The following is a 64,279-nucleotide window of genomic DNA, read 5'->3' on the forward strand; positions in this document are numbered from 1 at the left end:
ACCACAAACTGTACTCGTTCATAACTTTTGAATGCAACTTTGAAACCATTTGTTTGCACGGATAAAAATCTTCCCCAGGATGACGTCGGTCCTCCAGTTTTCTTTTGTTCTGGTTCTTCGCATCCCTCCACTCCTAATCGCCAATTGTCCTGCCCCCTTCGCCTCTCCCCGTTTTCTGCCCGAGGTTCCTTCGCCCAGCTGGCATGGCTTTCCTCGCGGTGTAGTAAAATATAAAAATAATAAGAACGTTTTTGAGCTGGTGAATCCATTCTGAGCAGAGGAACATCACCACACAGCCCACAGATGTGGCATACACTCAGAAAAGCCAGAGGGCCAGTTGTGGAGAACTGGGAGAGGAGGTAAAGAAACCTCACTTGACATTAAAGGACATTGACTATATAATCGTTGGCATCATTCGAAACGTACCTGTGTTATCAGGTAACCTCATCCAAATTTCACAATATTTTTCTCAAGTACAGTGCCTTGCAAAAGTATTGGCCCCCAAGAACGTTTGCCATATTTTAGGGTTCAAAGTTATAGATGTGAGACACAATTGTGAAAAGAAGCCAATAATATTCAATCTTTTATTTTGTGCTAACGACTTAAAAACTGAAAATAAGCTTTGCAAAAGCATTGGCCCCCTACACATATTTTGTACAACCTCATTTTTCCTCATTGTTTTTTAGGTATGCTTCTATACGTTTTGCACATCCTGAAATACCCATTCTTCCTTACAACACAGCTCAAGTTCCTCAAGGTTTGGCGGTGATCGTTTGTGCACAGCATTATTTAGATCTTTCCACAAATGTTCTATAGGATAGAAGTTTGTATTTTGTCTTGCCCTTTCTAACACTTTTATATTAGTTCAAACCATGTTATTGTAGATTTTGCTTTATGTTTAGTGTCTTTGTCCTGCCGGAAGCTAAACCTGCGCCCAATTCTCAGTTTTCTTGCAGACTCCAAAATATTCTCTGCCAGAATGTCCGTGTTTGGCTCCATCCATCTCTCTATATAGACCAACGATGTTACCAGTGCCTGCTATAGAAAAGCAACCCCAGAGAATGATGATGCCACAACCATGTTTGACCAAGGGGATGGTGTTTTCGGGGTGATTTGTACTGTTTTACAAAATGTAAGACTTTGCATTCCGCCCAAAAAGTTCAATTATGGTCTCATCGGACCAGAGCAAGCTTTTCCAAGTGTTATTTGTGGCTTTTTTGCAAATGCCATACAGACCTTCCATTGGTATTTTTTCAGAAATTAGTTTTTTTCTTGCCAGTTTTTCGTAAAAGGCAAATTAATGCACAGTACGCGTAATAGTTGTATTTGACACATATTGTCTCACCTCAGCAGTGAATGCCTGCAGGTCATCCAATGTGATAATGGGTCTCTTGGTTGATTCTCTGATTAGTTTTTTTCTTGTTTGGGCCAAAAGTTTAGTGCTGTGGTCCCGAACTAAACTGACTTGCCTGCCACCGGAGCTGGGGTGTGGATGACATGACATTGAGCTAAATAGGGTTTTCCACAATAAAACCCCTGATTAAATATTTTCCACTGTAATATATATATATATATATATATATATATATATATATATATATATATATATATATATATATATATATATATATATATATATATATATATATATATATATATATATAGATAGATAGATAGATGTATATGTATATATGTATATATACATAATTTCTGGATGAAAAAAAGAACTATCTAGACTTAATTTAATCAGAAATAATTTACGTGGGCTGCAGTTACACAATGTCTAATGGTTTTTATTTGACCACTAGCTGTGGTTGTATCGTGTAGTACAACCGAAAATAAGTGCTGAAAAGCATAAAGGAGAATACAAACTAGAGAGACACATACCAACCAAAACACAGCATCTTTATTTCACACAAAAAAAAATAAAAACAAGGAAAAGATGAATGAAAAAAGAAAAACAAATAAAAAAGGGAATAGAAGGTCAAAAAGAAAAAGCAAAAAAAAACGGTAAAACTTTTTATTTATTTGGGTACTGTTGCCAGCCTGATGGCAGACAATTAGTTCATTTTATGGCAAACAAATCCAAATTTCTTTACCTATGAGTATTCTAATGCATGCATGTATATCTTTTAAAAATACACATTATCCTTACAAACTTTCATAGCAAACCAGGGGCCTCAAACTTTCCTCCGTGTGCCACAGTTGTCCCCCGGGCCGCGCGCTGGAGACACCTGGTTCAGAAAGACATCCAGGTCTTGGTAGGTTTGCGATGGTTTTGTGCTCTCTCGAGTTTTATACTACTGCTCGCACAGTGCTCTGGAAACTGAAACTGCAAATGCCTTGTGTATTATTTGGTCTTCATATTGCTTCATAATAAGATTTAATGACACACAGTTGCACTCTGTTTATCATTGTTATTCATTTAGATCGACACTGGATCATTCAGAAGTCATCAGGAAACACCTGGAGTCACTTGGCTGTACTGAGAGTACAGTGCTCCAATATTTTTACAACACGTATCTTTATTTTATTTTTTTGTAAATATAATATGAAATGTTGAAATAATTCAGTTCCAGGTCAAAATTGTGTCTCACATTTTATTGATTCCTAGAAATTATTGACTGCGTTTTAGCTTTGAGTTTAAAGCCTTAAATGTGGAAAAAGGCACTGTAAGTGCACACAATCAAAACATTTCTTCTCAGACCCAACCCAAAAGCCTCCTATTCTGGGATGTCACATGTAATTATTAATATGGGATTCAAGTGCATTAAGAAAGTAGTAATTTGTGTGCAGCTGGCGAGTGTTTGTAATACAAACTCCTTTTCTACGGAAATACGTCACGTGATCTTCCTTTCTGACCTCGTACTCACGGTTCGTGCGTTCGGTATCACAGCGAAGTGAACTTCAGTCCCTTGGCCCGGCTTGTTGTTTGCTTTAGCCGTGCGGTGGCTAGGCTTGCCCGCTAACCCGGAGACACATTTAGCCCGCGCTCTAGTTTGACATCATCCTGCTTTTGCTTTCCCTTCGGAGGTCATTTTGACGTCAATGACAAACCCTGGGCACTGCAATCTTGATGAAAAAAAATGCACAAGTCATTCTTTATAAAATATATGCTGCAAAAAACCTGATTAGAAAATTGCTTTAAAAAGCTTAAAGTAATCTTTTTTTCTACAAAACATATTTTGTTTTACTGACAGATAACTATTATTTTAGAATGTTGTTTGACATATTTAATTTATAATCTTTTTACCAAGATAAGAGATTTATGATCATTCTTTTCTATCTTGAAGGGACACTGTGCATAATTAAGCACCTCATTCATTTAAAAAAGCAATAATAATAATAATAATACATTGTATTGCGCCTTTCAGGACACCCAAGGTCGTTGTACATATGAGTAGGACACAACAATAAACAGAGAGTAAAACAAGAGTAAACAAACAAATACGTAATAAATATCCAATAAAACACATTGGAGTCAAAAGGCTAGGTGTATGAGGCATATGGTCAAGAATATGCAAGTATTAAGAGGTGAGCTTTGAGTCTGGATTTAAAGGTGGACAAGGTCGCAGAATTTCGGAGGTCAGGCGGCAATGAGTTCCAGAGCTGGGGGGCAGAGCGGCTGAAAGCTGTGCTCTCCATGATCCTGTAGCGGGCAGGGGGTATAATGAGATGGAGGGAGAAAGATAATATTTTGTCTAGTTTCATCTGGAGGGACAAAAGGATGACCAACTTGGGTGCTGAGGTGCTTAACTTGTTTGTGTGTTTGGGCTGGCCATGGTCCAAAAATTTTGGGTTTTTTGCTCTCGAGGGATATGACCAGGGTAGGTAGGTAGGTAGGTAGGTAGGTAGATAGGTAGATAGGTAGATAGGTAGATAGGTAGATAGATAGATAGATAGATAGATAGATAGATAGATAGATAGATAGATAGATAGATAGATAGATAGATAGATAGATAGATAGATAGATAGATAGATAGATAGATAGATAGATAGATAGATAGATAGATAGATAGATAGATAGATAGATAGATAGATAGATAGGTAGGTAGGTAGGTAGGTAGGTAGGTAGGTAGGTAGGTAGGTAGGTAGGTAGGTAGGTAGGTAGGTAGGTAGGTAGGTAGGTAGGTAGGTAGATAGATAGATAGATAGATAGATAGATAGATAGATAGATAGATAGATAGATAGATAGATAGATAGATAGATAGATAGATAGATAGATAGATAGATAGATAGATAGATAGATAGATAGATAGATAGATAGATAGATAGATAGATAGATAGATAGATAGATAGATAGATAGATAGATAGATAGATAGATAGATAGATAGATAGATAGATAGATAGATAGATAGATAGATAGATAGATAGATAGATAGATAGATAGATAGATAGATAGATAGATAGATAGACAGACAGACAGTAGGGTCTCCACCAACAACAACCTAAGATCTCAAAGAAAAAGAAAACTGTGTGATGGTCTCTAATCTGGTTTCACGATTCCAGAGTATTCTCCCAGTCAAACTTAATCCAGATCTCAGAAGAATAAGAATTCCGGGATTTCTAGCTGAACCACTCCAAATACTTTGGGGCCCCGTGTCGTTTAAGGTGTTTATTGTGGTCAGGGGCTGGGTTCGGGATTGTGCGCTGGGACCGAATGGGGAAGGAGGCGGAGGAAGAGGGATGGCGGTTTTTGCCAGCAGCTGCTGTTACCTTGAGCATAACGTCCTTTAGCCCCCATTACAACAATCTGCCACAAGCCACAAACACGCTAGCTAAAGCTGCCTGAAAAACAACTGTAGCTTACTTGTTTACCAGCTAACGTGCCATGTTAGCCTTAAAAATACTGGCAAAACATTCACCTTTATGTTCGAATACTTTTGGTTTTCTATGTTTTAATTACTGTTGTTTTCTTTTACACTTTTTCTTGTTTAAGGAAGTCTTATTTTGAATAAAAAATGCCAGTCCATGATTCTGAGCACTTTAACTTATTATACAAGGTCTATGGTCTATGTGCATTCGAGCAATATAAAAATAGATATCTGAGCATTGTTTTGGTACTGAGATACCCTTGGCATATTTGATTTACCCTTGCTTCTTGAAAAGCCAACTTTAAAGGAAGAATACCTGTTTGCCATTTAACTTATTTTGTTATTGTATTTATTTAATTTTTTAAAAAGGTTGGACATACAGTATATCTTTCACCAGAAAAAAAAATGCTTCTCACTTATTTTAAGCAACCTGCTGTAAAAAAAAAAGCTTGTTTTGAAAAAACAACAACAAAAACTATGGTTAGAGCAAAACTTGCAAAAAAAAACTTACAGTAAATTCCGGACTATTGAGCGCACCTGATTATAAGCCGCACCCACCAAAGTTTAAGAGGATAACCGCTTTTGTACTTACACAAGCTGCACCTGTATATAAGCCGTAAGCGCCCACATTAAAACATGAAACACATTCATAAAATTAACCGAAAACCCTACTCTGAGTCCCGGGATTTTAACTGAACATAAAGTACACAGATCAATAACAACAACAGCCGGTAAGACGAATAGAAAATGATACCGGTACTTAAGATTTGATGCAGACCTGCAGTGTCCGGGTCCCGTTAAAAGTAATGCAAGGAAAAAAAGTGTATATTTCCAAAGGTAAGGGTGGGATGAATATATATCCACTATTGTCTGCCGTGTCCACAAACACTCACCTTTACCAGTCCCCACTTCCCGTCATCCCGCATCTGTTACGCCCCATCTTTTTAATTGGTCAGTGCAAGACTTATCAGAATAAGTGTCCAAAATAAATACAAATAAATACATAACAAAAATATTCAGTTGCAAATACATTATATACATGGTTACACATTTTTACAAAGAAAGACGGTACACCGAGAGAGTTTTCAAAGCTTTAATAATAATATCATAACTTTCATCCCAAACCGTGCCTGTGAAGGGTAGCAAAACGCTACTGAGAATACGCTCGCAATACAGTTAGCGGGTGTGTTAAAAAAAAATAACATGCCGTACATTTAGAAGTCACGGTTGACCGTTCTCATCTTCCTCCCTATAGCTGACGTCATCAAAGTTGTCCTCCTTTTATATGGGAAAGAGACTTTGTCTTACAGACTACGTCCCACGCTCCCTTTTTCAAAAACACGCTATCAACACGCTCTCAAGGTAAAGTTTGCGTGCAGTAGCTCTGTTTCCTCCTTTATCGGACATCTCAATTGCGTTTAGCTTGTAAGCTGCGTCATGTGCCTTGAACTCGAGCGCCGCTGGCGGCTGTTTGAAGAATTACATAAATTGGCCTCATCGCTGAATAAGCCGCAGGGTTGAATGTTTGGGAAAAAAGTAGCGGCTTATAGTCCGGAATTTACAGTAAATTAGTTTTGTACAATTTGATCAGTTCTCAGGTTACGTTGCGCAAAATTTTATGTTATGTAACAGACCGTCCGGGATTAGCGTCTCATATGTCCAAATAAGTCTGATTGCAATTCTTAGAACGGTAAATCCAAATATTTGTGAATTTTTAACACTACTTTTTTCTTTTTTTCTTTACTTTTTTGGGAGATTTATCAGATAACTACTCTTTTTGAAAAGTATTTTCCATATATAATAATTTAATCCTAAAATATTTAAGGTCATTTGTATTCTATCTTAAAGGGTATCATTAAGCACTTCATTCATTTAAAAAAGCAATGTTGTGTAAAGAAAAAGATACATGAACTGTCATATAAACGTAAAATATCTAATTTTTTCCTCTTTTGATTTCCGCAAATGATTCCTCCATTCCATTCTCACTGTTTTGTTCTTATCAGTAGTGTTTTCATTTTATCTGGTAGACGTCCTTTTGTTATAACAAAAATGTTACAATTTGCCTTCCAGGTGCGGTCTATCAGTCAGATTTTTTTGGGGGGTCTTTTCATTTGTGGTGCCTTTTGGTTAATTTACACCATTCAAATTGGTGGGATTTTCATAGATGAAGAATTTTCAACCTCTTAATTGCAGGCTTTCTATTAAAGAATTGTCTGTCATTGCTTTTTCGGCTTTACTTTTGTAGAAATTATCCAACTTTCAAGCTTTTCGTCTATTTTTCTACTTCTCATTTCATATATGATAATTTTTTTTCTATGTTTACCATTGGAAACCTGTAAAGGACATTTCATAGGATGCCAGTTTATTTTTCTGGATATTAATGTGCAATGTTGTTTTATGTTTTGACTATTATGTGTATTATTTGTTATTGCAACATCCATTGCAGCCTGGTCATCCTGGAAGGGGGATTACCTCATGCGCAGTCCCTTCTCAAGGTTTCTTCATTTTCCTCATGTTGATATTTTTGAGTTTTTCCTTGCCCTCATGTAAGTCTTAGATCAGGGGATGGTGCAATAACAGTCTGTGGTTTGCAAAAATCTCTGGTCTGTGCAGCCCTTTGAGACTCTTTGTGATTAAGGGCTATACAAAAAAACATGTCTTGACTTGACTAATATGTCATTGTCACAATCAGCGAATTATCTTGCTGTTCTTTGATAACCACGACCTTTAGGGTGGACCTACTTTTGTAACCTAGGACATTGAATAAAAAGAAAAGGGTCAGGAGAAGGATTTTAGAAGAAGTTGGACTATCTTATGTAAATGCTTTTGCTCCTGTCCTTGCAAGTTCAGAATATTTTTAAGTAGTCTCTTTTAATTTTTTTGTCTACTAAAATTCAAACTTAACAGTTATCTTATGGATAAATTGTGTTTTTTTCCGGAAAACAAGGCTTACTGCCAACTAGCGGTAAGAGTTCGTTAGTATTGTGTCCGACTGTTTTGACGGCACACAGACATCGATTGCACACAACGCTCGGGCACCCTATGACGATTCTTTACCATCAAGCCACTCAAAAGTTAATGACTTCAAAATGTGTTTCCAGTCAAAATATGTTGGTTACAGCCCTGGGCCCGCGTGGGTAACCCTAGTGCCCATGTAAAGATCGTCTTCAATGTCTCATTGGTTTCCAGTTTTCAGTAGATAAAAGTAAAAAGAGATTACGGGCCTGGCACCCATCTTCTTCTGTCCTGCCATCGTAGCCTCTTATTTCCCCAGAGAAAATTAATAACTTTAACAAACATCAATGGGAAAAAAGACTGATGCTGGTTGGGTTTTTCTTGTGCGTGTGAGAGCGACCATGTGAACGTGCTCTGTGGACACATGCCATGGATGTGCATGGCTTTCGATGGCACATTTGTGGCCCAGCTCGTTTGCTGCAGTTCATACCTTAAAGGACACCATCCATAGAGCTAGCGTACAAGGAATCCTTCCCGAAAAAAAGAAAACTGAGCCAAGACGGGGGGAACAGTCTGATGGGATTGTTTCCTCCTTAAAAGACCACGAAGTCCTTTTCTTGAGGCGAGCCGGGAGACAGAGGGATAAAAGCGCGGACGGATGGATGAGAAAATGTGACCACTTCTGAGGCATTGTCGACAGCCGCGCCAAACAGGCAGCGTGCCGGGCTGGAGCCACGCCCGTATTTATGATCTTCAAAGAGAGGATGGCAAGCACGCAAATGCGTGCTCATGCGAGGCGTGCTCGCTGGATGTGATAGTCGCAGGAAAACATGTGGTCGGATGCTCGCAAATTTGCATACGACGCTGGCGTTGCACGCGTGCGGTCGAGCGTGAGAGTATCCGTCGGTACACAGTCGTGCGTGACATTTGTTTATTGTGAAATTGGAAATATCTTTACATGAATTTTGAAGTAGCGAATATCCTTCTCTTGTGTGGGTTCGTCCGAGGTGACAAATGTTTCCCAGATGTTCACCAATAGCTTCAGTGTTTTTGTTGTCACTCTTGAAAAACTGGTGAAAAGGCCGTAACCAAAGTTGAGGAAATGCATGGCTCAAGAACCAGGTATGGACTTTTTTATTTTTGCATCTGGTTTGAAAATAAGCTAAATATTCACATTTTTCAGCAATTTAGGCCAGGAGTGAAGTATTGCATTTCTACCATAGGTAGCCTAAATCCGGATTGAGAAAACATATGCCTCAGAAACCAGGTATGGAACTATTGATTATTGCATTCCGGTCAAAAATGAATTCAATATTCACATGTTAACCCTTTTAGGCTGGGAGTACAACACTGTTTTTCTACCAATTGTGGTAGGAGCGGTGTGGTACATTTTGAATGTAAAATACTTTTGTTTAGTGTAAATGTAGTGTATATTGTTTAACACAAGATTAGATCTGGCACTCCAGGATAAACATGTCATAAAAGACGATAAGTGACATTGTGTCTTATTGGATGTCTTCTATTAGTAAAAGAAAACATCCAAAAATATATATATATATATATATATATTATTTAAATTATCAGCAAAAAACAAACTGTCATGTAAGCATTTTTTTAAACACTCGCAGAACCAGAAATTTGCATTCATTTTACAAAACATTAGGCTTACATAGAGGGAGCTGGTATGATTGACCGCCATCATGGTATGGTGCTAAGGGTACCCCAAGATAAGACTCCTTGCAAAAGGCTGGGCAAAAATTAGAAGAAAAATGTTGCGGTTTTGTTCCCTTAGTCAAAGTCAAATTCAAGTCAAAGTCAGCTTTATTGTCAATTCTGCAGCAAAAACAGTAAATAAAAAAATTAATAAATAGAAAAAAAACACTTACTCTATGTCGTTTGTAATCCTCCATATGCTTTGTAGCACTAGTTTTTTTATTGGATTACACAATTCAGCGACATCTAGTATTAAAAAATACACGGTTATTCAGGGTGAACGACATACACAGAGACCATTTGACACAATGAAATAAATATCAGACTCCCACTTGTGTCCCCCCCTTATCTAGCTCAGGAGGTGAAGCACTCGTCTTGGGATCAAGAGGTCGCAGGTTCAATTTCTGGCTCCTCCGTGTTATATGTCGAAGTGTCCTTGACACTGAATCCTTAATGCCACCGATAAGCAGGTAGTTGCCTTTTATAGCTGCTATCGTTATGTGTGTATGGTTAAGTGTGAAGCACATAGTAAAGCGCCTTGGGAGGTCTTCATTCACCTGAAAAAAGCAGACCATTTACATTTACTTAATAGAGATCTTTTCTTCCTCATGCCATGAGGCTCTTTAACTCTACCCGGCAGAGTAAAAGCTCACATTAAACCACACCCCCTACATTGCATGTTACCGAATGTTTATTGCAATATGTATTCTGTGTAGCACTATTTAGATATTCTATATAACAGGCAACAGTGGGAATTTGCACGTCACATTAGGTATTTGTATATTGTATTCTTTTTGCTTTATTATTGTATTGTTCTCAGCTCAGGGATGCTGCTGTAAATGTGAATTTCCCTGCGGGGATGAATAAAGTATCCATCTATCTATCTATCTATCTATCTATCTATCTATCTATCTATCTATCTATCTATCTATCTATCTATCTATCTATCTATCTATCTATCTATCTATCTATCTATCTATCTATCTATCTATCTATCTATCTATCTATCTATCTATCTATCTATCTATCATATTTGTCAAATCTGGCTTAACAACATTGACCAAATGATAAAGGTTTTGTATATGAGTAAGATCAGGACCATTATCCTGCTCCTGGTAACCATTGAAACCCATACTACCTGTTTCACATGGGGGTGCAAACCCCTACCAAAAAAACTGCCTGGAGAGGGATTGGTGCCACCAGGCTGTACTTGACCAAGACTCACCACAAGAAGTGGTTCTCTGATGACCCAGGCGGTTAAGGGATCCTTGAACTGTGAAACTTTTAAAAAGAGAAACATCAGATGAAAAAACAATGTTAGGATACATAGACAAATACTTACAAGGTAGTGTTTGGAGACTGGTCTAACTTGTAAGTGGGTGAGTACAATACTGAAACGAAAACTAATACGAAAACTGTCTCAGAGCCTGTTGGTCCTTATTTTAAAGGACGTGTAGCGTCTGCCAGAGAGCAAGAGGTCAAAAAGGTGGTAACCTGGGTGAGAGGAGTCTTCTACAATGTTGTTGGCTCTGCTGCAGTATCGCGAGCCAACATGCATGTACTCAAGGCTTGGCAGGGAGCAGCCTTATAGTCTGGCAAACAGATAAGTAGTTAAGTTAATTTTTAAACCCATTTAGCCAATAAATTGGTTCAGAATACACTCATTAATGTGTATTTACTGGATATTTTTTTCAAAATCAGAGTGAAATAAAGATAGATTAACCTGAAAAAAATAATAAAATACAACTTAAAATTCACTGAAATACACAAAAGAATGATATATTGTATGTATCTGTCGTTTGTTACATGCAAAAAGATATTACGAGAGACTTGACTAAGACAAGAAAGTTTGACCATATCACTCCGAAATTGGATAACTTGCACTCGCTCCGAGTCTGCTTAAGATGTGACTTTGAGGTTTTCGTTCTAACATAAAAATGTTTGCTTTGACTTGCCCCCTCTTATCTTTGTGATTTGGTTCCCCCCAATGTTCCAACATGGAGTATCAACTCGGAAAATGCCCGTCTACTTGTGACTCCAAGAGCCAAGAAGAAGTTTGAAGGCTTGAGAGCCTTCTCCATTCGGGCCCCGGAGCTGTAGAATGCTCTGCTTCTCGAGATAAGATCCAGTTCTATTTAATAGCATATGATTGATACCAACCTTATACCTCTTTTCCTGTTTTTTATCTGACTGGCTTGTGGTGATGAGGGAGATGGACGAATCGAGTTAAGTCAGCGGACCAGCGTCTGGACCTGAAGCATCTCAACCTCTGCATCAAACAGCCGGCTGAGATTGGATGCTGCGTCGTTGATGCCATGGGTTTTTTTAGACAGATTCGAGCTTTCGTTGCTGTCGGGATGTTTTTGGACAATTTTACGGGCTCGAGCGTCTTTGCTGTCATGCAATTTCTGAACATTTCTTTGCATATTACTTTTGTTTTTTATTGTATTATGTTTCGTGTATTGCACCCTGGTCATCCTGGAAGGGGGATTACCATTTGTGAGGCCCCTTTTAAAGCATTTTATGATTAAGGGCTATACAACATGTTTTACTTGACTTGACTTTAAATGTACCAACCCAAACAACATAATCTCATCTGGTTAAAAATAACCAAATTTGGTTAAAGAATGGACACAACTTTGTGGGCTTATTTTCAAATCCAACCAGGTTGCCCAAATTGATTTGTTTCGCGCAGACAACCCCTGAATTATCGTTATTATTATTAGTTTATTTCTCGTTTTTTTAATACGCGTTAGAAACCGTGTGGGGGTCTATTTTTTTTAAAGAAGAAAAGGAGGATTTGTTTTTCTAACCACCCAGGAAAATTGTCTGCTTTATTGGAAACATTCATTTAAAAATGTTACATATAGTAAAAAAATGTAACAGTCCAAACACTAAGCCATTCTTATTTAAAATAAAACTCTAAACAATTTTTGTTTGAGTAAAAATCCAAACAAAAGCCAAAAAAGAGTTACAGTGGTTACTTTTAATTCAATTTTTGGGGGGAAAATAACATGAAACTATTTCGGACAAAACAACCAAGTGGTCCAAGTTGTGGACTTGTGCATTTGTGACCCAATTTGGTGTTCTTGGAAAGTACCTAAATGGAATCAAATCCACACACACAGAATATATAACAAACTACGATGTAGCTAACAAAATAACAGGTAGTACAAGTCTTCAAGATGATGAAATGAGATTTTCACCTAATACATTAGAGTATCTTGAAAATGCACCTATAATTAACAATGTTAACCAAAAAATGCAAAAGTACCTTTCCCTCCCATAACTCTTGTGATGGTGCCTGGTGTATCCTTTTTTTGACTAGCTTCCAAGAAATGTGTTAGCTACAGGTCTGAGACATTCAAGGTCAAATTTTGACTCGGAAATTCCACAATGCAAAACAAGCAGTTCTTTTTTCCCACGCTATCAGATAAGAATAACATTCAGCAACAATGTATAACAAGTCACAAAAACTAGTTATTAGATATCTCCTCGCCTGTGACATGATTTTGTTGTCATAAATCATTATTGTGACATTTCTCTAATTTGGCACCGACGTGTATTCTGCTTCCCCGTGGTGCAGCTCTCAGGCCTCCAGTGTGATTTACAAGCTGCAATCTTAACAACCACAGGAATGCAATTTGTCCTCATGGATCACTGATTGAGCGGCGATGAATGAGTTTAAGATTTCTCTCCCTGCAGCCAAAGTGCATCGTTGACTTCTGTAGCTCGCAAGAATCACATCTCAGATGATCTACGAGATCCTCACAAAGGAAACATTATCACCTTCACGACAACGTTTGAGTTCCTCGACCCTCTGCCGGAAAGTTCTATATATGTGTCAGTCCGCGTTCTATTTCCGCCCGGAAAGCAAATACGGATTTGGTTTGGCTGTTTGCCGTAGATGTGAATCTCTCTTTGTCGTCTGCCTCGTATGGAGCGACATGAAACGTGGAGGCAATGCTAAAATACTTTACGGTGTTGACGCCCGCAAATAATAAAACACGGAGTGTGTGGACATTGGTTCAAGCGCACAGTTCGACCCATTCAAAGGAGGCGATGGAGAATCCGGAGGGGGCTGAATTTCGAGGAGTAAATATTTGAGGAGCTAATTCAGAGGGGCTATGTTTGCCGCAGTTAAAAACAAGTGTGTTAAGTGTGTTGTTTGTGTGTGTGCTGTATGTGTGCGTTAAATTATTCTGGATTATTAGTTGGAATGATTGTCGAACTAATTTGTTTCGGAAACGAGTTTCACTTTCTAGATTCGGACTTTGTAGCAAAGCAACATTCCGCATCAACAGCAGCAAGTCCTCTTAAACACCTTCAAATTGAATCTCCATCCATTGTTTCACAAAATATTGGATAAACCTGTGCTTAACTTTGAGGCCAAATGTACAAAAAAGGTTGATGGATGGATGGATGGATGGATGGATGGATGGATGGATGGATGGATGGATGGATGGATGGATGGATGGATGGATGGATGGATGGATGGATGGGTAGGACGTTGGTTGGTAGTTTGATTGCTTGGTTGGTGCCTTGTTCGGTTAATGGGTTTGTTTGCAGATTATTTGATTTATTGACAACAACAAAAATAAATGCAAATCTGAAAACAAATGTTCTGCAGTTTGTTATCCACCTAACTTAAAAATGTTCTCTCCTGTCATTGTATTTACACTTTATGAATGGCAAACCCATATTTTTAATAAAGTATTTTATTAAGTCAAGTGCAAGCCCATCTCACAAAAACACATATCTTGTTGCATATTTTTTTAATTCTTATGTTTTAATGCAAGCAAAGGCATATTTACTTTATTATTCGTCATATTTGGATGTTGGACCCTTTTAAAAAGCCAGGTGTAATGTAAAAAAATCAAACAGGTGGCCTGGCAAAATGTCACAATAAGAATTAAACATGATATGACCCTGACAATGGTAATGACCCAACAACCTCTGGTGTTGGAGCCAGTCAAAATAAGTTAAGTGGGGACACCAATTAGAAGCAGGTGGGTGCTACCCAGCCACTCACCCCATGTTGGTACCCTCTAGGAAGAAAATGGAGAGCCATATTCTGACAATAATAATTTTTAGTCATGACTAGTGGGTTCACGGATCACAGCATCCTAAAACGCTAAGGTCGTCTGGGTCCCAGATGGGACTAGGTCCCATGGTTACCAATAGCAGGAGAAGCCTCCTGACCTGACTCAGATAGATAACCCAAACCATCTGGTCGCTGTTGTTTCTCAGTATAAAGTCTCATCTTGCTCTTCAGAAATGATGTCATGGCACTGTTAGTCAGGGGTGTGAGATAGTACTTATACTAGATCATAAATCACTGGGGAAGAGAGTTTTGTTCTGAAATTGAATATCTTGGGTAACCCACCATACGTTACACATTTCATTACTTTGGCTTTCATTTTTGGTGAAAAAAAAATAACGATACGTCATCGGTTTTTGTGACATGTTAAAGGTTCAAAGGCCCATTGTCTGGTAAAGGACTTTGCATTTCGTACATCTTCGGATCAATATTCAAATTATTTATGTAGAGGAAGTCATCAGATTCTCAATACATTTTCTTGTATTTGATTCTTCTTATAATTAGGTATTGGTGGGTTTGGTCTCTAGACATATCAAGCTTCTGCTTGGTCCATTGAAACATAAACAGGCGTGTTTTTTGTGAAGAAGACCAGTGCAGGGTTCCTTTGCTGTTCCTTTAAGAACTCACAATGTGACAGACTATAACAAGGGCACCACAAAACAAAGACAAAGCTGCCGGTGATAAGTGGCGGCGTTGAAGGGCAAACCTGATGTTTGACGCATGCTTGGAAGCGCGCGCGTAACCAACTGCGCGTGTTAGGATTGTCCCTTGAGCACTGTACCCACTCAAGGGGCGGGTTGGGTGCCCGAGCAGTAGAGAGAGAGATGCAAATGGGCAGGACTGGCAGGGTGCGGTCTGAAATGGCAACAACTTGTCCTGGATCACTCAAGTGGAGCGTGTTCGAGCGGAAAGCTTCAGCCTGTTGCGCACGGGAGCATCAAAGTCGCAGTCCAAAGAGGATGTCGTGTCGTGACATTTTTTCACGAAACGAAAGAGGACACGGGAGATCAAAAACGTGGACGGTTTTGTTGTCGCCTCTCTCTCTTTGCTAGACTTTGAACCTGTTTATTTAAATCCACGGACTGCGCACCCACGGCTGTTTCTCTGACGAAGATCGCGGTGAGCCTATTTTCCATTCAAGTGTGGGGGAGTTTGTTTTACTCAATGAGGGAGAGATTTTCGGGAGGGACCAAATCCTTGCCGGACCATGGACTCAACAGGTGAACCGGAGACGCACTGAAGACGCAAATCTCCCTCAGGGGGAGTCCTCCCTCCTCCACGGGGCGATGCGGATCCCCTTCCTCATCCAAACGCTTCTCCTCCTCCTGCTCCACGCACCTGCCTCGGAGGGTTGCGGGCCGGGTAGGGGGTACGGTAAGAGGCGGCTCCCCAAGAAGCTCATCCCGCTAGCTTTGAAGCAATTCAGCCCCAACGTGGCCGAGAAAACCCTGGGTGCAAGCGGGCGCCCCGAGGGAAAAATTACGCGCAACTCGGAGCGCTTCAAGGAGCTGACCCCCAACTACAACACGGACATCATCTTCAAGGATGAAGAGGATACAGGTGCAGACAGGCTCATGACCCAGGTGAGAAAGATGAGCATAAAGGATGAGAATAAGAGCTGGGAACATTTGCGGGGTAAGACGCACAAAATTTCGGCCTAGGCGAGTGATTTGTGTCACGTCTGGTTAACCGTGGCTATGAATCACCAGTGAACCTCACAAGCGCATCAAACTGTGTTTGCTGTCAGTTAAATATTTAAACCAAAGATGATTGATTGCGTGGATTCAGAGCTTCACCTCCAGAGCTTTGGTTGTGGAAGTGGGGCTAAGCTAGGCTGCGTGGGATCCAAGTAGGATGATGAACAGCTGTTATGAAGACTTGTATTTTTAACTAGTTTCAAAAATCCTTGCCATAAAGTTCTAGAAGGAAAAAAAAGTGCAGTTACTTGTGCATTTTGGTTGGAATGGGCGCACACACACATGCCAAAGGATGGAAATGTTGCCCTTTAAGCATTGTTTTTATACCTCTGGTCAAAATGACCCAACAATTTGTTGTTAACTCCCTCCCCTTAAAAAAAACATTTAAATGATTATATGATTTAAATTTTCGACTTTTCCTGGACTGGTCACAACAGGAAAAGAAAAAAAACGAAATGTTGTTTTCATAATTTCATTCACATTTACATGTAAGCTGTATAAAAAAAGTAAAGATGCCCTTTAAAATGTCAATGGATAGGCTTCTCTCTTTGGCCATTCTTTTTCTTTTTTCCCCTTCGTGGAGGATCTTCACTGCATGCACTTACTTTTACTCAAAGGTTTTTTTAAATGACTGCATTTTACTTATACCTGGGTACAGGGTTGGGTAGGGTTACTTTAACTTGATTACTTTCAATTACTTTTGGATTACTCCAATACCAGATATGCTAATAAAGACAAAATAAACTAAATATGAATAAAATTACTGAATTTTGTGCAGGCTTGGGGAGTAACGGAATCCGTGGAACGGCAAATATGATGTTGGCAAGCTGTTTGGATTTATTTTCATTTTGTTTCTGTCGCATTTTATGTTAGTTTTGCCGGAGATCAAAGAGATCAAAGCCAGGAGAGAAAGCTTACCACGTGTTGTGAGTCATAATTGTATTCATATTTAGTTTATTTTGTCTTTTATTAGCATATTTGGTATTGGAGTAATCCAAAAGTAATTGAAAGTAATCAAGTTAAAGTAACCCCACCCAATCCTGCGTGGGTAATATTTTTCTGTAGTAACAGCACTTTTACTTGAGTAACACTCACCGGCACGGTGTCAAAATGTACACTTCCACAACAAAGTTATATTTTTCAGATAACTCCATCATAAAGAACATGTTTACCAAACCATCAGTGTAATTCCATATCACGAAATCCTAACAGATTTACAGCCTCGGTGTCACAGTAAAAGTTGCGCCGCTTCTTCTTTCCACCTCTACCTGGCTTACGTCAGACTTCATTTCCGCTTCTCGCCAATACACATTTACAAGCTTTCTTTCTGCTTTTTGGCTACATACTGTATTTCACTATTTGCATTTTGTAATCTACAGAACATGATTTTCTTTTCAGTGCTATTTCGCTCAGTTTTATTTCGGCACAGCTCTTTAAAGTACACACTTGATTTGAGGGACTCGCCCCGAAGTAAACCCTGCGTACCTCAGCCAAAAATGCTCACTTTGCCGCCGAAATGTAGACTTTGGCGCCAGAGTATGTACGGCGCCGAAGTAATCCTTGGAGTTTGCTCCGGGCTCTGCCCCTCAAATCAAGTTAATAGGTCAGGTCCGGCCAGGTTAAGACCGGGTCAGGTCAAGCAGGATTTTTTTGACCCCATCTTACCTGTAGTTGTCATACTTTATTTAATTTAAACACTATTTTGCAGCTCTTAATGTCCATTAAATCAAAATCAGATCTGGCAACCTTGAGTTATATAGTGTCCAGTGGGGCGGCAGTGGCTGAGGAGGTAGAGAGCTCGTCAAGAGATCGCAGGTTCGATTCCCGGCTCCTCCGTGTTACATGTCGAAGTGTCCTTGGGTAAGACACTGAACCCCTAATACCCCCAATAAGCATGTTAGCACGCTACATGGCTGCACGGCCGCTATTGGGAAATGTGAAGCACACTGTAAAGCGCTTTGGGAAGTCTTGACTTGAAAAGCGCTATATAAATGCAAATCATTTCATTTTCATTTCATTTCATTTCATTTCATTTCCAATCTCTGTGAGTGTTACCACAATCAAACCATCATTGAATTGTTTTGTTATCACGCTAAAAAGTGTGCAAAACTGTGAAAATACTGAAAACTTGCAACTTACAGTATTTGGGAATATATGTTGCTGGCAAATAATATTGCATTACTTTTCATTGCACTATTGCCCTATTTCTATAACTTTTCCTGGTACCTAGTTTAACATTATTTCATCACATTTCTCTCTGTAAAGTCTTTATTACATGTTTACCCTGGAGTGTTTTGTCTAATATTATTGCTTTCAATGTTTTACCATGTTGATGTCAATAACAATAAGGATATATTCTTTTCTATTCTGTTCTATTCTATTCTATTCTATTCTATTCTATTCTATTCTATTCTATCGCTTTACATTTTGTAAGACCAAAAGCAAAGAAAGATAAATTAACATCCATGGGTACGTATTGGAATTATCCATCCATTCATTATCTGCACCGCTTATCCTCAGTAGGGTCGCGGGGGTGCTGGAGCCCATCCCAGCAATCATCGGGCAGTGGGCAGGGGACACCCTGAAATGGTTGCCAGCCAATCGCAGGGCACACGGGGACAGACAACTCACTCGCTCATTCACACCTAGGGACAAATTTGGACCGGCCAATTAACCTGGCATGCATGTTTTTGGAATGTGGGAGAAAACCGACATAACCCGGAGGAAATGTTAATGTATATGTGTTTACATTTATTTTGGATATAATAGTTTAAATGGACAATGTGTGTTATTTAGCGTCTCCTAGTAATACAATTACTACATACATAGAAACAAAATTAATTTGTAGAATGAGCAAAAACACATTAACTATCATGTAAACATGCTAAAAAAAATACAGATTGGTCAAAAAATCTTACTTTACATAACATGAAGCTCACCTAGAGGAAACAGATGATTGTCAGCCATCTTGCTTGTACGGGTGCCACCAAAAAACAAAAAACTTGAGGAAGGCTGGGGCAACATAATAATAATAATAATAATATGAGTAGTACTACCCCTACTACTACTAATACTACTACTACTACTACGACGACCACTACACTAATGATATTAATGGATAAAAAGACAGCACTGTCGATGAGTGGCTAGAGCAGGGCTATCAAACAGGCAGCCCGCGAGCCGGATTCAAGGCCTGATCTGAAAGAATGCTCAGAAAAGCGCAAGAGATAAACAAGCTGCAGGTTGAAATATGTCCATTTGATCTGCCAAAACTCAAATGCTGTACTTGTATGTATCTCTCTCTCTCTCTCTCTCTCTCTCTCTCTCTCTCTCTCTCTCTCTCTCTCTCTCTCTCTCTTTCCCTCCCTTCTCACTCTGTGTCTCTCTTTCTTTGTTTCTCTTTGTCTCTTTCTCTCTGTGTCTTTTTACCCTTTGCACTCTTCCTTTTTTCCTTTTCTTTCTTTTCTCTCGTTTTCTCTCTCTCATGCTTTCCCCGTATCTCTTTCTCCCCTTCTTTCTCTCCTCTTTTCTCTCCTTCTCTTTTTCTTGGTCTATTTCTCTTTGGATTTCTTTCTTTCTCTCTCTTTTCTGTCCCCCTCTCACTATTTCTCTTTTTATCTTTTGCTTCTCACGTCCTCTCTCTCTCTCCCTCTCTCTTTTCCCACTCTCTTTCTCCCTTTGTCTTTCTTTTTCCCACTCTTTTTCTCTCATTCGCTTTCTCTTCTTTTTTTTTTTCTTTCTCTCTAATCTACTATTCTGGCCCCCGAGATAATGTCTGCTCTATCGTGTGGCCCCAGAGTTGAAATTAGTTTGACACCCCTGGGTTAGAGCGTCAGCAGCACGGCTCTAAAGTCATGGAATCAAATCCAGCCTTTCTGTGCGGAGTTTGCATGTTCTCCCCTGCTCGTTTTTCTTCGAGGCACTCCAGTTTCCTCCCACGTTCCACAAGGATGAATGGACAATAATAATAAATATGAATAATAATTATAATCATAATAATTGTCAGAACATTAGCTTTCCAATTAAGGGCAATTAGGGTCCTCAGTGAATTTCAACTCCACACTTTTTCCAAGTGTATACACGTTCCTAATCTCTTGCATTGTTGTTTTGCAGCGCTGCAAGGATAAATTAAACTCCCTGGCCATCTCAGTGATGAACATGTGGCCCGGCGTGAAATTGCGGGTGACGGAAGGCTGGGACGAGGACGGCCATCACTCGGAGGACTCGTTGCACTATGAGGGCCGAGCCGTGGACATCACCACCTCGGACAGGTGAGGGCCACATCGGAAAGTGACAATGTGTTTGATAGGATTGTGAGATAAGATGTTTTTGTTTATATTTACAGGGACAGAAATAAGTACGCCATGCTTGGCCGACTCGCTGTGGAAGCGGGATTTGACTGGGTCTACTACGAGTCCAAAGCTCACGTTCATTGTAGCGTCAAGTCAGGTGAGCGTGCTGTAGTTGCTTTGAAGCTAGCTAACCCTAATGATGACAAAACTAACAAACTTCTGCATCTCAATTGTTTAAGTATGGTGTGTTTCTTGCTTGCTATCCGGCAAATCACATGTCAAGCCGTCTGAATGTCCTTAAAAGGATTGCTGTTCTTCAGTTTTATCTTATGTTAAAGCAATGGTGCAAGTGGTTTTGTTTAGGGGGGTCCAATTATGGTCTGGAGCCCATTTGCCATTTGTTTTTCAGCGACTTGAAGGAAATTACAAGAAAAAAAAAAAAAAAAAAGAATGGATTAATTTATGACCAATATGGAGTAGTAGGGTGGTCAAATGAGTCACCGGTTTTTCACTGATAATTGCTAGGAATATAAACTATGCTAAACTGCATTGCAAATATACTGTGGCCCTTCTACATAAGAGATTTATTCGTGCCCAGATGTAGCTTGTATTAAAAATTCTTTGTATTCCAAACACATTTTCCTATAAGAAACTGCAATAAATCAATTCCCGTTCTCCTAATCTTCTAAGTTGACCCTAAATAACTTATAAAACACATCTTCCTGTCACAGACCAGAACGGACACAGGACTCAATTGCATGCGTTTCTCAGATTTTATTGAAAGAGAGTGAGAGTAAGGCTTGCTTGATTGCTTGATCCGAAGACTGGCGGAGAGCGGGAACGAGCAAGGAGGGAGTGACACTTCCGTGTCGGAAGAAGATAGGCGGGAATGGCAAGTCGTTTGACCAGGTTCGGAAACGGTTCGAAAAACGGGAGTCAGGCAGGAAACATGTTTTAACAGGGACAAAGTCGGACGGTAAAGCTCACTGAGTGACACACAACAGCTCACAACGATCTGACAAAGTTTGAACTGAAGTCGGGGGCTTAAGAAGGGTGTGGGAACCAATCAGCTTGTCTGGGCTGTTGGCGCCAATCAAGCTGCCACAGGTGTTCCAAATAGGGCAATTATGACACTTTCTGATAACTAAAAACACATTCAAATATGAATTAAACATAAAAATACAGACAAAATATCTTAAACAAGGTGATATTATTGAAATAAATTGCAAGATTATTATGAGCACCTACAATGGAGGAAATCCATTTTTGGTCATATGAATCTACATAGGTCCTTTGCATTATACACCAGAAGCACGTTTTCTCTGTAGTCACTGTAGGCATTACACACAATGCTATGGTGAGACGATCTCTCATGGGCTTGAGTCCTGGCAGCTTTTTCTCCTTAGCGTTGTCCTTCATCCATTTTTTTTCTAAAAAAGGCCCGTCTTGTTGCAATTAAACACTTTCTGTGGGACATAACCTTCAAATGAGTAAAGCAAAATAATTTATTGTGCATAATTGCAAACTTGTTCCTAGGATGGCGACAAAACCACCAAAATTCAATCACTTTGTGCAAAGGAAATCCCCTGGAAAAGATCCCCCCGTCATTTTGCGGTTTGACTTTCGCATCCCGGATGCAGAACAGATTTTTTTCTATTAATTGGCTCCACATAGAAATTCGTACTTCGCAGGACCACAACATCACTTTACAATTGCCTTCACACTCAAACCAAGGAGAGAACTGTCTTTTCTTTTCTGATAGATAGATAGATAGATAGATAGATAGATAGATAGATAGATAGATAGATAGATAGATAGATAGATAGATAGATAGATAGATAGATAGATAGATAGATAGATAGATAGATAGATAGATAGATGGATAGATAGATAGATAGATAGATAGATAGATAGATAGATAGATAGATAGATAGATAGATAGATAGATAGATAGATAGATAGATAGATAGATAGATAGATAGATAGATAGATAGATAGATAGATAGATAGATAGATAGATAGATAGATAGATAGATAGATAGATAGATAGATAGATAGATAGATAGATAGATAGATAGATAGATACTTTATTCATCCCCTAAGGGAAATTCACATTTCCAGCAGCATCCCTGAGCTGAGAACAGTACAATAATAAAGCCAAAAGAATACAATATACAAATACCCAGTGTGACGTGCAAATGCCCACTGTAGCGTGTTATATAGAGTAACTAAATAGTGCTACACAGAATACATATTGCAGTAAGATTCGGTAATATCCAATGTAGGTGGTGTGGTTTAATGTGGGCCTTTACTCTGCCGGGTGGAGTTAAAGAGCCTCATGGCATGAGGAAGAAAAGATCTCTTCAGTCTGTCCGTAGTACAAGACAGTGACAGCAGTCTGTTGCTGAAACTGCTCTTCTGTCTGGAGATAATGGTGTGTAGTGGATGGGCATTGATTGGAGAAATCCAAATGGATCTCCTTGAAACTAGCGACAAACGAATATCTGAATTCTGCATGTGGGCAGAGAGAAACTCAAAAATCTGTATCATTCATCTTTCTACTACTAGTAAACACATAAATTGTGTTGCGATATAGTTCCTACTGAGTGGATATTTATTTTATACAGGTGGTCAGGGTTTCGTAGGGTTACTTTATCTTGATTACTTGCAATTACTTTTGGATTACTCCAATACCAAATATGCTGATAAAAGACAAAATAAACTAAATATAAATAAAATTATGACTCACAACACGTGGTAAGCTTTCTCTCCTGGCTTTGATCTCTTTGATCTCCGGCAAAACTAACATAAAATGTGACAGAAACAAAATGAAAATAAATCCAAACAGCTTGCCAACATCATTTTTGCCGTTCCATGTGTTCCCTTACTCCCCAAGCCTGCACAAAATTTAGTTATTTTATTCATATTTAGTTTCTTTTGTCTTTTATTAGCCTATTTGGTATTGGAGTAATCCAAAAGTAATTGAAAGTAATCAAGTTAAAGTAACCCTACCCAACCCTGCAGGTGGTTATGAAAAGTATTAAAAGCTTAAACTAAAGGAATACTTTATGTTGTTATTTTTGAGGCATACTCACAAAAAGGGCGCACAAATGTACTCCTGGTTTTCATATTCATTGTTAATTTCAGATAATTTAATGTATTGGGTCTAATACAATTAGCCCAACCTAGAAACATTTTCGTAGCAAGTTTATTTCCTATAATATACCTGTCATAAAAACCACCAGGTCTGGGGCATGGTTCGTTCAGTGTCCGGCCACACAGAATTAAATCAAATTTTGTCAGGAAACGGACCGGGAAGCAGGAAATCGGAACTCATAAGCGTAGACGATCTGTCACTTTAGTTAGGAAATAAAAGTTGTCCAACACACAAACGGACCAAAGACAAAACAAAACAGGTTTAAAGGCAATCAAAATTACAAACTAGGTATTACTCAGATCAAACAGGCATGAACAGGTCTTCAACAAGGTAAAGCAAAAGGAGTGTTTAAGTACTCCAAAAGCTATCAGTTCAATGCGTCTCAGCCAGTGGCAAGTGGCGGGGCCAGCTGGGTGCCATGACAAATTTGCCCTATTTTAGAAAAAAATGACCTCATAGTTTGCTTATGCTGCATGTAACGCTTTTTACCCACCAAAGAACTAAAAGTTTGGGTGTGATTATACATGAGGTTTTATGGTAGCATATTACTGAATATGTAGCACGGTAGCGCGGTGGTTAGCAGCACAGTTCTGAGGTCATGGGATCAAATCATCCTGTGTGGAGTATGCATGTTCTCCCTGTGCTTGTGTGGGTTTCCCCCGGGTACTCCGGTTTCCTCCCACATTCCAAAAAACATGCATGTCAGGTTAATTGGCCGTTCCAAATTGTCCCTTGGTGTGAATGAGCGAGTGAGTTGTCTGTGTACCCTGCGACTGGCTGGCAACCAGTTCAGGGTGTACCCTGCCCACTGCCCGAAGATAGCTAGGATGGGCTCCAGCCAATTAATACTGATATCTTTTTTGTTTACTCTAAAGTCTCTAGACTACAAGTTTACACAGGAAGAACCAGTGTAATATTATTTTATAATATTTCACAACGTTCATATAAATTACACGAAAGACGATTCTAATTCTAATCATAAATCTATTTAAACAACGTGGTACCGTGAGTAAAGATAGCGTGATGATGAGATACTATTGATTGACTTTTCCTATGTCATCGACATCCCTAGTGGTCTCGTGATACCGCAGTCGATTTAGGCATATCATTGTTGTTATTATTATTAGTATTATTATTCTTACTCTTATTGTTGTTGTTGTTACTATGGTTATATTATGATCTGGGCTGCTAGAATATTGAAGTGGTCAGTGGTACAGAAAAGGTTGGGACCAATGTTCCCTCTAATTTTACACGGGTCTGAGCGTTCACACAAAGTCGGTGAGCAGCACTTGAAACAACAGTGAGCAACAGCAATCCCAAGCGTGGCAACTAAGTAATTATCAAACATGTCCAAAACTTGACATCAAGTTACATTTTGCTGAGTTTCCCGCAATGCATTTTTTTTTCACTTTTAAATGAATTCACTTATGTATTATTGCAAAGGTTGTACGGCCTACAGACGTCATTTGTTTTTACAACAATTCTTTCACAAGATTTCCATTTCTTTTTTTTCCTGGTATCTTTTGTCGCATAATACTAACATTTTTGGGGGCTTATTTAGTCGGTTGCACGATACACAGCTGTATTTAATCATATTTTTTAGTGGAAGTACAATGTTGGCAACAAGATTGACTTGGTATAATTGGAAATTATTTGAATGCAACACAATTTTTTTTCTTATTTTTCCCTGTTTTTTCTATTTTTGTAATCCCTTTTAAAAAAACCTCATTGTGTTTATTTTTTCCTAGCTGTTACTTTTTTCTTTTTGTTTTCCATTTACTTTTTTTCCTTTGTTTCTTCCTTTTCTTTTTTCTGCCTTTTTTCTGAAATTGTCCTTCTTTTTTCTCTTCCTTTTGTTTCTTTTTTTCTCAGCTTTTCATTACTTTTTCATTTGTTTTTTTTTTTCTTTTTTGTTCTATTCCCCCTTCCTGTAAGTCATTTTTTGCATAATTTTACATAATATTTGGTCATGTAAGGATGAAAGAAGCAAAAACAACCTGAAGAGCCGTTTAGGACCCGAAAGAGCCGGTTCCTTCTAGTGAGCCGAGCCGAAGAAGCCGGTTGTCGAAAAACTCTAAAAACTCACACAACACTGCGCCGGATAGATTTTATTGTGCGCTGATAATGTGCAGGCAGTGCGCGATTTCGCACGCACGCAGCTTAGAGGGAACACTGTTTGGGACCACTGATAAAGCCCAAAGGCAAATAAACTGACTTTGAAAAGCGGGTAAATAATTTCAAGATGTATTCATAACTCACTATTCTGCTACATCATACCGTTGCAGGTAATGCACTTGGTCGTAGTTGTGCATAACTGAAAACAATCAGTTAGCAAAGATAAGGGACTGAATCAAGAAACACAAATCACAGCTCAGCTCGATACTTAACAATACTTGAGCACATTCCGCCGCGAGCTGTTTAAACCGTTTTCTGGGCCCGATGTCTGGTACCGCCAGTTATTCGATGCCAAGCAGCATTCTAGCAGTCCATTGAGGTTAGTAGGCTGTGCGATGATTAACTCTCTCTTTGTTTTGCCGCTGCTTTTTTCCCTCGCTGGGTTTCTTTCAGATCTCTTATCTGAGCCTTATCACCTCCTGGTTGCAGACCTCCTTTTTCCGCCAGCCGCATACTTACACGGATACACACCTTTGACAAATATTTGTCCACCTTAAGACGTTTTCAAGTGACCAGGATGCATAAATCAAAACTAGAGCGCGGGATCAATCAGTAATGCCTACTGATTTGATTCCATTTGAGAATGCAGTGTCGCAAAAAATTGAGTCTTTATTTCTCCACTTCACCTTTCCCTTGCTTTTTTTTTCAAACGTACTTTCCTGTCTTTTTGACCCCAGGACACGCTTAGATACAATCAGTTGGTTATCCATTACCTCTCGCCAACTACCTTGTCTTAAAGAGACACCTCCTCTAGAGGTCAGCCACAAGGAAGAATTGCTTCTTTCCAACTTTCTCAAAAGCTCTCAAAACAGAAATAAAACAAGAATCCGTGTTGCTAAAGATTTTAATGAAGATGTCACCTAGCATGGGATCAAAAGACAACAAGGATGTGATGAACAGTATGTCGCTAATCTACTGAGATAATGTTGGCCTCAGTGTCAAAGTCTAACTTGATTTATGGAGCATTGAGAGCCCAGATTACCGTATGTGCAAGTTCAAGCATATGTTTACACTAGAAATGGATAAATGAAGCTTTATGAAGGACTTATGGTATATTTTTGTGTTTCTTTTTGTCAGTGAGACTCAAATTAGGGGACGAGTAACCTTGCAAGTACTTTAAGGCAATTCAATGTGTATTGAATTTAGTCTCTGTCTTTGTTTCTCCAACAGTCTTTTTGTACAGCAAACTTAGGTGCCCAGAAGAGGGCCCTGAAATAAAATCTATTGTTGATATTAATTCCATTTAAAAATATAACTTAATGAAATTCATAAAATCAAAGCAATACAAATATAAGGGAAAAGTATTATTCGTGGTAAAATTGCTCAATTTAAGTTATTTTAAAAATGCCAAATTATAATAGTATTTTGCTTATTTTTTTATCTATTTTTACTATATTTAGTTTTATAATTTCAATAAAAAATTATTTTAGTGTTCAAATATTGTATATATTTATTTAAGATTTACAAGAAATGCAATCTAAAATTGATATGCTTAAGTATAACATTTCATAACTTTTAACAGTCATTGTTTTGGGTAATTGTTATTTTTTGGATCGTTAACTAATCAATTCAACTTGCTTTTTTCCAGTGTCTTTCTATAACGGTTTATCTTTAGTTTTCTGTTCTAATAAAAAAACAAATTCAATGTCCATGTATTGATTGACAAGAAATTTAAGTTCAAGTGGTTATTTTTTCATCTAAAATTTACTTTGAAAAAAAATAAATTTGAACAAATATTTTGAGTAATTATTTTCTCTCATTACTAGCAGATATTGATAAACATGTATAAATATCCATATACCTTTTTCTAGGATAAAGTCATTTATTTGTATTCGTTATAGTTCATTTTATGCTGATGTTTAAAAATGTATTAAGATGTAAATGTAGTTCCTCAATGATAATACAGCATTATACTGTGGAGGGTCAAACAATCTAAAAATAAATAATAGAACTATTTTTTTCAAATAAATAAAAATCATTAATGTATCTAATGTTGTATTTTAATCCTATTTTTCAGTACAATTTTAAGGATTCTCAAAAAAGCATAGTCTTGGAGGGAATTTGGTTGAAAAATATGCAACCAGAAGTCTAGTCAAGTCAAGTCAAGTCATTTTTATTTGTATAGCCCTTAATCACAATTAGTCTCTAAGGGCTTCACAAGTTATTACATATAAGAAGATTAGGTTACTCGTATGCTATAGAGTAGAAGTGAGTTTTAAGCCTAGATTTAAACATTTCCACCGAGGTTGCAGATCGGATATCAGGGGGAAGAGCATTCCACAACACCGGTGCCCGGATGGAGAACGCTCTCGAACCAGCGGAACACTTCTTGGCTCTTGGGATCACCAGGAGACCGGCGCTCTCGGAACGAAGGCTTCGGGCCGGGACATAAGGGCAGATCAGATCTGAAAGATACGAGGGGGAAAGTCCATGTATGATTTTGTATAGTAGTAGGAGAACCTTAAAATCGCATCTTAGGCTAACAGGGAGCCAATGCAGGTTAGCCAAAATTGGGGTGATGTGATCATACTTTTTTGTCCTTGTTAAAAGCCTCGCTGCAGCATTTTGTACCAGCTGAAGACTCTTGAGTCTGGTCATCGGAAGACCGGAAAGTAGTGCATTACAGTAGTCGAGACGGGAGGTAACAAACGCATGAATTATGATTTCCGCATCCGACTGAGAAAGTATAGGACGAATTTTAGCAATGTTACGGAGATGGAAGAAAGCGGTTCTAGTAATTTTCTTCACATGTGTTTGAAAGGACAGATCAGGGTCGAAAATGACACCTAAATTTTTAAGTGAGTCACTCTGTGTGATGTGGCAATTGTCCAAGTTCACTGCGGTTTTAGAGAATAAGTCACGGGACTTAGAAGGACCAATTACTAACATTTCAGTCTTTTCAGGGTTAAGACGCAGGAAATTGAGTGACATCCACTCTTTTATCTCAGTGAGGCAGGCCTCCAAAGTTCCACAGTTTAGTGTGGTAGATTCCTCCATCGGGAGATAGAGTTGAGTGTCATCTGCGTAACAATGGAAACTGATGTTATACTTGCGAATAATATCACCTAGTGGAAGCATATAAATGCTGAAGAGAAGGGGGCCAAGCACTGAACCCTGCGGAACACCACAAGTTACACTAAATGGCTCAGATGTCAATTCGCCATATTTAACGCAGTGTGTCCTATCTGAGAGGTAAGATCTGAACCATAATAGGACGTTTCCTGAGAGACCAATCCATTTTTTCAACCGTTCTAGCAAGATAATATGGTCCACTGTGTCAAATGCAGCACTAATGTCCAGCAGCAGCAAAAGTGATGATGCGCCCGAGTCCATTGCCCGTAGGAGATCATTGGTTACCTTTATCAGAGCTGTCTCAGTAGAGTGGTTAGCCCTGAATCCTGATTGCATCGATTCAAAGAGATTGTTATCGGACATGAAATCATTCAGCTGCTGTGCCACTACTTTTTCAAGTATTTTAGAAAGAAACGGTAGGTTTGACACAGGTCTATAATTACATAAGTTTTCTGGATCTAGGTTGGGTCGTTTCAGTGTGGGTTTAATGACAGCGGACTTAAAAGCAGCTGGAACTACACCAGAGGCGAGTGATATGTTTAAAATATTTAGAACTGAATAAATAAACAAGTTATGAAACATTGCTCTAGAGTCCAGATTTTACAATTAGATGATGCTAAAATGTTTTACCAAAAATCTAGAGCAGGTGAGTCAAACATATGGCCCCAGGGCCATACGAGGCCCGCCTATTGATTGAATCCAGCCCACGAGACAATTCAAGAAGCACAAAAGAAAAATGAGCCCCGTCACAATGACCTGAAATTTTGAATATATCACAAAACACTCGCTTCCAAAACAAACTACCAACTCTAGCTGTATTTGCTGACTACCATTTATCAACTAGGGAACATTGGAGAGAACACCCATTCCGATGTGATTTTACTTAAAATAAAAGTCATGTAGCGTTGTTTAGGGCAATGCAATTGCACTCTGGTGTGGTTTGTGGATGTCACTATTAACCACTTTTGCTACTAAAGTATTAGATTGGAAAATATCTAGTTTTCATGAGTTTCCCTGGGTTAAAATAACTGTTGTGGATATGATTTCAATTGTTGATTTGCTTTTTTCAACATCCATCCATTATCTGCACTGCTTATCCTCAGGCGGGTCGCGGGGGTGCTGGAGCCCATACCAGCTAGCTTCAGGCAGTTGGCAGGGGACACCCTGAACTGGTTGCCACACACAGAGACAAATTACTCACTCAATCACACCTAGGGGACAATTTGGACCGGGCAATCAATATAACATGCATGTTTTGGGAATGTGGGAGGAGACTGGAGTGCCCGAAAGAAACCCACACAATAACAGGGAGAACATGAAAACTCCACACAGGAAGGATTGTAGCTGGATTTGAACCCATGACCTCAGTCAGAACTGTGCTGGGGATCCGCTAACCTCTCATCTGTTGTGCTGCTCTCTTTTTTTCAACAATGCAAACACTGGTAGTTTAAATATTAGTGAAGGAAAAAAAATATTGAGGGGAAAAACCTTTTATCATATTTTTGTAAGCAAATTGTACAGCTTTAGAAAGATCCCAAGCCCTACAGCTATGGCATTTTATGTCATTAATTTACTAGCCCTGCCTCAGAGAGAGAGTGTTCTTCCACCTGTCCCTGGTCCCTGTGCTAAAATGAGTTTGAGACCTGTGAACAAAGTGAAACAGAGTAATATTTCAAGTGTTTAATAAAGCTTTACAATGCTTCAATTTACCATCAATAGTTTACACTAGAGGTCTCAAATTAGTGGCCTGGGGGCCATTTACATCCCTATGTATGATCATTTGAGCCACCCGCCTTGATATGAAGGTTTATTGTTAACGCAGTCCACACGAATGCCAGATTAATTCATGACTAATTGAGATTCGACCTCAGGAAGCTGTCAACTGGATGGTATGCTATTACCATAGTTTCTGGACTGTAAGTCGCTCCTGAGTATAAAACGACCAGCCAAAATGTGCATAATTAAGAAGAAAAACATATATATAGGTCACACCTGGAGTATAAGTTGCAGTTCTGGGGGGCATTTATTTAATAAATTCCAACACCAAAACGTACATGTCCTCATCTTGAAAGGTGATTTAAAACTTAAATGAAAAATAGAACAACAGGCTGTGTAAGAGGGCCGCCGGCATCTGAGTGGTTAGCGTGTCCTTGGTACAGTTATGAGGTCATGGGATCAAAACCAGCCACCAACCTTCCTATGCAGAGTTTACATGTTGTCCCCGTACTTGCGTGGGTTTGCTCCGGGCACTTCGGTTTCCTCACACATTCCAAAAACATGCATGTCAGGTTGATTGGCCAGTCCAAAATTGTCCCAAGGTGTGAATGAGCGAGTGAGTTGTATGTCCCTGTGTGCCCTGCGACTGGCTGGTAACCAGTTCAGGGTGTCCCCTGCCCACTGCCCGAAAATACCTGGGATGGGCTCCAGCACCCCCGAGACCCTATTGAGAATAAGCGGTCCAGATAATGGATGGATGGAGGCTGAATAAGTGCATATCATAGACAAGCTCGAATACGTCAGTAACAATGTAACATATTAAGAGTAACTCGGATTACTCTAGCATAAAGATCATGCTTCACTCCAAATCACTAAATCCAGTGAAATATTCATCTCAACTTGGGATGATAAGCTGCTTCTTCCTTTTGTTTCAAAAAATGTCCCCCCCCACAACAGGGCAAGGTTGAAATTATTATTAAGAATGGCCTCTTGGTTTAGTATGAAAATAACATGTGAAATGATATACGTACTGGTAATAAAAATACAAAACTCAATGATATAATAACTTGTTAATAATTTCACATATATGTCTCACAAGAGTATAAGTTGCACCTTGGCCAAACTTTGATAAAAAAATTGTGATTTGTTTGTCTGGAAAATACGGTACTTTTATTTCATGTTGATGATTTGTATTGTCTGTTAATTCCCTTGCAACATCGATTACAGCCTGGTCATCCTAAAGGGGTTATTACCTCATGTGCAGCCCGTTCTCAAGGTTCCTTCATTTTCCTCATGTTGAGATTTTTAGGTTTTCCTTTGCCCTCATGCAGGTTTCAGATCAGGGGGTGGTGCAATGGTGGTCCATAGAATGTAAAGCCCGTTGAGACTTTTTGTGATTAAGGGCCAGGGTTGGGTAGGGTTACTTTAACTTGATTACTTTCAATTACTTTTGGATTACTCCAATACGAAATATGCTAATAAAAGACAAACGAAAATAAATATGAATAAAATTATGACTCACAACACGTGGTAAGTTTTCTCTCCTGGCTTTGATCTCTTTGATCTCCGGCAAAACTAACATAAAATGCGACAGAAACAAAATGAAAATGAATCCAAACAGCTTGCCAACATCCTTTTTGCCGTCCCATGTATTCCTTTACTCCCCAAGCCTGCACAAAATTTAGTAATTTTATTAATATTTAGTTTATTTTGTTTTTTATTAGCATATTTGGTATTGGAGGTATCCAAAAGTAATTGAAAGTAACCAAGTTAAAATAACCCTACCCAAACCTGTTAAGGGCTATACAAATAAACGTGACCTAACTTGTGTAGGGTTTTGTTTTTTGTTTTTAGAAAAAAACTTATTTTTTTCAACTTTTTTTTATTTATTTTGTGTTGATTTCTTGAAGAGAATACAGTCTGCTGGTTTACACTAACAAAGTCAATCCATCACTAATCACAATCTTTATTTTGTATTTCAATCTCACAGAGCATTCTGTCGCGGCAAAAACCGGAGGTTGCTTCCCAGGCGACGCTCAAGTCACTCTCGAGAACGGGTTCACCAAACAGATGCGAGATCTTCAACCCGGGGACCGGGTTTTGGCCTCCTCCACGACCGAAGGACAAGGTCCGCTCCTCTACAGTCCCGTTCTATCTTTTTTGGATATTCAGCCGAACGTCTCCAATGTCTTCACCCTCATCGGAACCGACACTGGACTTCGTATAATGCTCACGGCAGCGCACCTCATCTTCGTCACTGACTGTGACTGCGGAAGCAAATGTGATGTGAGGACAACTTTTGCCAGTGAGGTGATGCCAGGTCAGTGTCTACTGATGGCACGAGGGACCAAATCGACTCAAGCTGTCGTAACTTTTGTAGAGGAAAGGTGGGGTTCCGGCTTGTATGCCCCGCTTACCCAACACGGGTCTGTCGTGGTGAACAGTGTGTTAGCATCCTGTTACGCTGCAGTGGACAATCATCATTTGGCCCATTGGGCTCTAGCTCCACTGCGTTGGATGCACACCCTCACTGGTCCAGTGGAACAACAAACTGATGGAGTGCACTGGTACCCCAAGCTTCTACAGACTATTGGGGAAATTCTGCTCGGTCCCAAACATTTCCACCCATTTGTAACTGAGCAAGGACTCTGACAAAGGTAATATTGTTAGCATGAGATGGACAAATCAAGCTACAGTGCCTAGCAAAAGTATTGCCCCCAAGAACTTTTTGTCATGTTGCCCTGTTTCAGGCTGTCAAAATTAAAGCTTAAAAATGAAAATAATTTATATAAATCAACAACATTTGATATACAATCATGAAATGAACCCAAATTGTTTCAACATGTTTTATGTCATACCAAAAAACCTAGAAAGTAGGTTTTGCAAAAAGGTTGGACCCCTGTTCTTTCAGCTCAGCCAACTGACTTCAGAAGTTACCTGATTACTTCTGAATGAACCACTGTTTGCCTAAATGACTAATAATGGCAAAGAGAGTGCATCATGTAGTCTCAGTATAAATGCAACTGCTCTGTGATTGGCCCACAGGCCTATGAACGTGGACACTGGAGAACAAACTCCATTGTGAAAACGAAAGAACTCATCAGCAGGTCCGGGATGAAGTTCTGAAAAATGTCAAAGCTGGAATGGGATACAAGAATATTTCCCAAAGCACTGTGTGAGCAATAACATAATCATGGAGAGAGCATGAAAACACTGCATTAGAGTAGCATTGCACATCACCCTGAAAACACCATCCCCTTTGGAAAACATCGTGGTGGCAGCATCATGGCTTTGTTTCTTCAGCGAGGACTGACTAGATAATTAGAGTTAATGGGAAGATAGATAGAAATAAATACAGGATGGTTTTGGCAGAAAACATTTCTGAGTCTGAAAGAGCCCTGAGAAAGGTTCACCTTCCAACAGGACAATGACCTTAAGGAAAAAGTTAAATCTACAATGGAATGGTTTAAAACAAACATATCAAATATAACGATTGTGTCTCATATATTGTTGATTCTTAAAACATGTTTGAGTGGTTTGAAGCCTGAAAATTGGCAATATGTCAAGAAGTTTGTAGGCGGACAATACTTTTTAAATGAATCACTTGTGATATTTTTTTAACTCCTCTTACTACATAGAAATATTTTCACATTGTTATTCTATTTCAATGATTATTTTTTTAGTGCAACTTTAACTAGTTCTCTAATAAGGTAACAAAACATATTAATTTTTTTGTTATTATGTATTTATTTTTTATATTAAAACAATTAAGTTAAACTAGAAATAAGTAATCCTATATGGTGGATGACAAATTGCCTTTTTCATTTTTTTCATGAATCAATATAACTTAATTAGTAAAATAATTTGTAAGATGAATAACGTAAAAATTAGAAAGAGTATTATTATTTGTTGATAGTTCACTCACTGTACAAAAACAACTTGCTCTTGTACTATAATTGTAGGTATTATCATTTTCAGTTAACCAGTTTACTGCATTGTTTTCGTCAAGGTAAATATAGAGAAAGAATATTAATCTCATTTAAGTATTTTTTTATTCCTATTTAAGGATATTTGATCAGATTTTTTTCTGTTGAAAGAACAACCACTACAACAACGGTGATATTAATAATACTTATAATATGATTATAATAACGGATGGCAAACAATTTTGCTCATTTTTACCTGTGTTTTTCCAGATTTTACCAAAAAAAGAATCTGATAATTAATTCTACATTAATTAAAATTAGAAAAATAAATATTTTCCATGCAAAATGATCGTGGTGTACCAAAAATAATTGTATTATTTTTTAGTTCTGTTTTTATTATTTTTACTAAAATGAGTATTAGATACAGTGGGAATATTTTGGCCTTTGTAATTGAACAAGAGCAGCATCTAGAGGTAGAAAAAATATTGCAAGTGCTTTGTAAAGATTCAAAAAGCTTTGTTTCCTGAGAAAAAAAATAAACCAACCAAAAAAACACCAGAACAAGCTTTCCCAAAAGTGCATTTTTTTTCCTCGCCATAAATGGCTATTTTCACTCGATCCATTTGAAATCCGTGCAAAACAATCAAGATTATGTTTTTTTTTGTTTTTTTGTTTTGTCCTTACTTGGATATCATTCTGTGATGGACAAAATGAAGCTTCATGATCCACCAATTATATTATGTTAGATGCGAGACCCACATAAATCACCATCAAGTGGAGTAAAACAACTATTGCAACAGTTTCAAGAAGCTTTATGATACTTAATTTCTCCATTACTGCACATGAAAATGAGAGACTTAGCGAGTGTATAGACAAAAAACAAAGACACACTCCAGAATCCTAAAACATTATCCATTCTCGTTCAATTTGATTCTGTCCCAGTTTTCACTTCAAGCACCTTAGCATTCAAAACAACTGTAATGTGTTATTGTTGAGTTTTATTTGAACATAGCATAAATAAATCAGATTAGGTATTCATTTGTACTGTTTTAGTAATTTAAATAAGCAATTTGGTCATGAAATTGAGGTTTACTTCCAGGACTGATACTGTAATCCCTCACACTGCAGGCCCCAGCTTGTAGCAACCAGGGTCAATGGATCGCGGCCACAATTGTGGATTTCATGCAATGTGGGCCGGAAAAGCACACCTACTGACCAAAGGGTTTTCTGTGGGTCCCCGCTCAGAGCATTATGGGACTGGACATAATGGGTCAGGGATGCATAAGTGCAATTCATTTTAGCTTAAAATTACAGCTACAAAAACAAAACAAAAACGAAAAAAATGCTAAGACCAAAAGAGTGTGCTCTGCTAATAGCAAATTGTCATTAGGGATCATGGATCACAGAATATGTGTTAACCAGTGATGCATTGAGACCACAACGTATAAAGAGGGAAGTAACGAGGGATTGCAATGTTTCTTTTTATTCATTTTATGTTTTTTTTGTTTGTTTTTTTGTAAAAAGCAACAAAAATATAAATTCTTTATTTATCAGGCCATTCAACATTTTGTTTAATGTCAGAAGCAGAATTTGTTTGTGTGTAAAATCATTACGCCAAAGACAATTTTCTTCAAAAGTGGCCCAATTTTGGCGGACTCACAGTACATAAAACAATTCTGTTGACCCTCCAACTCACCAGTAGATTTAGAATGATTTATGTCAGGGCATATTCTATGTTGTGAAATACTTTTTGTGAAAGACAGATTATGCTCTAAAAAATTGCCTTATTTTGGCATACACATAGTACTATAATGTCGACCAACCTTAAGAAAAAATTAATTGCGCCCGTTAATCAACCACCTCCCCACACCCCAAATCATTTTAAAGGATAACAATTGAGCAATATTCTGGCACTTATCTGAGAAAGTTCTGATTTAAAATACAGCTTCTTCATGTCAGGTGTAAATCAGATGTTTGATTTTTTTTCATCTTTATTATTTTTGTTCTAAGTTTTCCTGTCAAGAGTATGATCTGAAAGACACGTGACTCAGGCTGTATTGAACTACTGTATAAATTAAGCTGTTTATACCTAATTTTCTATTGCCGTCTCTTGAATTTGCTTACATTATTATTGTTTTTGTTTTTTTACCTGCCACCATATACTAAATCCAAATTTCAATTTCATTTTCTGACACTTTTTCAACCGGCTTTTGATAAAAACACTTCTAGGAAAAAAACAAAGGCTCTATTAGAAAAAAAACCTCCAAGGCACTGTTTGTACCGATACGGAGAGATTTGTCGAAGATGTAAATAAAACAATTTTCTGAGAAATAATTTAAAGATGTGTTTTTAAGTATAGTAACTGGAAATGTATTTTTAGAGGAGAACATTGTGTATAACAGATGTTGCTTGTAAACCTAATGTAAAGTGTTTTTTATTTACCATCTTTCGGTGGGATATAAATTGGTTTCAGTACCATGGACAGCATTTCAGATTGTTTTCCTACAATCTGTACTTGTGAAGAGAGTACAGTACTTTACTGGCTGCGGTTGTCGTTGCATACAGTGACCAGCAGGAGGGTTGCACTCCCCTACGCCCTAATTAAAGCTCGCTTCGAATAAAAGGAAGTGATGCGAGGTTCAAAGTTGTTGTTTTTTTTATTTGTTTTTATTGATTGAGTGGGTAAGGAAGATATTTCATTTTGAAGAAGTTTTATCTCATTTGTAATCACAGTAGACTTTCTTTTAAACAAATAAAATCAGTATAACACAATTTACAAATCACCTTGCAATAAAAAAAATAAGAATAAAAAGTCAATCTGTATGTTTTGCCTCCATATAATCACAATTTCATCTCTTTGGACCACAATACACAAGCAATATTTTGAGGCAAAATCACGGGAAAACCATAACATTTTGGTGATGTGTGAATATAAAATAAAACGCAGTTCATAAGCCCTCTGAATTAAAAAAAAAATACCATGAAAAAAGGTAATCCGAGTAACATTGTCTCGAAAGGAAGGTTTTCACACAACATCACATGGGAAGTCAGCATGCTCACATTAACTCACATACACATATGATTTTTTTTATTTTTTTTAGAATATGTAGCCGTCATCACTTGGCAAAATTACACGAATTCACAACAAATGCACAATTACATTTGGAAACTGCAATACCGGACGGTATTTGCAAATACAGTACATTTGTCCCTGTTAGATGGACATGCTCTTTGCAAGGATTTGTCGAAAAAAATGTCCTATCAATAAATAATTTATGTCCCAGTACACACACACACACGCACACACACACATTAGTGACGGAACAATGAAGCCTCACGAAGGACTCATGATATTTTTGTGATGCTTTGTAATGTTATTTTTGATATTCTTCAAACCTGATGTTCTGAAATTCCTCTTTCTGTTGACTGCTGTGATGCTAAAATGACGAAACTTCATGAAGCTTCATAAAACATTTGCAATTTTTCTTTTGCCTCTTTTACATTATTATTTTAATTTGAACCAGTGCATCAAAATTTGATGAATGCTAAACTAAAGTCATGATTATGTGTGGAAAAAAAATACTACGTGTTTCATGAAGCTTCATTTATACATCACTGGGTTAAATATATAGTAGCTACTGAATGAATGACAATGTAGCCATTTCAAGCAAAATCCTGTCTGGAGAAGTATGTCAAGTGATTTGAGAAGCTTTTTTTAAAGTTCATAAAACACTTCTCTAGACGATGCTTATGATTTTAACCTGTGCATCAAAAATTGCTGATTGCTCCGCCCAATTTTCAAACTTCAGTGCTGCTTAGGTTTTGAAAAAAATATTACAAATATTTTATGAAGCTTTTCCATCACTGGTTCAATGATGCAATGGCTATTTATCAATTAAATCATTTTAGGTCAAGATCACGATTCAAGTGCTTTTGAGAAGATTCGCAGAGCCTCGTGAAGCTTCATTTTCACATACACGCACACACCTTACTCTAAATTTAATATGATGATAACAAAGGCTCTATTTTATGTTTGTGAGGGTGTTTTTGAGTGTAACCCGACATTAAGTACAAAACACTGCAGCGCCTTCGCCTGGCAAACCTGGTAACCGCTACAAGCTAATATCGTCTTCGCTTGGCAGTATAGAAAAATAAAACGCAGAGCTCAGGTGCATATTCTGAGAGGTTTGCATTTGAGAGCAACGTCGGAAAATCAGTCAGCCAATGTCAGCACGCCCTTTCAAAGTAAAAGGAGCTGGCTCAGAAGAATATGTCGGATTCGATCCACCTTGCGGTCATAGAACCAATAGTGGCTTCTCATTGAGGCAAGTTTGACCATTATATTGATTGTTGAATGCATAAAAACCTGCCTCACAATTTTTTGATCACCAATAAAAACAAAGTAATACAACAACCAGGTTGCCCATGTAAAGTGGCAGGAAGGGATTTAAGATTACAGCTCCTCTAGACTAATAAGACTATTTGAGATCTTACAGCTCACATGAGCTGAATTCTTTGAAACCACTTGCTACATGTTACAAAAACAGACCAAAGCAGATAATTGCTTCATGAACAGACGATTCAATGAGATGTATTGAAACATGAAGCTTAGAAGAACCACGTCTGCATTTCCCCTGCAGGAGGTCAGTATTCTCCTATCAGTCCAGTCAGCTATCCCGCAATGAGTCTAATATTTTGCCCTTTGATATGGCTGTCTGATATTTCTCCTTTGCAGGAATTCTAATTCCCCAGAACTGAAATTTCAGTTTTGCTTTCAAAGTCCATGTATTTAGACAGGGCAAGAATAGAGAAGGGACTGGGAGGGCGGAGGGTCGCGGGGACTGTATGGTTTAAAGGAAAACTCAGTATGACAACCCAAATTTTACAGCCTCTCAGTGAAGTTTTCTGGGAATACTCCTTTGCTGGCGTTCTCCTTTTTCTGCTTCCAGTCTTCTTCAATGAATCCCATAAGCCAGCCGTCGTCCTAAGGGTGTTTTCAGGCGCACACATCCAGGTGTTACTTTGGTTATTTTTGGAATGCAAGACCAAAGACGAGCGTACCTGTTCATCTGGGTTGTCAAAGGTTATTACTAGCACCACATCCCCGGCCTTCATTTCGAGCTCATCTGTGTCGTTGGCGGCATAATCGTGCATCACTTTGACCTATAGCAGAAGATGGTCAAATTTACTAATAATAAGTACCGTAAATTACGGACTATAAGCCGCTACTTTTTCCCAAACTTTCAACCTTGCGGCTTATTCAGTGATGCAGCCAATTTATGTAAACATATTGGAGCGGCGCTCGAGTACAAAAGGTAAGATTTAGACTGCAACTTCTTAGTTTGTGCACAAATTATGTTGGCGTAGACATATCCTCATCATGCGAATTGCAAAAAGAAAGGCACATGATGCGCAATCGAGCAGTCCGATATAGAAGGAAATAGGGCTACCGCAAGTAAACTTTACTTAGCGAGCGTGATGCTAGCGTGTTTTTGTACAAGGGAGCGTGGGACGACGTCTATATGACAAAGTCTCTTTCCCATACTGAAGGAAGACAACTTTGATGACGTCAGTCATAAAGAGGAAGATGAGGACGGTTAACCGTGCTTATTACAAGTACGGTATGTTTTCTTAACAGAGCTGTTTACTGTCTTACGAGCGTGTTGCTAGTAGCGTTTTGCTACCTTTCACAGGCACGGTTTGGGATGAAAGTTATAATATTATTATTAAAGCTTTGAAAACTCTCTCGGTGTACCGTCTTTCTTCGTAAATATGTGTAACCATGTATAATATGTATTTGCAACTGTATATTTTTGTAATGTATTTATTTTAGAAACTTATTCTGATATGTTTTGTACGAGCAAATGAGAAAGAAGGGCCGCGGCAAACGCGGGCTGACGGGAAGTGGAGTAAAGGTGAGACGTGTTTGTGGACCCGGCCGACAATAGTGGATAGATATTTTTCCCACCCTTACCTTTGGAAATATACACGTTTTTCCTTGGATTACTTTCAACGGGCACCTGGACTCTGCAGGTCTGCATTAAATGTTAAGTGCCAGTATCATTTTCCGTTCATTATGCCGGCTGTGTTTTTTGGACTGCATCGGGTATGGGTTAATTTCATGTTTTTATTGCGTTTTATCAATGTGGACGCATGCGGCTAATATACAGGTGCGGCTTGTGTATGTACAAAACCGGTTTTCCTCCCGACATGTGGTGGGTGGGGCTTATGATCAGGTGCGCTCTATAGTCCGGAATTTACCGTAATCTATAACCATCTGACAGAAACATAAAATAAAATAGGGTTATGGACTGAGTCATGGCCCTGCTTATTATATTAGTTTCTTAGGAGGATGCTACATCCCTTGTGACACTGATGTTGTCAGTTGCCTTGCAATTTCTATATTATTTTGTTGTTATGCAGGTGCTATGGAGCAAATGGCAATTGTGATGTCAGTTTCTATGCATGGGTTTTGTTCCTTGAGAAAAATACATTGTCCATGCTATTTAGCTGCTGTGTTCTGTACAAACATGCTTTTTTTCAATTGTTATGCAGTTGCAATGACGACGATTGCCTTAATTTACTATGCAGCGTTTATGTTCTTTATGTTCATGATTTTGACAGTTGCTATGACATTCAAGTTTTCAGTGGCCTGGAAATTGTTATTTTTCCCCCATTTGATGATGATTTTTGGCAATTACTAATCAGTTGCTATGCAGAAGCCATGTCGTTTATGACAATTACAATGCCAGAGTTTACATGGCTACTATGTCCTTTAATGAAAATCATGTTATCAGTTCTTTTAGCATCGCTATGTAACCAATGAAAATACAGGTAACATCCGACTTATGACCGGGATCGGTCCCTATCAACTGGTCATGAAATCTATTTCTAGTTACTGAGTGTAGTTGTAAATTGATGTGCATGTTGGCTGCCAAAATTGTCATACACATTACCAGGCTAATGTTCCCTCCAATCTCAGACATTATATTGTAAAAAAAGAGCATATGTTGGAAAAAAATAGCTTCTGCAGGCCGTGGTCGTAAATACGGGTGGTCGTAAGTCGAAGCTTACCTATATTTAAGTCAGTTTTTATGCAGTTCCTATTTTCCTTGTAATGATGATTCTGTTGGTTGATATTCAGTACATGTTCTTGATGACAATAATTTAGTCAGTTAGTATGCCGTTGCAATTAATCTCATGCAGGTATTATCAGTTGATATGCAGTGGCAACTACGTTTTCAGTTTCAATGTGGTCATTATCTTCCATATGAAAATGACTTTGTCAATTATTAGGCATTTAAAATAAACCTAACGCTGAAAAGTAACAGTTGCTCTGCTGTTGTTATAGATAGATAGATAGATAGATAGATAGATAGATAGATAGATAGATAGATAGATAGATAGATAGATAGATAGATAGATAGATAGATAGATAGATAGATAGATAGATAGATAGATAGATAGATAGATAGATAGATAGATAGAGAGAGGGAGAGAGATAGATAGATAGATAGATAGATAGATAGATAGATAGATAGATAGATAGATAGATAGATAGATAGATAGATAGATAGATAGATAGATAGATAGATAGATAGATAGATAGATAGATAGATAGATAGATAGATAGATAGATAGATAGATAGATAGATAGATAGATAGATAGATAGATAGATAGATAGATAGATAGATAGATAGATAGATAGATACTTTATTCATCCCTGAAGGGAAATTCACATTTCCAGCAGCATCCCTGAGCTGAGAACAGTACAATAATAAAGCTATAATAAGTTATCTCCCTGATAATGTTGATGTTGTCAATTTCCAGTCGTTTTTATGTCTCTCATCATCAACATGTCAGTTTCTATCGTATTGGTTGTTGTTATTTGTTGATATGATATAAAACATGCACTTTCGTTCAAGCTTTATAAAGGATATGTTTTCCTGTTTTACATTTACAAGATCAACTGCAGTTGCATTGTTACATTAAACAGAAACAAATGTGTCCTTCATCAGAGAGAGAAGTTGTTACCTTAAAGAGGAAACCAGGGGGCATGTCAGGTGACTCTGCTTGGACTTCTTCGGGTTCTTCCTTTACTGCAGGTGTCTAAATAGGACAACACAAAACAAATTAATCCATCAATAGCAGAAAAAAAGGTAATTCAGGAATAAGTTGCAATCGCCTTTTTATTGCACTATTTTAACTATGCACATGCATATATATGTATATATATATATATATATATATATATATATATATATATATATATATATATATATATATATATGTAATCTGATAATATTTGATCTTTTTCTTTTTAAAGTATTTAAATGTGCCGTGTTAGTTTAATGTCATTGGATACGTTGTTATCGGTTACAATAAAGACAATTCAATGTGTTACAATGTGTTTTTTTTAACCCACATCATCTACTGTTGTCTCTTCTGCTGGTTCAACTGCTTCTGTTTCAGGCGTTGCTTCAGGAGTTGTTTCTGACTCGCCCTGTGGCCATAAATGCACCATTAGAAGGCAGGTATTTTACATGATTTAAAAAAAAAAAGCAATTGAGAGGGTGAGATATTGACACACTTCAAGACAGACAACAACTAAAGCGTTACTTAACAACACGAGCAATAAAGTGATGACCTTTGAGGACCATATTCACCTTCTGTACTTCAGAAATATAGTATATAGCACTTGAACTCAATGGAAATAATTTTTAGGCTGCAAATCTGGATGCATCTATTGTGCTATTCCAGATGCATCAGCACCATAATAAGAAGTCTGCTTCTTATTGGCTTATTTCTAAGAGCTGATGCATCCACCTTTCTCATCCAGATGCATCTTCGTGGTTACCTGATCCTCTTTATCATTAGGAGGAACTTTGTCTTCACAAATGTCAAGCGAAGCCTCGACGAGACTAGTGGCGTCCTCTGTGTCCGGCTGGGTCTCCTTCTCCGCCACCGGGTAGTCTTGGGCTTCATCTACAGGTTCCTGCTGTGTTTCGTCATCCCCCCAGTTCTCGTTCGTGTCGTAGCAGACGGCTTGTGTACCGTCGTCGCCCCAGCCCTCTGCAGCAGCAGCTATTGGGTCGTAGCGGGCGGGCGGAGTTTCGTCCTCGTCACCCCAGGCCTCGGTGGCCGCCGCCACAGGGTCATAGTGCGTGTTGGTGGGCTGTTCTTGGGCATCGCCATCCTCTGGCTAAGGGGTTAGGGGGTTAGGTTTTGAGGGGGTCAGAGTTTATAAGAGAGAGTTTTACCTCAAGGTTTAGTCTGTATACTGTGGGGTTGCGGGGGAGTGCTTAGAGACGATTCTGTATGTTTTAAGCGAAAGTTTTACTATTCAGAAATTTGAAAAAACATATTCCCAGCGTATGCTGTTTGTCATGTTCTAACTCAAAACAAGAAGAATTCAAATTAATTTTACATGTTTGAACGCATAGATTAATTTTTGAAAATTTTCATTTACTTAACTCAAAATAAATAAAACGGTTTTTCAATTTTTGAAAACTATTCAGAAATTTGAAAAAATATATTCCCAGCGTATGATGTTTGTCATGTTCTAACTCCAAACACAAAAAATTCATATTAATTTTACATGTTTGAACGTATATATATATTTTTGAAAAATTTCATTTACTTAGCTCAAAATAAATAAAACGTTTTTTCAATTTTCAAATCTTCAATTTATAAATTGATCAACTCATAATAAGTGAACTATGTCCACTTGTTTAACATTTTCAACTCAGAATTTAGAGTAAAGTGTTTTGTAACTTATGTCAGTTACTCTCTAAATGTTTCTTTTTATGATTGAATCACAAGTCAAATTTACAATTTAAATATTTTCAATTTTCTAACCATGTTATTTTTTTTAATCTTTTAATCTAATATGTGAAATTTACATACAAAATATTCACGTTTGTAAACTTGTAATATATAAAAACTTAAAATTCTTGAATGTATCAACTCATAATATGGGATATTTGAACAGAAAAAGAAAAACATTTAAAGGGAGAAAAGGGAAAAAAGGGTTGTCCACCTTTTGAGAAAATAACATTTTTCCTTCATCACAACATACACAACAATTTAGCTTTAAGGTGAGTTAAAGATCAGAGTAAGAAATTCCTTAATAACATTTAAAGGAATTTGGGAAAAAAGTATTACGTTTGAACACAAATCACAACATCCTAACTGTTGTGACATAGATGATTGCCACCAGAATCATCAACACTGTACAGAGGAGCTAAAGGGGCTGGGGGGACTTTGGAGATATATATTTGAAAATAATATAGACACATGGAGGGAGGAAATTAAAGGGTAATGGCTGAAGAAAGTATAACGGAAGCCATTCTCATCAGAAGATGGATGTCAGGTCTTCTGCGTTGAGGTAACAGCCATGTTTTTGAGAAAGTAATGGTCACGGAAGGGAAGGGGTGGGGTTTAGTAGGAGCAGGAATGAGGTTCTTTTGTAAGAGAACAGACTTGTCACTCCATTCTTAAGCATTGCTCTTTTGCTTCAAGCTGTTTTTTTCTGAGAGACACGTTCTCTTACAGTGATGACCCAAGAGGTTAGTTCAGGGATGTTGCTGAGCAGGCAAGGCTTTGTGAAGTTGCCCAGTTTATTTTGATTTAGTTTTATGAATGCATCTGTGCAAGCCTTCACTAAAGGTAAAAACATATGTTCCATGTGTATTACATGGCATGTAGAGGATGCAGATTATGCCAGTGTAACAAACAAGGTCACATGGATTGAATTATAAAACAAAAACATAAACAAAAAAAGGGCAGGTCAATTCATTTTCAAATACAAATATGCTAATTAGGTCAGTAACAAACACACAATTTGAAAATGAATTGAAACTGTTTTACAAGGTTATTACGGTTGTTAAACGGTCGACTGCTGCAGACAACAGAACAAAGCACAGACTTGGGACAGATGTAACAAAAATTGATTCATGCGTTTGGACGCAAGGCAACGACTATACAAATGTTATAATGTCAACATGGCACAATGGTTAACATTAACAACATGTTAACACAATAATCAGAATTTGTTATTATATTTTTTTTTAAATGTCTCAGCTTACCCAGGAATCCCAGTTTGCTGGCTGTTGGGGCAAAGAAGAACCTTAATGAAGCTGTAGTGATAAACAATTGAAGCTTTGAGAAGCATTACTCATTTTTTGCACTTTTCTAGATAAGATTTTTAGGTGTAGAATTATTTAAATGTTAAACTTTTATTGTACCTAATGTGTCATGGTTGTTACAAGAGTAAACATATTGCTGGTGCTTCATGAAGCTTTATGAAGCTTCATTTTTATATAATTACTAGTTCAAGACATGTCAAGAAGCATATTCAGTAGTGTTAAAATATATTGTCAGTGCTTCAAGAATCTTCATGTTTAACTTATAGGTAATGATATATGACAGATACTTGCATTCGTTATGTTATTTATAAGAGTAAAATATATTGTAAGTACTTCATGAAGTTTAATTTTTCAATCACTTAATGTTCTTACTCTCGGTGAAATTTCCAATATGTTTTCTTCTCATAAAAAATATCCCAAGTGTTTACGAAGCTTCATTTCCACTTCCTAGAAGAGCAAAAACATGCCTTGTACTTCATGAAGCTTCATGAAGCTTATAAAAGATCAATGTTTCTAATTAGGCACAAAACGTGTAGTGTTCCAACCCGAATATCATGCAGAGATGTTGCAAAATATTCTACGGGCAGGGCCACTCGGGAAATTTTGTCTCAAAGTTGGCTGATTGGACTAGAGCTGTGACATCATCACATGAAAACAATACTCTTAACAATGGCGGGTCCTGTTGACACAGATTATGTGGCAGCTCCATAAAAGACGGCAATTGTAGTGTACAGCGATTGCATAAAGCTCATTTTTGCTTGAAGAAATTTGAATTTTGCCTATTGTGTCATTTAGGGAACTTGTGACTGTTTTGTCCGAGTTGCGTGTTTCGATTTCCAAAAGCTGCGTGGGGTAATTTTACCTGACACGTTACAACACGCATTCCCTTTTTGCCTTCCTTTTTGCCTTCGCTACCTTTTAGGTAGGCGATTGTGGGTTTTATTTGTGTTTTACGTTGCATGTCCCACGGTCGGTATAATATTGTTTAGTTAGCTCCATGTTAGCATTGAGGCAGCTGAAAGCTTTCAGTATGGTTTGGTTTGATTAGCCTCTGTTAGCATCAAACTAGCCTGCTTTATCCATTTGATTATTCCAGGCTTGGTTTGTCTTTTTTGATGTATCCGCTTTACGAATGTTGGTTCCGGATTAGTCTGGCTGCTTACTGCATGGTTTTGGTTTTCCAGCCTGACGAGGATCATCCTGGTTACCTCCTTTTAGCAGCCAGCTACTAAGCCATGTCCATTCGTTCATTCTCAGCTGGGATTTTGTTTTTTGCCAAAGCCATTTTTGGTACTGGTTCCCGGTTAGCCTGGCTGCTACTGGATGTTTTTGGTTGGCCAGCCTCTAGTTGTTTGGCAATCGGTCCAAGTTAGCCCTCTTTAGCACCCGGCTAGTCTCCCGTGTCCATTGATTTATTCCCAGCTGGTTTAGCCTCTGTCAGACCCATTTTGGCTGCTCGCCCTTTGTTGTACCATTACTGCATCCACCAGGGACACAACACCAATCCATTCTCCAAGCAAATTACTAAAACTTAGCTTCAATACTTGTAACATCTTTGACTCTTTAACACGTAAACCAATATGGTGACTGGCTTGCAAGGTTGCCGGTGTTACTCTGATGATGTCTCGGCTCAGGAAGTCAAAGGTGAGAAGGGCTGTGTTCAAAATACATTATCTCGGACAATGATTGGAATGTAATGATGGAATATATAGAGATTTTATGCAAAGTCCATGTACTATTCTATCTAATTTAGCGTGTTTTAGAATTTGGATATACCTTTTTTTCATTTTTCTTGTAGTTATGGCTATACGAAGCTGTTTTAATCATTTTCAGAGTATTAGAAACATGTCAGCAGTGCTTCAAAAAGCTTCATTTTCGCTATCTAACTCAAATCTACTGTATATTCCAATTCAAAGACTTTGAAGAACAAATACAGTTGCGCACACTCACCTCTGTTGGGGATGTGACGCTTATATCAGGAGTCGCTGCAGAATCAAACAAGCTGATTATGTTTTCCGTTTTCATCTCTTTGGACGGGGTCACCTTGGGTGGAGGAGGCACTGCTGGTCTAAGCTGCAACAAAAACCCCGACATTTAAAACATCGGCACGCATTGAGGGATAAAACAAGCATCTACCTTTGAGGGGGATTTGGGAATCGGTGGCGGCCCTGCTGGCTTGAGAGTGTGGTTGGAGTCATTGACAGCGCTGAAAAATAGATAACGAAGAATAAAGCAGAGTGAGAGGATTGAACGTGGCGAGACTACAGGAAAAATGCAGAGAAGCAGTCATGCTGTTATCATGCAAGAAAGTGCGCCCCCTAGCCTTCCTCCATGCTAACAGGCTGTGTTTATAATAATAATAATAATAATTTCCTTTGTATTGTCATTCTTTGTAACAATGTACACAGAACGAAATGTCGATACACCTGACCCGTTGTAGCGAGTCGATGCAGCCGCAGCCAACAGAGGGCGCCGCCATTATACCAATTAGGTATGTCTCGGCCGAGGCGCGAACCAGCGACCTCCCAGTCTCAAAGCGGGCACACTACCATCTAGGCTACTTATGCGTCAGTAAATCCTCACAAGAGAGCAGTAGTTGCAGGTGGCATATTTTGTTAGAGACAGCAAAGTGTAGAAGCTGACAGAAGCCTCAGAACTGAGGATATTCATACAACTGAAGAAAAATGCATGAGCAAATAGTTTTATAGTCGCTACTGTCACTACTGGCATGAAGCAGAACTGCATCCTCTTGAACTGAAGAGCTGTTACAAGTTGCAGAGACACGAAAAAAAAGGTTTTCTTTTTGTTACATAATTGATTTAAAACATAATAATTACTGGATTTGTGAATAAACTAAAGGTCGCCAATATTTTTTCAACCTAGAACTACTTTTTAGTTACTGATTAGCTACTTGTTTGATATGCATTTCCTAAAATAATAACATGTCATGCTGTTACTATGTTACTATTATGTCATTACCAGGTTATATGAATTAGAAGTAGGGTTTAAATAGGCTCAGTAAACCACTAAAACATGTTCCTTGTATAATGGCACTGAGTCATCTATTAGTATAATTTACAGGTTGATTTTATAAAATATTCTGGAATAAATTATTATATGTTTAAAGATGCTGTTTATTTCAGCCATTTATCATGGCGGTTAGAAATCTAATTACCATTGACCATTAACCTCACTAGAGAGCATTTCAGGTGTACATAAGGGGGTTACCTATTGTCCGCAGACACCTTGTTGGTGACCCCTGATATAAACTAAATTAATGGTCGAGATATTTTTGAAACAGTTTTCCTCATGTTTGTAAATCTTTGCCTTTAAATAGGGGTGTGTGGACTTTTTTTTTAATATAATTTATTATTGAGAACTAATAATATTCCCCAAAAATCTGTAGTTGTAGTTTTGATGCAGACAGTGTGTATTATTTAGTGGCTGGCGGTGGTAAGGAACCTAATTCATTTTAAAGAAAAACAATACTCATTTGAATAATAAGCCAAATACAAGTTCTGTGGTATAAATGTGCATTTTTTTCAAGAAATGTATCTCTTTTTTCATAGTACATGAGGCTCACCTAAAAATGCCAGGGGCAACCCAAAAACCTTGTAAAAGGCTCCGGGGAAAAAAAATGAGAAGAAAAATAGTGGGGTTTAGTCATTTTAAGTCTCCATAGTTTATGGCTTGTGATTATTGTGCTTTGTAGCACTCTTTTTTCAGCTGCACTACAAAATACAGAAACATCTATGGTAAAATATTTTCCAAAACATATGATGTCATAAAATGTGTTTAAAACGTGTTTTAATCATTAGTTTGTTGATGTTAAGCCCGTATCGTTCATATCCTCAGCTCTGAGAGCATAGTGCTGGTTTTATTGTTTCAAATCGGCAAACTGACTGACATAAATATTCGAACACAAAGACCGACACTTTTGCTAGCGCGTTTTAAGCACGCTAAATATTGATTACCTCCTGATTGCTCCTGACGGTAAGGCGCTGCGGTTACCTGTCTTTCTGTAATGGAGGTTCAGGGTTGGCTTCAGATTAATGAGTAGCATTTGATAATAATTGTTATCAAAATAAAATTTAATTTGATTTCCAGGCACCTTTCATGACACTCATGGTCACAGAGCGTCAGAAAAGAGGAACACAAAATGCGCTAAAAACTAGATATAATGAAACAACATAAACAATGTGAGAATCAATGTAATGCGGGTAACAAAGTCATTTGTTCAAAATGGTGTAAAAAACTGCTCATTCTATTATTCATTATTGGACATTTTTTTATATTAATCCCATTGCAGTACTTTACAAAATGTCAAAATAAGTTATTTAAATTATTTTGTTTACCTTTTTTTTTTCTTAGACGGTTTAAAAATAAACATTTCCAATATAAATTCAAAATAATTTCGAATCATATAAAATGAATTTATTAGCAATGAGATAAAGAGAAAAATGTGATAAGAATGAATAATCAATCCAAGTAAAATGTCTTAATTCATTTTTTTCCAAATTTTTGCTAATTTTAAGCTTTAAACACGTATCTGAATGTAACTATCATTATTTTACCAAACCATGTTTGTGATTTAAAGTAATGTGCAAGTATTTGTCAAAGGTCCCATGGCGCACAATTGGCCCCGCGCATGTAGCGCCAGTTGCAGCTAGTTGACAGGTTGGCTTCCCTTCTATTTAAGCTCAGTGCTCTCACTCACCCTTTATTTGTCCGTCAACGAACCTCTGCACCCCCAAGACATGGGTTTAGACTCTGTCCGGTTTCCTGCTTGTGTTTCCTGTCCGGTATTGTTCCGTCTATTTTGTCCTGTTTACTATCGATCTCAAGTTTTGTTCCCGTCTAGTTTGTCCCGTTTAAATTCGATATCCAGTTTTGATATCAGTCCTGTCTGTCCCGTCCTGTCCGATATCTACTCATACAATTGGTATCAATCTCTTCGGCCTCTGCCTTCCTGTCATTCCACGCCAGACTGTTGCCTTACGTCTTCCGCCCAACCTTTGCCGAATCACTAGCGTTTGGGTTAAGGTGCATGACTTCCCCATTTCCCGTAAAATAAAAGCTTGTGTGAGAATTGTCACGCATTTGGGTTCTCCTCCTGTTCCGGTTCTTGACAGTATTACATTTGAAATACTTTAAGTATTATTATCATTTCACTATATTCTTGATGTCATATTTTTAAATTGATTTGCTGTATTTAGATTATTTTACAAATGCTCACAAATTGACTGTGCAAAAAGTCAAATTTGAAAGTAGTGACAACAAATAAGTATGGTAAAATGAAACTATTTTTAAAAATATATTGAATAATAACAATGATAATCCATAAATTATCTGCCGACAGAACCTGACTTTTAGTGTTGTTTTTTATTTATTGTTTTGCAGTTTTTACCTAAAATAACCGATTTAGTTGTAGGCCTGTCATAACTTGCTTTTTATTAAGACATATAAGATTTTGATATTTAAACCATAACCATTAAATTGTATGTAATCTCAGTAAAATATTCACTCACTAACCTGCTTGTGTCTGTATCTTCAAGTTTCTCCAACACATCATTTAAATCCTGAGACAACTGAGGAATAAAAAAGGCATTAGATTTTCCGACCTGTGTACAAAAACTTTCATTTCACTGCCGTGACGCAAAAGTTTGAATTGCGCACTTACCCGGCTAATTTCTTTGTGAAACTTTTCTTCAAAACCAGCCAAACTCTGGAAGGTGCTGACATAAAATCCAACGCGACTGGAAACAAAGCAGAAGGAATGAAACAATTTGATTATCATCAGCAATATAATAAGATGCCTATCTATGATTGGTCAAAGTCACATAAAATTATGGTCTGGTATTGTATTGCGTCACAGCCTGACAAAAATGACAATATGCTATTGGCTGAACTCACTCATAGCATGCATCTGTATTCATTTAATTCAGAATCTCATGTGCTACTTCAAGGTGATAGTACTTAACTTTGAAATATTTAACTTTCTGACACTAACTTCAGGCACAACTCTCCCTTTGTTGTGCGTGCAAGTAGGTGAAATTCTTAGATGTGCTCAAGTAACTCTTTCTTTTTTATCTTTTGGGGGGGTTGGGTTGGCATTTAGACTGTATTTGAAAAAGTCCTTTTCGTACTTTTACCATTTTCATCCTGGAATAAAAGAAAACCTCAACCACGCGTAGGAAATCATTGTCCTCCCTACAAACTCCCTGCCTCCTTTCATCCAGCGTAATGCGCTTTGTGGCCGGAACACCGAGGGTAAGAGTAAGGTGAAATCAGATAGGCAAGGTGGGGGAAAAAAATGTAAAGGCTCTTTAAACTCAGTTAAGTATTGTTAACACATTATTGATAGAGAAAATATTTCCTTTTTTAACTTTAAAGGACACCTCAAACTACTTGGGTCCAAGGCAATTCCACTTTGTGATCCTCACCGCAGAATGACTTAAAGTCATATACCGGTGGTCTACTGAATAATGAGATACTGATAAATACCCCAAATATGTCGAGATCTTGCACTCAGGTTCCTTTTTCTTCTTAGGTTTTACTCCCTCTGTCCGTATCTCTGCTCATCTTATCTCTCTCAACCTTACCTAATTTCGCCACTCACTTCCAGATATTATCATTGTCACTGTTTTTCTACCTATGTCACCTGATGAACCAAGACCTTGTCTGCCTCTTGGATCAGGATTGTTGCCTCTGGTGTTCTACCTGAATTTCTGTGTACTGAACCCAACCCGGATAAAAAACTGCAGTTTACTCTACTAATCTGTGTTTTTGCTCTATGCTTCTACACTACTCTTGATTGTATTCTTGACGGAATAATTAACTCCTGTGTATCATTTTCAATAAATCATCAGCTGACAATCAAAGCTCACCTGTTCCAGAGCGAAGGTAACTCCTCCTGTAGGTCGATATTTATCTCTTCAAACACTTTCTGGGCTCTCTCCAGCTCTTCCTCTGCCTGAATTAAACATAGTCAGTTCCTCGTTTTATCCTTTCTTGCTATGTAACGACAATATTACCTGGCTTCTGGACAAGCTACTCTGTGCAACATTGTGTGCGGACAGAATTCCTTGAGCCCAGCCTGGCGTGGCCCGCTCCAGCAATGAAGATGGCTAAAAGACAAATATGAAATATAAAATCCTTTCCACGGCTGCTTGTGGAATTCAAATTACCTTTGTAATTTTAATACCGCCGTCCTTTTTCTTGGTCTTGTGTGTGGTGGCGTAGTTGTGTCTGGCGCTGTCGTAATCCACCAACTTTCTGTCCCTCTTGGCAATTCGGGCCTGAGCAATAATGGAAATTCAACATATTGTCATATCAAGATATTGAGTTACCATTGTTATTAACCTTTATGTCAGGAAACTGTCCTAAATAGGTATCCATGGAGATGAGGGCATGATCCACCAACTTTTGATGGTAGTCTGTCCAGAGCACGTCGCAATCCTTTAGAAAAAGAGTGAAACAGAGCGATTATTCATTTTGTGATGGAGAAATGAAGCTTTATGAAGTGTCCAAGTTGATGAAGCTTCATTTTCCAAACACTAGTTTTGAAGCTAAAGGGAAGGTCCGTGTAGCACTCGTTATATATTCTAGAGAAGCATATCAAATACTAAAAGTGTTTTAATAAGCTTCAATAAGCTTTACTTTTATGTGACATCTAAAAACAAGGGGAGTCTAAAAATATTACTGGTTTATGAAGTGCTTTGCGAAGCCCCATTTATAAGTTAGTAACTTGCCATTAGTATTTTACAATGGATAGTTTTCCTAATGACTCCTTTTTGTTCTTCGGACTGCATACATGTTTAAGGTAGAGGATGACAAATGGAAATTCATGAAGAATCTATTCATACTATATTTTGGACTCTGCTAGATGGTGCAGTTGAAGCAGCATTTGTATATAAATCAAGAGCACCAAAGCATAAATATTATTGCAAATGTTTCATAAAATTACATTTTGTTGGGGCCACCAACCTTGTTTAGTACTGTGCATAGGTGTGTGGTGATTCGATACTCATGCGCCCAAATATCCTCCCACACTTTAAAATGGCAGATTCATTGAGTCGTTGTCATTTTCATTTTAACCTCCACCTCCATGTCAGGTAAGTCTCTGTTTGTTTCTGGCTTCATTGTTACTTTACTCCTTGCATGTTCCAGTCTCAGGTTTGTTTTTTGTCTATGTTTGGTACCTTGGTCTTGGTTCTATTAAAAAATATAGTCCTTGTTTTGAGTACTCCTGCATTCAGTTACTGCTTCTCCCACATGGGTCCATCACCCCACAAACACTTGACGCAATATCAGAATATTTCCATTTAACAGTGCAGTTTCAAGTAGTGTCATTTTTCACAATTAGTGAAATGGAGAGTCAGCAAAACATGGCCTTTTGTCTTAACTGAACAATGGATACAATGCACAAATTCGAAAATCAATAAAAGCGTTTCCAACCTCAACAATGGAATCAACTTCATCCTTGCCGTACCACTCTGGTTCATACATGTCAGCCAAACATGCCTGCACATTCTTTGAGGACTCGTGCATCGCTATTAAAAAAAAGTAAAATAAAATTGTGTGTTTTAAGTCTTACTCTACACTCAGTTTCCACCTCACCTTTCACAGCTTCTAAATAGGCTCTGAGGTCACGCTGGAGTTTGCTCCCTTCTGCCTGAAAAATGACACATAAGATGACAAGCAATTAAAATAACTTACAAAAAAATACAACTTTCTGACAGCAGTGATAAAATATTTCGTATCACTCTCACATATTGCTTGTTGAAGTTTATGACCCCCTCTTCGAAAGCGACGTCTTTGGTCTCGTCTGCTTTTCCGAGCTTTTGGAGAACCTGTCAATCACATACAGGAATGATAACATAATAAAAATATAAGGATTAATAACAACTTAATCGAGGTCAGTAAAATATTACTATATCTAGTTTATTACTTGAAGAAATGTATTATGAATACTTTTCAGCCTAAAGCAATTAGTTTTAACAAAGTTGCTTATTTTATTCTAATCGTCAATAAATAATCCATTACTTTAGTAATAATTAATTCATAAAAACAATATTTTAAATTCCTCCAAGTAGTAATTTACCTCTAGTAGGCCACAAATAATGTAATCCCCTACTTAAGGTTGTTAATGTAAATGAGAATCCCATATGAACTTCAAAAATGTGTGAGGTAACACCTCCAGCACCACCACCACCTCCTTTTTTGCATGCCTTCTGCAGGCTCCTGCTTGCAGAAACAGACAACTGGGGACAATGGATGGTGGCTGCAGGGGTGTTGTTCATTTATGGCAGAAGGAACATAAAAAGTGCCGCCATATGACACAAATTTACTCCCCTCGCAAAAAAAAAAAAACCCTGCTCTTCCGGCCCCTGCTTTTAGCAAAAGGTGTGCATAATACCAGTTCATTTTCAATTGAAATAACATAAAACACATCAGGAATACACTCAATATATTTTTAACGTGGTAAATGACTATCTTAGCTGCAAATGTCTGTTTGGTGTATAGAAGCCCGTTTCCAGCAATTAGCACTCCAGTGTAGTAATAGTACATTGTATTTACTAATTGTATTAGAAGGCTAAAAGATGTTTAGAAAATCCATGTGGAATGATGTTAGAACATTTGAAAACGCAGAAGCTGGTTAGAGAAGCCACAAAACTGAATTACCTTCGAGTTGGTACAGTATCCGAGGCGTCACATTTCTTGGTGTGACTATTCTTTCAGAATGGCCAGAAAGATAGCTTTTGTGCGAAACCCGACAGTCTATTGTTGTTCTTTGAAATGAAAACATTTTGATCCGAAATATTTTCAAGGAACTGAAGATTTTCTGCAACGGTGTGTACTAATCCCTTACAACAACAGCACAAAAAGGTTTGAACCAGAGGAGAAAGAGAGTAGTGACGAGTACATTCAAGTCTCTAGATTGAGAAATAGATGCTTTAGAGGTCTGCATTTGCATTCTGCATTTATTTTTTATATAGCGCTTTTCAAGTCAATGACTTCCCAAAGCGCTTTACAGTGTGCTTCACATTTCCCAATAGCAGACTTGTATTGCAGCCATGTAAGACGCTAACATGCTTATTGGGGGTATTAGGGGTTCAGTGTCTTACCCAAGGACACTTCGACATGTAACAGGGACAAGCCGGGATTCAAACTGGGATCCCTTGATCCCAAGACGAGCGCTCTACCTCCTGAGCTACTGCCGCCCCAAGGTCCTCAACAAGCAGCTTCATTATATTGTAATTACAAAACAGCAGTGTCAATATCTACAGGAAAAAGGCAACCCCAAAATGCTAGCCTTAAATGCAGAGTGGCAAAGAAGAAGACATTTTTATAACTGGCCAACAAAAGGATGAGATTAATACGGACAATAGAACAAACATTACATACATCACTTGATAAATAATACTTTGACTTTTGATTGGAAAACACAAAATGAACTTGAACTTTTGAACGGTGATGTTAATGCCATCATGTACTCAAACTCACTGTACTTGATATCGATATAGTCTAATTGGTTTGGATTACATTCACACTGGAGTCATGAAGCAATAAATTCATTTCAGCTATTCTAAACGGCTAGAGAGTGCATATGACGTGCATGGGAATCACCTTGCAAGGATGCTGCATATGCATTAATACTTTAACTATACAGCGCCCTCTGTCAAAGCCCCCTCAAGCGTCCCTATTGGCAGAGGCCTTCATTTAAGCACACACTATCCGGGGCAGCCGCATCTTATGAATCCAATGTGACAGTTTTGACGTAAAGGACGTTTATATCAAGGTAGTGCTATGCACACTCAAGCCTCAGCTCCTCCTAAGACACCCCCAAGCCCATTCAATGACATTGCATTTAGGGGTGCAGTAGGAGATCCCCAAATGCGGTATCTCAGTCGCCAGCTGTGGGGCTAAAGCTGTCGTGATGCGACATTGCCCCTCTGGTGGGAGGATGTGCATCTTGCGGCTTTTACTAGGCCTCAATTGCTCGCTTACCTTCTCTTGAGCTCTGGTCAGCTTCTTCTGCACGTTGCTAGCCACTTTCCCCGCCGTCAAACCTTTTCCTAAATTTAGCTCAGCCATCCTCTGTAGCGTGAATCAAGCCTGGGAGGCACACACGCGAATGGAAAATGCGAAAGAGAGGGGGGGAATAACGGGTTGACCGCTATGGTGTCCGGATAGGAAAAAGCATCAATTGGCGTCCTGTTGGGAAATACAAGCGTAAAACGTCCGTGCTGCGTGATGCTGATGTAGGATGATGCGAACTGCAAATGTGTAATATTGAGCTGTTATGCGCGCGCGTCCACGATGCAGGGGGAGGATGCTGAGCGAGTATGCCCTTAAAGGGGCAGGCCTTACTGCGCGTGCACGCGGGATCGTGTGCAATCGACGCAAAATGTGGTCTAACACGACGAGAAAAAAAAACCCGCAGTTTTTATTTTAGCATTTGCAAAAATTAATAGTCATGAAAATGTGTCCACATTTCAATGTGTAACACAATTTGCAGCTAAAATGTTCTCAATTCTTATAATGTCATAATTTCACGGTTAATTCGGTGGGGATGGGGTAATCCTGAATCATACTGTAGTTTATTTTACCGGAAATACACAACATGACCCAAAACTCATTGCGGCTCGTGGGTGGGAGGAGTTTACTTGAATATACCTATATCTGTGTTCTTAGGTCATCAATCCACTTTTTGTCTTCCCAAAAAAAGAAGAGATTTTCTTTATTTGTTGATATTATTTTGGATCATTTCAATGAAATTTTAATTCAATCTATAATTTAATTCGTAGAATATTTTTCAATTTGATTTTTAATGTAATTTGAATTTAATTACCAATCCGAATTTGCATTTCATCTTTAATTGTATTCATTTTTTAATGTGTTGTATTGTTTTGTATCTTATTTAAATCTAATTTGAATTGATTTTGTTTTATTGTGTGATTTTTAGGGATGTTTTAATTGTTAGTATTTGGTCTATTTGCTTGTTTAATTATATGAGGATTTTGGTGCTAATTGAAATCGAAAATAAAATTAAATGTGTAACTCCACGACTCAGCATTAATAAAACTAGACAGAACTCAAATATATTCCAAGGATTCAGATCAGATCCAAAATATAATATAAAATATATGTATCTTCTTCTAAGTCAAGTGATGTTTACCTGTATAGACTTAACCACAAGAAGTCTCAAATGGTTGTAAAGACTACTATCATACCATCCCCTGATCTAAAACATACAGAGGGCAAGTTCCGCAGGGTTCAGAACTTTACATTCTTCCATTAGGTGATATTATTTGTAAGTATAATATCGGTTTCCATTGCTACGCAGATGACGCTCAACTAGATCTTCCGATGGAGGAATCTGCCACGCTAAACTGTGTAAATTTGGATGCCTGTTTCACTGAGATAAAACAATGGTTCGCCTCTGCTTATCTGAGTTTTTTCTTGGTCTGCCACTCTGAGCCTTAACTAAAAGTGTGCCTGTGGATTTCCATTTCCCCATTATGTTCCTCACAGTGGAAATTGAGAGCTGAAATCTCTATGCTAGCTTTTTGTATCCGTCCCCTAAACCATGATGTTGAACAATCTTTGTTTTCCGGTCATTTGACAATTGTTCTGAGGCTCCCATGTTGCCACTCTTCAGAGAAGATGCAAAGATGAGAACAACTTGCAACTGGCCGCCTTAAGTACCCTTTCTCATGATTGGCTTCACTGTGAAAGGTAGGTCAAGGGTCAATGAGCTTACCAAACAAAATAATTAATGCTAAAGGTATTCAAATCAATTAAACAACAAGGGTGCCCAAATTTATGCACCTACCTACTTTTGTTTAGTAATTATTGCACACTTTATGTTAATTTTTGAACTTCATTTCTCTTCTCAGGTATAACTGTGTTTGTCTGCTATATGATATATTTCACTGAAATTGCTGATCCGAACAACCAAGGATTTATAAAGGAAAATCTTGAAAATGATCAGTGGTGCCCAAATTTTTGCATATGACTGTAATTCATAGTTTGTTGAAATATTAGTGTCTTTTAAGCCTAGATTTGAATACTTCAACCGAGGTTGCAGACCTAATCTCAGAAGGCAAAGCATTCCACAACACCTGGGCCCAAATGGAGAACACTCTCGAACCTGCGGATTTCTTCTTGGCTTTTGGGATCACTAGTAGACCAGTGTTCTCCGAGCTAAGGCTCCGAGCAGGAACATAGGGGAATTTAAATCTGAAAGCTATAAGGGGGAATGTCCATGCAAACCATGTCTTGAACAAACAGGGAGCCGAAGCAGGTCAGCCAAAATTGTGTTAAATGTCCTTTTTTTTAAGCCTTGCATTCTGCAGTAAGGATTAGTTAAAAAACATTTTAAAAATAATGTTCATATCTCAGTGTTAAGAAGAACAAACATAATATATTATACACATTTTATTATTTCGACATTAGAAAGAAGAGACATTTCGAGTAGGAGAGTGCAGTACTGTATTGAGATACATTTTTTTTCCTGGAGATGGCGCAACAACCACACTTCTTGTAAATGTGAAATTATTTCCTAACCCATGAGCGCATGCTCATGCTCACTGAAGTATGAGTAATTAAATATTGAATATAGATATGGTTTTATTTGTATTATTATTAGCATTATTATGTGTTTTTTTATTTGATTTCAAAATAGTATCACAAAAATGATATTGAGATAGTTGGCATTATACAACTATTATTTTCTTGAGTTGTCTTGTTGACATATCTTGGCTCCTTTTCATTGTTTGGAACTCTCCACGGTGCTGAAACAGAACGCCTGCCCTTTTTTTAACCCCAATCTCCTCCTTACAACCCATCCTTGTCTTTCTCATCCACCCTTTCTAGCAGACAACTTCCCAGTCCCTAGACGTTTTATCAAGCACAACAACAAGACGTTGCCGCCAGTCACCAAGCCGATTTGTTGCATTGAAATGGTTCTCCCCTTTGGGGGGCACCCCTTCCAATCCTGCAGAATGGTTTGGCCCGTCCTGCACGATGAGACGCTGACAACAAAGAAATCACACTGAGAGCGTTTGAATAGGAAGGGAGCGCGATGTAAACATGAGGGAGAAAAGATCATCTTGCAGTTTACAGGGGATAATGGGAAAAATCATTGGTCTGTTATGGGTAGTTGATCATGCATAAAGTGGACAAGAAATCGCACGTGTGAACCAGAGGAGTTGTGCGCTCGTTCTTGGAGTTGTTCATTCAGTCGGCAGTATGCAAGGAGCTTGAGATGTTCTCTCTTGTAACATCAAAACCACCAGGAGAAGAAGATTCTCCCTGTGCTTAGTTTTCCTTTCGCCAACCATCTGGAGAAGAGTCGACGATGTGTTTTTATTAGGTGAGTTTCCTTTGTTCTGACGCGTGCGTTGCGCACGCGACGACGTGGACATTTTCGTTTCTAATTTTTTAAATAACAAAACACTCTTATAATCACACACCTCCATATTTATTGTAATTTCAAAAATATTTATTATAAAATGTGACTGCTGTAATGTCTGATCTATGTGGTTGTATTTCCCATAATTTCAATATTCCCTGCGTTCTTAAATATAATGTCCCTTTGTGTCCATTATTTCTCGAGCAAGCTAAAAGGGATAACTGAAATGACTTATCTCTGAATTTTGATGCGTTGATATTGGCTCGTTTAGAATGTAAACAACGGAGGTGGGGTGGGTGTGTTTAAAACCAATAATCAGATTGTTTATGTTTTGATACATCCATCTATGGCCACTGAGGCACTGTCTAGAGAAAATAACACATTGCAAGTCGATCATGAAGCTTTATAAAGCGTTATTTTTCAATCACAATTACATCACTCTGCAACCTATTCAAAATATATGACTAGATATTTACAAATAGTATGTTCCGCAGGAATTCTTGTGTATGTTTTATTCTTCTGCTAGTCCCAACCTTCATTTTTTTGTAATTATAGTGTTAGAGTTGCAAAAGCACAACAAATAAGAACACCAAAATAAGTTTATACATTGAAGAGTTTATTTTTTTGTGATTTTATTTTCATGAGGACCCAAGCATAGTTTTGTTCATACAAAGTCTGTTTGGTGCTGAAATTGCTACATGTTATGATTGGATAACGAATCCTCATGAAACTTCATGAACCACTTGAAATGTATAGATTTAATCATCTGCATGGCACTTTTGGTTTAACCCAGTGCTTCTCAATTATTTTATGTTTTTAGCAACTCACACGTGAGTAATTTTTGGAACTGGGTCAGTTGGTGCTGGGGCTAACTAGTACAACCAAGATTTTGCTTCATTTCGTCCATTAGGTTTAGACAGCAATGACCGTACTTGAAAACAAATGAAATATACTGGCCTTTTCAGTTGAAACAACAAAACAAAAACCTCTTGTCAAAACAAGGATTTGTATTTGTTCATCTTGGACAGTTCTAAAGTTTGTTGATTTGCTTTAAATGTATTATTGATACAAAACTATTTTTGTTGACAGATTGCACAAGATAAAGGTAATGGGGATTTTGTCCTTGTTTTTGTGTTAAGAGTTATTTTGTAGACGACTATTCAGTGAAAAGATTAATGTTTGTGTTTAGTGTTCGAATTAGGTGTTATGTCAAATGATCATTTGAAAATGCTTGTGCAGTTCTCCACATCACAACCAGTGTACAAGAAAATGCAGTGCACATATTTATAGGAGAGCAATTAAAGGCACATTACAACATATTTAAAGATCCATTATTCTGTCTATTGAAAGCTTTTTGAGTGATGCCCCATATGGCGCAACTCTCTTATGTAACGGTAATCAACAAGCAAGCGGTTTTCCTCAGATCTTCACCGAAGTGACAAGCTCCGAGTTGATAAACTCTTTTTGGCCGGTAGTCAAACATTTTATCTCTCGCAGGCATTTTTTATCTCAGCCTTGGGAGCACCTACAGAGGATTTAGCTGCTCTCAGAAATGGAACTGACACAAAAAATAGATGACTCAGAATCCCGGCTAGATGCCTTTTCATCCTTGCAGGCTTTTGTGTGTCTATTACTATGTTATTAACATAAACACAATCAAAAGTCTGCTTGAGTCTGAGAGAAAATACATTATGTAAGTTTGGAGAACCTAGGGCATAAGAGTATTATTCTCAGGATTGAACGGCAAGCACAAAACTATGAGCTACCAATCCTGACATATGTAGATATAAATGTAAAAATAAATACTTGTCTACAAATATACACTACTGACATAAGTGAACACAAAATACATAATAAATACACAACAAAATGGACAACATAATCAATGACAAAATACACAACTAAATAAGTGACAAAATACACAGTGAAATGCATGAAAAAAATCATCAACAAAATACAAAACAAAATAAATGACTAAACATGTGACAAAATACACAACAAAAATATGAGAAATTACGTGACAAAATACACAACAAAAATATGAGAAAATACATGACAAAATACACAAAAAAGAGAAAATACGTGACAAAATACACAACAAAAATATGAGAAATTACGTGACAAAATACACAACAAAAATATGAGAAAATACATGACAAAATACACCAAAAAAAGAGAAAATACGTGACAAAATGCACAACAAAAATATGAGAAAAATACGTGACAAAATACACATCACAGGACAAAATGCACAAAAAATAGACAACAAAACAAAATACCTGTAAAAATACACGACAAAGTACAACAGAAAAAACACAACAAAATACAGGACAAAATACATTAAAAAATAAATACATGACAATACTAATACCGAAACTCATAAATATATGAATACATTTCATTGTTGTCATCAATGTAGGTATCACATGATATATTCATCTCATCTCATTAACCGTACCGCTTATCCTCAGTAGGGTCGCGGGGGGGCTGGAGCCCATCCCAGCAATCATCGGGCAGTGGGCAGGGGACACCCTGAACTGGTTGCCAGCCAATCGCAGGGCACACAGGGACAGACAACTCATTCGCTCATTCACACCTAGGGACAATTGTGTATAATTATTTCTTTTGAATACCTTTTTAGGTATTTATATATTTATACCTGTATTGCTATGTTTGGCAGGGTTGGTCCGCCGTGCAAAATGTCAAGGCAGCCTGTCAAATTATGTCTTCAAAAAAATAAATCACTTGTGAATCATGAATCACAAGAGAAAAGAACATTTAAAATGGGGAACAAGACAAAGCGAAAGGAATTAAGAGTATCTGCTGAAGAGAAAGTCTATCCTAATCCCCATTAATAGACACCGGAGACGTATTCGCTATCGTCGTGTCAGCGCACATGCGCACAGGACACAAATCCGTCAGGCCCTTTGAAATATTCGGTGATGCGTTCACGGTCGTGTAATGAGGACAGCATTGGATGTGAGTCACGGCCTGCGTGCACCCTCGGGCAATGCGGTCTGTGTGGACATTTGCTCCCCATCACGATGCCTTTGTTGGAGACAGCCTCCTATTCATGTTATGAAGCGTGCCTGCTGGGAAAAAAACTGCCTACAAGCGAGTCGGATGCAAAAATTTGCTGCAAAAAGGATTTATTATGTTTCATGTTTTTGTAGATCAAAGTATCTTTCAACAAACCTGGTCCCAAATGAGTTTTTATCGGAGTTTTCCAGCCATCCATGTGATATTTTAAGGGAAAATGTGTACTATCTGGACACTAGATGCTACTCTATGGTGTGGTGCAACTGAAAATGAGTGTTAAAAGGCACAAGGAAGAATATAAACTATGAAGACTCAAAGTGACCAGACGGCACCATTTTAAGTCAAGTCAAGTCATTTTTATTTGTATAGCCCTTAATCACAAAGAGTCTCAAAGGGCTACACAGGTTATTGCACAGACTATTATTTCAGACTATCATTACACCATCCCCTGATCTGAAACTAACATGAGGGCAAGGAAAAACTCAAAAACCTCAACATGAGGAAAATGAAGAAACCTTGAGAAGGGACCGCACAAGTGGTATCCCCCTTCCAGGATGTTACAATAACAAATAATACACATATATTGTCAACAAAAAATATAGGTTATTCATATGCTATAAAGTAGAAGTGTGTTTTAAGCTTAGATTTAAACATTTCCACTGAGGTTGCATTTTAAATTTATTTTTCTTCTTCTTTTTGTGTCACGACCAGAACGGAATCAGGACCCAATTGCGTAACGATTGCCACAAGTTTTATTGAAAAAAAGAGGAAGGGCTGCGCCTTCGATCCGGTCCTCGCTGGGCGTAGGATGCAAGTCACTCTTGCAATCGGATATTGATCCGAATACGGAAGTAGATCTTCCGTAGCGGGCGATGGCGGTGGCAGGGACGGAAAAAACAGGTCGATAGCCAAGCCAGGAGAGCAAATACGTGGTCGGGTCAGAAATGAGTCGTAAGCCAGGACTGGAACACAGACGTGGTCTGGAACAAAAGCGGGTTGTAAGCCGGGACGGGAGAGCAGACATGGTCAGAAAGGTTGTAGCCGGAGACAGATG

The 64,279-nt window shown here is 38.0% G+C and overlaps 2 protein-coding genes across 2 annotated transcripts; one reads left to right on the forward strand and one right to left on the reverse strand.

The window, feature by feature from the left end:
• Window positions 1-15,283: 15,283 nt before the first annotated feature.
• Window positions 15,284-38,361, forward strand: LOC148352618 (indian hedgehog B protein-like). Its single transcript, XM_088353571.1, has 4 exons — window positions 15,284-16,167; window positions 20,395-20,552; window positions 20,627-20,730; window positions 32,684-38,361. The coding sequence occupies exons 1-4, from the start codon at window positions 15,871-15,873 to the stop codon at window positions 33,343-33,345; spliced, it is 1,221 nt and encodes a 406-aa protein (XP_088209697.1). The 5' UTR covers window positions 15,284-15,870; the 3' UTR covers window positions 33,346-38,361.
• On the reverse strand, window positions 37,258-57,112 carry bin1a (bridging integrator 1a). The gene is made up of 18 exons (XM_088353572.1): window positions 56,778-57,112; window positions 54,539-54,619; window positions 54,387-54,441; window positions 54,225-54,319; window positions 53,130-53,225; window positions 52,955-53,065; window positions 52,802-52,894; window positions 52,655-52,740; window positions 51,448-51,523; window positions 51,300-51,355; window positions 47,904-47,973; window positions 47,718-47,840; window positions 45,708-45,728; window positions 43,478-43,822; window positions 43,046-43,123; window positions 42,655-42,729; window positions 39,681-39,782; window positions 37,258-39,603 (listed from the first exon to the last, which is right to left on the reverse strand). Exons 1-18 carry the CDS (start codon window positions 56,862-56,864, stop codon window positions 39,502-39,504), a joined length of 1,752 nt encoding a protein of 583 aa, XP_088209698.1. The 5' UTR covers window positions 56,865-57,112; the 3' UTR covers window positions 37,258-39,501.
• Window positions 57,113-64,279: the final 7,167 nt, after the last annotated feature.

The sequence above is a fragment of the Urocampus carinirostris genome, chromosome 14, assembly GCF_059441175.1.
Source record: "Urocampus carinirostris isolate Australia breed hairy pipefish chromosome 14, RoL_Ucar_1.0, whole genome shotgun sequence".
In the NCBI taxonomy this organism is placed as follows: domain Eukaryota; kingdom Metazoa; phylum Chordata; class Actinopteri; order Syngnathiformes; family Syngnathidae; genus Urocampus; species Urocampus carinirostris.

What these genes read in the sequence shown, in the direction of transcription:
- bin1a (XM_088353572.1), bottom strand. Translation starts at nt 56,864, where the DNA reads ATGGCTGAGCTAAATTTAGGAAAAGGTTTGACGGCGGGGAAAGTGGCT. An exon ending in GCGGTATTAAAATTACAAAG is followed by an intron (nt 52,895 to 52,954) that starts GTAATTTGAATT and finishes TTTGTCTTTTAG; the next exon opens with CCATCTTCATTGCTGGAGCG. An exon ending in GAAGATACAGACACAAGCAG is followed by an intron (nt 47,974 to 51,299) that starts GTTAGTGAGTGA and finishes TCTATTTTTCAG; the next exon opens with CGCTGTCAATGACTCCAACC.
- LOC148352618 (XM_088353571.1), top strand. Translation starts at nt 15,871, where the DNA reads ATGCGGATCCCCTTCCTCATCCAAACGCTTCTCCTCCTCCTGCTCCAC. An exon ending in CAGACAGGCTCATGACCCAG is followed by an intron (nt 16,168 to 20,394) that starts GTGAGAAAGATG and finishes GTTGTTTTGCAG; the next exon opens with CGCTGCAAGGATAAATTAAA. An exon ending in TCATTGTAGCGTCAAGTCAG is followed by an intron (nt 20,731 to 32,683) that starts GTGAGCGTGCTG and finishes TCAATCTCACAG; the next exon opens with AGCATTCTGTCGCGGCAAAA.